The sequence below is a fragment of the Gymnoscopelus braueri genome (genome assembly GCF_963280865.1).
Source record: "Gymnoscopelus braueri genome assembly, chromosome: 23".
NCBI lineage: Eukaryota > Metazoa > Chordata > Actinopteri > Myctophiformes > Myctophidae > Gymnoscopelus > Gymnoscopelus braueri.
In genome coordinates, this window is record NC_137625.1 from 10,365,636 (window position 1) to 10,437,724 (window position 72,089).

General features: G+C 39.7%; 3 protein-coding genes across 3 annotated transcripts in view; 1 reads left to right on the forward strand and 2 right to left on the reverse strand.

The window, feature by feature from the left end:
• Positions 1-7,490, forward strand: part of LOC308079415 (aldo-keto reductase family 1 member B1-like) — a 12,388-nt gene extending 4,898 nt beyond the window's left edge. The window contains exons 3-10 of the mRNA XM_080420885.1: positions 1-84; positions 958-1,035; positions 2,587-2,709; positions 4,909-5,015; positions 5,131-5,212; positions 6,300-6,383; positions 6,919-7,001; positions 7,178-7,490. The exon at positions 1-84 is cut by the window's left edge and continues 33 nt beyond it. Coding sequence (XP_080277011.1) covers positions 1-84; positions 958-1,035; positions 2,587-2,709; positions 4,909-5,015; positions 5,131-5,212; positions 6,300-6,383; positions 6,919-7,001; positions 7,178-7,220 — 684 coding nt within the window. The 3' untranslated portion in view covers positions 7,221-7,490. The remainder of the gene's footprint in view (positions 85-957; positions 1,036-2,586; positions 2,710-4,908; positions 5,016-5,130; positions 5,213-6,299; positions 6,384-6,918; positions 7,002-7,177) is intronic.
• Positions 7,491-11,857: 4,367 nt separating this feature from the next.
• On the reverse strand, positions 11,858-29,333 carry LOC308079247 (stonustoxin subunit beta-like; the record flags this gene model as incomplete). The annotated part of the gene is made up of 4 exons (XM_080420622.1): positions 11,858-11,979; positions 24,821-25,051; positions 25,583-27,577; positions 29,228-29,333. The coding sequence occupies 4 exons, from the start codon at positions 29,331-29,333 to the stop codon at positions 11,858-11,860; spliced, it is 2,454 nt and encodes an 817-aa protein (XP_080276748.1).
• A 9,862-nt stretch (positions 29,334-39,195) lies between these two features.
• On the reverse strand, positions 39,196-47,287 carry LOC308079248 (integrin beta-1-like; the record flags this gene model as incomplete). Its single annotated transcript, XM_080420623.1, has 8 exons — positions 39,196-39,362; positions 41,689-41,924; positions 42,453-42,675; positions 42,780-43,018; positions 43,929-44,131; positions 44,279-44,381; positions 45,641-45,790; positions 47,076-47,287. 8 exons carry the CDS (start codon positions 47,285-47,287, stop codon positions 39,196-39,198), a joined length of 1,533 nt encoding a protein of 510 aa, XP_080276749.1.
• Between the last annotated feature and the right edge of the window lie 24,802 nt (positions 47,288-72,089).

Consider the following 72,089-nt stretch of genomic DNA (forward strand, 5'->3'; position numbering starts at 1 on the left):
AGGGGAGGATGCGAGAAGACCCTTAGTGACCTCAAACTGGACTACCTGGACCTCTACCTGATACACTGGCCCATGGGTTTTAAGGTACAGTATGAATAGCCCTGTATCCTGTCTTCGTCTGAGAAAAAAACAACATTTCTTTCAGCAATTAAGTCAATCAGTATTTGATTGTTTATCCGACATGTGTACATAACTGTTCATCTGTCCAGCCAATAAACTGTTGCAGTGGAGTTGCCATAGCCTTTCTATTTCTGCCTTGCCTATGTACTTTTTTTGACTGCCATCTGCATTCATATTTTACATTCATACTGTTTTGTTTGTGGTTTCCATGTTTTTTGTGGGGACTGTGGATGAACATGAGCATCTTTGCTAAATCTGTTGCATTTACTTTACATTTAGCACTGTTCATGAGTATGCACTGTCCCGTCTAAATAAACAAATTAAGTATACACAATTTATGCTTAATCTGTATTTAGGCCCGCTTCCTGCTGTCATTGCCATGATTTTCATTATGCTTCTGTCATTGTTGTGGTTCTTGTGGAGTGGTGGTCTGGTGGACACTATAACATGTGGATAGTATCTTAGACAATGTTTCGTTCATCAGCTCAGTAGCCTCGTGGTTAGTGTCCGCCCTGAGACTGGTAGGTCGGGGTCAAATCTCTGGCCAAGTCATACAAAAATGGTACCCAATGCCTCCCTGCTTGGCTCTGAGCATCAAGGGTTTGATTGAAAGTAAGTCCCTGTTAAATACTAGTGTCATGTGTCATGTCCAGGGGGTGTACATAAAGCTGCCTCACGCTACGGAAACAACTCCTGACCAATGGGCCACATGGCTCAGTAGTCAGGAACCGTTGGTTCCAAAGGCTACTTCCTGACCCGTTGCCTCTCCTATGTCTCCTATGCCTAGTATGTTACTGTACGTGTATGCAAGACTGTTCCTTCTCTGTTGTTCTTCAGGCTGGCAGTGAACTCTTTCCTCTTGACAGTGAAGGAGAAACTATTAATGACAATACCTACTTCGCAGACACATGGGAGGTGAGTGAGAAAGAATAACATAAGGCAGCTACATTAGAGGCAGGTTTAACCACTTCAACCTTATACCTTTGTCTCTACACCAAATCTCTTCGCTGAAAATAGTGATCTACAAGCTCATAACGTTGTGGACAAATACGTTTGGGGATGGAGTGAAAATTCTTGTTGCTAACAGCCAAATTGCAACTCCCCATTGGAATGTATTCAAGGTCACTATTGTTTAATATATCACTGTTATAAAAGCAATAATACATAATACACACACATGATAGTATATGGCACATAAACCGTCTTTATTTGGATGAAGGGGTGATAATCTTACGCTGGTCATCTTGCGCTGACCAATCAGCGCAAGATGATGTACCTCTGCGTGCTGAACTATCACCATGAGCGACCTCAATGCAGAAGGGACTCAACAAACGTGGCAACTATGGACGAAAACATATTATTACCTGGCATTTGTCCTCAGCTTCCAACCTTGGCCAACGATATATGCCTATGGTGATAATGTTCCCTTGAGTTGATATTAATTGCTTCAACCCTTTTTGGACCTTTTTGAAAATCTGTTATTTTCTAAATATGTTTGACAGTTTCTCTAATAAAGATAAAATACCAAGTCTAATACATTGACTCTGCATAGTCTCTCCTACAGTATTGTATGTAAGTACGGTACACTATGTTGTAAGCTCAATACCTTATTACAGATAAATACATGTGACTGACTGCAAGACCTGGCACAATTTTTTTTATGTCATAGTTCAAGAGAATGGTTCATTCATCATGTGAGCACGTTCACTTTAGCGGCCTGTCTAAATGTCTCATTCGATCTCGTTCAGTGTAGCCTTCCTGCCTGTCTTCTTCAAACGTCAGATTCAGTTGGTGCTTCCTCGTTCATTTTGTTAGGGTTAAACCTTGGCATTCTGCCACTAGATGGCATGTTATTTCTACCTGTGCTGCCCCAAATACTGTATCTCCTCAATGCATTGCTTTTAACAGTTTTTGTTGTCATTGTATAAATATGTTTGTATGAATCAGATGTAATTAAATTATTGAATAGATTCCGTATCCTCCATTTATGTATGTATGACCTGGCTGTATCCAGTCTAGAAGTCAATGTAAGACTTGTTTTTAATATAGTTTGCCAATTCAGTATCGCTATTTAAATACAAAAAAGACTTTTTTTTAAATTCATCCAATCTAGGTCAGTCTCTTGAACTAGAATGGCTTACAGCAGAGTTGTTTTTTTATGTATGTATGTTTTTTTTAATATGTGGAACATTTCTGAAATTCCTTTGAATTATTTTTTCAGAAAGATCTTACATTTTTTAGGGAAAATCTTTTGATATATATACGTATGTATGTATCTTTCTCTTTTTTTACTTAAAAAAAATATATATTATTTTGGGGGGGAAATGGGAATGTGGTTCAAATCTGATTAGCAAATATCAGTTTCCATGTGTTTTTGTTTTTGCTGTTCAGACTTGGTTCCAATCTAATTCCAATCCGGATTGGGGCTGCCATAGGAAATGGTGATGAGGTTTGATCTTTTTCCAGGCCATGGAGGAGCTGGTGGATGCTGGTTTGGTCAAGGCTATCGGTGTCTCCAACTTCAACAAGGAGCAGATAGAGGCCATCCTCAATAAGCCAGGCCTCAAGTACAAGCCTGCCAACAACCAGGTACACCATGTTTGAGTGGGGTATTTGGTTTGCAAATACCCCACTCCCCACGCATTAAAACATAGTACAGGCTCACAGTAAATAAAAGGCAAAAGATATAGCATACAGTAGATTAATTGGGGTCATGGGTTAGTGTGTCTATTACAGCTCAGCAGGTTTGCAGCAGGTGAGCTAAATGACAACCAGATTTAGCTCATGGTTGCCCTACACATGGTTTACACTCAGAAGTGCTTGACCTCATATATTTTAACCACTTTCAACCGGCCGTCCATATTTTGGGCATCAATGAAAAAAGTTCAGAACATTTCTAAAAAATATTTGAAAATAGCCTATCTACAAGCTCACAATGTGTGTGTGTTGTGAACTTGTAGATTGGCCATTTTCGCTATTTGTCGTATGGAAAAGTAAGTGGTTAAGGTTCAGACACCATGAACCTTGACCTATAACCAGTCCACTACTCATGTCACGATATCTATACTGTATATATCGCCCAGCTCTGACTGGAAGCTAAACACCCTAGTTAGCAAATGACAGGGTAAATGGTCACGAATATAAGGTGCAAAGAAAAATAATTAAGTGCAACAAAGTAACTCGGATACCAGGTGAATATCAAACCTAGCATAATGTCTAAACAATGTGCTTCCTACACAACATTCTTAGTGCATTCTTACATTTATTGTATTAATTTGTTGTTCCAGTTGGTGTTGATATGCATGACTCGCTGCAGAACAAGAAAATAGCCACACTCTTTTATCAAAAAAAAAAAGATTCAAAAGGCCACAATGGCATTAAGATGCCCCCTTCCACCCGCTCCTGGTTTAATTGGAAATGACCAGGCTGGCAGATCGATGTTGGTTTGGAACTGGTCAGAGCAGTGCCGCCCTCAGGGCTATGTTAATCAATTAGCTGCTGCCATTGACCTTTTATATCCTGTTTCCAGATCCAGTCCACCCTTCACCATAAATGTCCTCTATGTCTGGCTTCAGCTTTCTTATTGAATTGCATCCTCCTCAGGCCCTTTTAAAGAGGAGGCTGCCTGTGCTTTGTGTCTCTGTGCTACATACATTTAGGGTTAATCGAACTAATCTATTATATGAAATAATAGATAATAAAATAAAATAATCAATTAACCTATTTAGACCTGTTACACCTATACGTTGTTATACTTTGCAAGCCGGGAACGCCTCTGTCATTTTAGTTGTTGCTATAGCAACATTATTGTTATTATTATTATTATTATATAAACAAATGTTAAAGCCGTTTTTAGAATCCTTCAAAGTCGGCCATTTTTATTTTAACACATTGCGTGCCAATCGCGTAGTTCTACGCGAACCTAAATAATTGCGCAGCGTGCCAGTCGCGTAGATCTACGCGAAGTGGTCTTTTTTTTTTTCTCTCTCTCGCAGTGACACATTTCATTGTAGGCCTCCCTCGCAGTGACACATTTCATTGTAGCACACCGGAAACGGAAATGAATGTCAATCGAAGATTTACGTTCCCATCCGCCGCCGCTCTAAAGCTTCCGCTAATCCGCCATTATCTCGTGGTGTTTTTCTCCGCGCTGAACGCTGTTTAATAGAAACTGCGACGACTGCAAAATGGAATGTCGCCGATTGAAAATGTCTTCTCTGGCCCACTACCCTGTGTGTCTACAAACAGTTTAACGCGCGATCATAAGGTATTTAGCGAGGTCTGTGGCGACGTGAAAAAAACAAAAAAACAACAATAAATCGCTGGCACTGGTGAGTACATTATGATATTAAACTCTGGCATGGAATGTGTTAAAACAAAATGCCAGATGCCAGAGAGTTAAATCAACCCCTATTTTGGGCATGTCGTCAAAGGCGAAAGGTTTCAAAATAATATATATATATTTTTGGAGAGACATCTTAACGCGACCTCAGCTGGGAAAAGCTATCCTGAAGAGGTGGGTTTTGAGTGTCGTTTTGAAGGAAGGGAAGGAGGGCTTTAATAGCCTGTGTAGGTCATGGAGGATGGATGTAAAATGGTCTCTCTATAATGTATTTTTGTAAGTTTGGGTCCAAGGCGTCTCAAGCTAAAACGTTTTGGGAACCCCTGGTTTGTTCTATTTATATATACCACCCACCCATGAGAAGTTCAACACAAAAGAACTTGATCGACCACCACCACTTCCCTTTATTAATTAGTGCATTTGTGTGTCTTTTTTTGTGTACCCAGATTGAGTGCCACCCGTATATGAATCAAGAGAAGTTGATCAACTACTGCCACTCTCAGGGCATCTCAGTGACAGCCTACAGTCCCCTGGGGTCCCCTGACAGACCCTGGTGAGACCCAACGTTAATGTTCTGTTTTCACACATTTACACTCTCAAAGAAATGCACTGTCAAACCTTATTGCAAAGGAATCCATGCAGTCACTTAATTGCTGTTTCAATTACAGGGCCAAACCCGATGACCCTTCACTCCTGGATGATCCCAACATTAAGGCCATTGCAGAGAAGCACAAGAAGACGTCCGCCCAGGTAGTGCTGACCTTTTGTGACGTCAGACACTGCCCACGCTTGGGGCCACAATGTAGACTAGTTGAATTGGACTGACTCATGGATTCAAGTTCTCAGTCGCCACGACTGATTTCAATCAGTCACGAAGTATAAGTCAGGCTTTACCTGTGAGATGTGTTTGTTGGACGAGGTGACGCATAGCACTCTTGACGCAATATAAACGGTTAATGAGGCTCAAATAAGGCTCTTTATTGTATCCCATGCCTACATAATTACATCTATATTTATTTTGGGGGTATGATGTTTGCATTGTTGTTTGTATTTTTTTCCCCCTGCTGGATAACGGTGGATATACGTGGATCTACTCCATGCTATGCATGCTGTAATGGTATGGGACAGTAGGTCGGGAACACGTTATTAATAAGCTATGAGCTTTTTTCTTTGGCACATCATGTTTAATCAAACTACAACTAGTTTACCTAGCGTATGGGACATGTTCTGTGTTTGCATACATCAGCATAAACACACATCATAGAGTTGTGCGCTGCGCGCATCAGAGAAGGTGCACGTCAGAGATTACATTAATTTGGTGTCAGGCTTATTATATTGCAGAAACTTGTTATCTGACTTTCGTCAAACCGGGCTGGAATTTTGAATGAGAGAGATCTGTACCGTAATTACCCTAGCTAGTTAAAGTGAAAATCGGTTTCACGATTATTATTTTTTTCGTCCAAAAATGGTCCAAACTAGAAAAATCTGATTTCTGATTGGTCAAACTAGCAATAGAATACATGTTCAGAACCATCTTCCATAATACATAATGGTCTTGAATATTACATAAAAGAAAAGGTTAAAGCCTCAACCTGCGATTGTTTATTAAAAAAAACAAGGAACATAGGTTTAGAACGATAATACCAAAAGATCCTAATTTTACATAATGTGCTAATAGTTTGGGTGCACAGATCACAGATTTGGACTTTTTAGTCGTGAGATTTCTTTTTGCTTCTATCCATGCTGACTGCATGAACCACGTGTCTGTTGCGAGACACACAAGGGACCCACTTTCTACATGTGATTGTCCCTCTCTAACTCCCTACTTCTGTTTCAGGTCCTGATCCGCTTCCAGATCCAGAGGAACGTGATCGTGATTCCCAAGTCCATCACACCACAGCGCATACAGGAGAACTTCCAGGTATCTGGGCTAGGTCTAGGCTCATTCAAGTAGTTTTCCAGTGAGAGAGAATGTTGTGAGTGGTAGGTTCAGACTTCTGACTAGACTAGAGCCTGAGTGATATCTGTTTGGCTGATATATCGGCCCTTACTCGACTTTTTGGGTATCTGCACTTAATGCAGCTGATGTGTCTCGATCTTTTTTTACTTTAAAATGTTTAACCTTTTCATTTCAAAGCTAGCCAACTTACAAGCTCACAACATTTGTACAAGCTTGTAGATCGGCTTTTACATTTTAAAAAGGGCTTAATTGGTTAAATAAAATATATTTCAGTTTGCGTATTTTATAATTACTTTGCTTGTTCATTGTATAATTATAGTTAAATAAATATATCTATTTATCTATCAAAAGTTATTTGTGTTTATACTTAGCTGAATGTTCTCATATAGAAACTTTGATCAAATTTCAGTTTTACAAATTGATTACAGGATTTTGCACCGGACCCATAAATCTGGCCTCTGTCGTGCCACTAAAATGCTATGTATGATCGCCACAGGTGTTTGATTTTGAGCTGGCCGAGGAGGAAATGAAGACCATATTAGGATTCAACAGGAACTGGAGAGTGTGTCCAATGCAATGGTGAGTTCAGTATTTAATGTAGGTTTTTATTGGCATTAGTGGAGTCAAAAGCACAACAGATGATTGTTAGTGGTGTTCAGATCACATCTCGACAGTTTCTAGGACTATTTGACGATTTTGCTTTGGCAAAATATGACAATTTCTATTCTTTTTCTGTTTTGATTTTCATCATACAGGAGCACGAAACACAAGGACTATCCTTTCAACGCTGAATTCTGAGATGGAAAACAAGAATTTTCCAGTTGATGCTGCAGTACGCGTGAAATGTTTTCTCATTCAAACTTCTAGTTTTGCTAGCAGAGGCGCAGTGGTGGAAAAAGTACTCAAATTCTTTACTTAAGTAAAATTACCAATACTGCAATATAGAAATACTCTGTTACAAGTAAAAGTCCATAATTAAAAATGTACTTGAGTGAAAGTACAAAAGTATTGGCATCAAAATGTACTTAAAGTACGAAAAGTAAAAGTACTAAATATTTGAAAATAGCAGATCTACAAGCTCACAACGCGTCGCGATGCGACGCGTTGTGAGCTTGTAGATCGGCTATTTTCAAATAGCCTAGGTATAAAATAGGATTAAAGTGGTTAATGTATGTTTTATAATATAATAATGTATATCTGCAAAGTAACTAGTAACTAAAGTTTTAAAATAATTGTAGTGGAGTAAAAGTACAATATTTGCCTCTGAGATGTAGTGGAGTAGAAGTAAAAGTATTGGAAATTGGAAATACTCAAGTAAAGTACAAATACCTCAAAATTGTACTTAAGTACAGTATTTAAGTAAATGTACTTAGTTACTTTCCACCACTGAGCAGAGCTTCGTTATAAAACACACCCACCCACCAGTTACTGAGTCACACACACACACATATCCATCAGCTACTACTTTATATAGTTGGAGAATAGTCTTGCGTAGCCACTAGCCAGACAATCATTGATATCTGCCTACTAATATGCTTGGAAATTCAATGAATGAGCTAAAACTGAGTGGGAAAAGTTCTGAATGAATTAATAAAATATCAGGCATCACAGAACCATTGCAGAAACTATACGGTCAGTGGTTTCTCCACTGTTCTAGCCCATATATTGAAATTAGAATTCCCCAGGCATATCAGTAGGTGGAGATCTCTGATCGGCTGGCTACGCGAGAGTAGCTGGAGACTGACCCTTCGTTAAGGGTCAGTTGGTTCGTTCTGCTAAGTCATCTTGTGTCATACACATACACAACACAATTGAGCTTTTGTCTTCCACATGATCCCAGCCTGAGCCCTCACACTTTTCATGGCCTTTTCTTTTACTTATTTTACGTGTGTGTGTGTGTGTGTGTGTGTGTGTGTGTGTGTGTGTGTGTGTGTGTGTGTGTGTGTGTGTGTGTGTGTGTGTGTGTGTGTGTGTGTGTGTGTGTGTGTGTGTGTGTGTGTGTGTGTGTGTGTGTGTGTGTGAGTGAGTGATGCTCTTTTAAGTAAGCCCTTAGTTCAACATAGCAAATAACTGACATGTGTCCCAAATTAATCTTGGAGTGACTGTTGTGAAAGGTAAGTTAAGCAGTGGGTTTAATGTGAAATCAGTGTGCATATAATTTACCTTTATATAATAAAGTATTTTCCCCTTGTAGGATAATGACATCTTCACCTTATACGAGAGCACATATTATTTTGTATAGGATTTCACTGAGAGGAATGAAAAAAGTTTACAGTCAATGAGGAAAACTGACAAAACAGGTTCTAGTTGAAACAAACGAGTTGCAGTTAGGTCAAAACAAGACTGACATTGCACAATGCTATACATGTATCAATGTACTGTTTTAATCGACACTCCTTATGTCAGGTTACAAATATTTTGAACACTATATGCCTTAGGATGACGAAGCGCTTCTCCGTGTTTCTTCTGATTTATATCTGGCCTCACCAAAGTCATGTGTTGTAGTCTTGTTGAGGAAGAATTGCTTTCAGTTCCTGTGAGTTCAGTTCCATTTTTTGTCACGATAGTTTTCTTTGCTTAAAAGTATTTGGTATGAGTTTTCTTTGTAAAGGCACCTAACCATTTTTCTCCCAACATGCATCTAAATATTTCTATCATTGCTTTTAATGTTGTTGATATGCAATGTATTGTCCCAATTGAGTACAAGGGCCCACAATGGAAAATAAATTGTCCAACCCTCACACAAATCAGTACACTTTCTCTATAGTCATGTGATCACGGCCTATCAGTCAGATTTTTCATATTCCATCCTGATCCTGGCTACGATTGGCTTCCAATGTTTGCAGGTGTGGCCCGTTTGGCACACAATGGAGGGACAGCGAGTGCATTTTCCGGCAGCGGCAGCTTCCGCGGAGCTGCCGGCGGCGCCAGCTTTGGGAGTGTGCTGCGTTTGTGTAACGCAGTCCCCACCAATATTATTTACGATTCTGTGCCTATCGGTACATAACTCGGACGGCGCTTAGTCGACTAGTAGACCATCGGCCGGTCGTCGCGGGCACTCGGGGCGTGACTCCTTGGCCTCAAGGTCTACTGAGTCGGCGCGCCTCCGTCATGGTCCAAAACTATACTTTATCGGCGGAAAAAATAAGTTGACTGCGGCTCCTCCACCGGCAGTTCCGCGACTGCCGCTCCTCCACCGGCAGTTCCGCGGCAGTTCCGCTGCTCCGCCGGCAGCTGCCGCTCCACCGCCGGCAGTCACTGCCGGGAGCTGCCGCTCCTCCACCGGCAGTTCCGCGGCAGTTCCGCGGTTGCTGCCGCTGCCGGAGAATGCACTCGCTCCTTCTGACACAATGACAAATCATGAATTTTCATGTGCCTCATGGTGGAGCTTTAACAGGTCGATTCACGTTTTGGCCTTGAACTGTAGGTTATACAATCAAAAAGTATTTCCCCCCTGGGCCCTATTCCTCGAAAGGTGAATTAAATAAGCCTGGCCTTAAGTCAAATCCAGGCTTGACAAAGTCGGGTCCGTATAGCCTGGTTTATTCGGTTCCTAGAACGCCAAGCCAGGCTGAAAAGGAGCGACTTTGTCGAGCTAGACCTTGTCAAGCCAGGCTGTGTCGAGCCAGGATAATGAAGCCAGGCTTCACGTATTTCTATAAAAGACCATGAAAGTCGATAGCAGAATCCTTGAACTTGACCAATCACGGAGTCCAAAACCAGAGCGGTGTTCTTCTCTGTGGCTGAACAGCAGCACTGCAGCAGCTCATGAAATCATACAAGGAAGTAAAATGTATTTAAGTAAGAAAGGAAACGCGACCGCAATAAATAGATCCAGGGAGAAAGCGTGGCAAAGTATTGCAAGCACACACAGTGTGTGTGTGTGTGTGTGTGTGTGTGTTTACGACGGACGGGCAACAGGACATACGGACGGGACGGGACGGGGGGGCGGGGTGTACTGCGACGGGGGCCGCAACAGGACGGGGGGGTTGACCGCGACGGGATGAGCGGGGGACGGGGGATGGGACGAGACACGCAATAACCCCACATTTGCAAGACCACTTTGGTAGAGGTTTGGGTTGTGTAGTTACCTTGCCATCATGATGTAACTCCAAAGGTGGACAAGAAATACAAAATAATTTCTCCATTGACTAGAAATTGATAATTTAAAATATGCTCCTTATTGACTTACAAAGAGGTTCCTTTAAACCCGTAACTAATAATTTATATTTAAATATATATATATATATATATATATTATATATTTATATATATTATATATATATATATATATATATATATATATATTATATATATATATATGTAGGCTACAGTATATGTATGTGTTAGACATTTTTTATAATATTTTTTAAAAAATGGTAATATATTATCAAACATCTAACAACAATATGAACTATAGTGTTAACAGAGTGACAATGACATATCACATGAGTCATTGTGAAAGAATTATGATTCATGGTCACACACTATTTCAGTAATATACAGACATGCAAAAGTGTCACTTTTCAGCTACAGTCACCTTTTTGAACCCAAATAGGGCAATTGTGTGACACCTGACCCGAAAGAAAACATGTCACCTTTTCCACCTCGGGGCTGTTTGCATGCCTGAATATAATTACATTGATTATATCTTATTGTATTGATTTCATTTTATTTGAATGCAGGGTCATTCAAATGAGTCCATATACAAACACATGTGTTGAATTAACTGTGGAAAAACTTGAAGAACAAGGCACTGGATTAAGTAAGCTTGGCTGTTAGCCTGCTCCTGACCAGGCTAACTTCACAGCTAAATTGCCATGGTAACTAAGGTAGGCTTGCTTAAATTCTCTTTTGTGGAATCGGGTCATGGCTAAACTTAGCCAGGGTGAACTGGCTAAACTAATCTTCAAGATAATTCAGCTTTCTAGGAACCGATTCAGCCCTAATCCTGGCTAAATTAAGCCAGGATAGGGGTTAAAGCCAGGCTTTAGCTCTAATTCACCTTTCGAGGAATAGGGCCCTGGTCTCAAACTAAGAACCTTGTGCACACAAACCACACACAAATTGATCTACTGTATGTTTAAAAATATCAATACATTAATGTATTAATGTTTTGAGAATCTAATTCAATGCACAGTGAAGTGGGAACAAGGCAATGTCTATTATTTGTTTTATGGATCTAATTCAATGTACAGTGAAGTTTGAACAAGGCAATGTCTTGTGGCAAAACATTGCCACAAGATGGCAGTGTCCATCTATTCTATTTAATCACTTTCACAATCCAATGAGCTGTACAAAGTAAGCAGTATAACTCAAGATGAAAGACAAACATTAAAATAACCAAATTAAGATTGTTCTATTAAGTCCACAGACTCCTTTACACACAGTCAAAACAGGATTTTCACTTACGAGGAAATGTTTTGACACTTGTCCTACACTATACCCAAGAACACCTGGGCAGGACAGTGGAGGGAGAGCTGAGGAACCTGCATCACACCTGGGGTTCTATAAAGACGCCGGCCCAGAACAGGAGTGGAGATCCTTTGTTGCTGCCCTACATGCCAGCCGGCATAAAGGGCAGTAAGGGACAGGTCGATTTTTAAAGAAGGGTACCCCTGGAGAAAATGTATCTGCCCTGATCTAAAATGCCATGACCCTCCCTTTGACAAAAAAAAAAATCAATGACCCTCCCCAAGTGATAAAAAAAAAAGATTAACCCTCCCCGCCTAGGAGTGTCACGATATATTGTCCGACGATATAGCCTATCGTGACATTAAAATGTGACGATAGGTATTGTCATGATGTCATACTGTATCGTAATATATATATATATATATATATATATATATTTTTGGGCGGTGAAACCGCCCCTATAAGTGAGATTTGGAAAAATGTACATTTTCCTGCGCTGTGATCTGGGCCCAGGAAATTTGTAGAATTATCCTGCGCTGTGATTGGCCAATCACAGTCTATTCAGGACTGTGATTGGCCAGTGTCACATGACACATGTGCATAGCCCTATATAAGAAACCATAACGTGAAAAAAACCAAATATTTGTTTTTTTCACGTTATGGTTTCGTCCATCATAAAGAGTGTTTCAATAAATGTATTTATCTTTTGTACATGATTGGTTGACTCCATTCAGTATTGTGATTAGCTAGCAAGACACCGCCCACTTCACACAGGGTGTGATTTTTTTTTTATAAATAGGAGTTCTTAGTTACTGTATGATGTATGAAATGTAGGCATAATCACAGTAATTATTAATCATGTCTTCCATCATATTCATAGTATTTTGGAGAGAAATGTAACAGACTCCGGTCACTTTCAGATTAAAGCACTGCAGAGGGGAGGTGTTGTGTGTCAGCTGATGCTCGTTGACGCTCGTTAATGTGACATGCATCAAAGCAATTAAATTAAAAAGTCCAGATGACAAAAATATGAGGTTTGTGGAATTTATAGTTACCGGTATGCAGTGTTATATTATATTATATTTGTTATATTAGTGTCTATCTGTCCTCTGACACAATGGGTTTATAGTTAGTGAGAACTTCACTTCTCCCTTAAGCTTGCACAAATGTATTTATTTGTGTGTACAAAGCACTTTGTAATTGTTTTTTAAAGTGCTTTATAAAGTTATTTTAAACTAAAGATGATGGCCAATGTTGATGATACATGAGAAAGGAACATTAATAATGATATCATTGTATCAATGTATATTGTATCATTGTATTGTAACATCATGTATCGTATCGTGAAATTACATCTTGACACCCCTAACCCTCCCCATCAAATACAACAACATGACATTTAAAACTGATTATGTCCGATGTTTTGCTTTCCACATTGATTAGAACATTAATGTATTGCTAAATGCACAGTGTAGTATCTGTAGTAGTGGTAGCAGAATGGATAGTGTTCTCAACTTACATGTGGGAAACCCATTGAATCCTGGTCAGATTGAAGATCTGAAGTTGAGTATTTGGTAACCAGTAGTTTTACAACATTTGTCACTCTGCCCTTTTAATTATTAACTACAGTGACTACACTGTTGCCTATACATAAAACAAATTAGGCTATCAATTATGCAGGGCTGCCAACACTTCTGGATCCTGCAGGATCGCCTGACAATCTCCTGGATTGACATGTCTCCTGATTTTCTCCTGGATTATGTATCAAACTCCCAAAACCAGAACACAGGAAATCCTACTATGTTAAATTTCTGGGGAAGGACCCCCACACCTCCCGCTTGGGGGGGGGGGGGGGTGGTCAGTGCATGCTATCATATACATAGTCTAGAAAGTGGGGTCCACGCGCATTGGTTTTTCTTCATCCTTGAAGTGTGTATTTTAAGATTCTGCCAGGTATCAGGGTGAAATAATGATATAATATAAATAATAATAACCCTTTATTACACCTATCCTGAACCCATACCTGAAAATGGAAGAAATAGAAAAGACCACAACTTTTGAAGGACACAACTAGAGACAAATAAAACCCAAGGAATTAATTAAAGTGGTTATTATTAGTGGTTATTATTATATAAGATTCAAGCATATCTTGACTCTTATTAGGCTACAGGACAAAAACAAGTCAGTAGCAGGCTTGCTGCTTCACATAATATAGTATGACTGATAAAGGCGTTTTTTAGGCTTGGCGTTGGCTTCCGTGTGTTAGGGGGATTTCAGTTATGCACTCTCTGAGTAGCCTAGCTGCCGCTTGGCTGAAATCAGAGAGTATGCATTTATTAGTTTGGGGGATTTGCTTAAGCATTCTCTGAATATATGCTTAGCAGGCTGCTTCGACAAAATTCAGAGAATATTCTCCCAAGAGCGGAGCTTTAACGCCAAGCTTAACTGTATTCCATTAACTGTATGTGGCAATAAATGGTTCTTTATCTACTAAGACGTGAGTGTTTCTGATTGAAATAATGGTTTTCTGTGTGTGTGTGTGTGTGTGTGTGTGTGTGTGTGTGTGTGTGTGTGTGTGTGTGTGTGCGTGCGTGCGTGCGTGCGTGCCTGCCTGCCTGCCTGCCTGCCTGCCTGCCTGCCTGCCAGCCAGCCAGTCACTCAAGTCTTATTTTAGAAATTGTGAAAATAGCAGATCTACAAGATCGCTATATGTGCTGCGTTGTGAGCTTGTAGATCCGCTTAAATGTATGGACTTTTTTTTTACTATTATTCTGAAATTCTTTTTAAACATGTTTGAAAACATTTTCTGTTTTCATTTTTGAAATGTTTACATTAAAACATGTGTAGTGTTTAAAAAACACTACAGCTCTATTACAGCCATTCTCAAACTGTGCAAGGACCCCCAAATGAATATGTTTTTGACCGTGGACCCCCATCAGAAAAGATGTTGTGCCAGGGACCCCCATACAAGATTTGTGTAGTTAAAAAAATGCACTTTTTTCAAGATGGTGAGGATGTACTTAACCCATTAAGACCAGGAACACATCCGTGTCATTTTAAGATTTCTTTGGACTATTACAAAATAGCAGATCTACAAGCTCATATCGCCGCACCAAGTGCCGCGCTATGAGCTTGTAGATCTGCTATTTTCCTCTTTTTTTAAAACTCAAAACTTTGCTTCTAGGGGTCCCTGGTACAAAATATTTTCACAAATACATATCATTTGGGGGGTCCTTGACATGAAAAAGTTTAAGAACCACCGATAAATAGCAACATAAGTTATTTTTAATTTTTATTTTAAATAAAGATTTACAAGACCTTTATAGAATCCCCAGAAGCAAAGATTTGAGTTACAAATGTTCGCTTTAAAATATTCAAATGTTCATTAATTTTTCTAAAATAGCAGATCTACAAGCTCATAGCGCGGCACTCGGTGCCGCGCTATGAGCTTGTAGATCTGCTATTTTTGAATAGTCAAAGAAATGTAAAAATGACACAGATGCGTTCCCGGTCTAAATGGGTTCAGGTTTAAAGTGGTTAAGCTGATGTTGATGCTATATTAACTCATTTTGCTGGGGGCCCCCTGGACCCCCCCTCAAGCACCCCTGTGGTTCTCCCTGAATGGGGAACTCAGCCGGTTTTGGTAACCATATGGCCTTTCCTCTAGTAGACTAAAGCCACCCTCAGGCAGTGGTGGGCAAAGTACAGTATATACTGTACTCAAATAAATACTCAAGTATTCAAAATGACAAATTACGAAGTACATTTTCAGTGCGTCATGGCTTATCACCGACAACTAACATCTGCCAAAGTGGAAGGGAAAAGGTATAACTGGCCTTAACCCTTTAAGACCTGAAGCCCATTCTACAAATGTCTTCTAAATCCCAACAGTATTCTGAAAAAAACGTATGTTTCTATATCAGTGGTGCTCAAACTTTTTCATGTCAAAGACCCTCAAAATGATATGTATTTGACCGCGGACCCCATCTCAAAATATTTACTTCCAGAGACCCCCCAAAAGCAAAGATTTTTTCAAAAATAGCAGATCTACAAGCTCATAGCGCGGCACTCGGTGCCGCGCTATGAGCTTGTAGATCTGCTATTTTTAAATAGCCAAAGTGTAAAATAATGCTTTTTTTTGGGGCTCAAATCCAAAAAAGTGACACAGATGTCTAAATGGGTTAACCATGTTGCCCTGGGTCTAAATCCACACTGGCGATGTAGCCCTGTAGCCCCCCAGGTTCACTAGGTGGGCTGCTGGCATCATGTGCCCCAGACCCAGGAGCAACTTGATTGGCATTTGTCTGAAAGCTGCACTGTAATGCAGCACAAGTGGAGAAAGTAAACATGTTTGCAATGCCATGTGTCTCAAGTCAAATTCAGTTATCTGGAAAAGGCTGAGGCTTTTGGCCAGTGGTGGAAAGTAACAAAGTACATTTACTTAATGTTAATTTACGTATTTGTACTTTACTTGAGTATTTCCAATTTCCAATACTTTTACTTCTACTCCACTACATCTCAGAGGCAAATATTGTACTTTTACTCCACTACATTTACTTGAAAACTTTAGTTACTAGTTACTTTTCAGATATAAATTATGATATGATGAAATATACATTAACCACTTTAAACCTATTTTATACCTAGGCTATTTGAAAATAGCAGATCTACAAGCTCACAACGCGTCGCATCGCGACGCGTTGTGAGCTTGTAGATCGGCTATTTTCAAATATTTAGTACTTTTACTTTTGTTACTTTAAGTACATTTTGATGCCAATACTTTTGTACTTTTACTCAAGTACATTTTTAATTCTGGACTTTTACTTGTAACAGAGTATTTTTATATTGCAGTATTGGTACTTTTACTTAAGTAAAGAATTTGAGTACTTTTTCCACCACTGCTTTTGGCTGAGGCTGAGACAATTTAGCCAATGTTTGAATCTCCTTTATATATAGTAACGTTTGTTGGTTTCTTTTGACGTAGTAATATTCTCATTAGTTTATTTTTGTTTTCATTGTAGAGGAATTGAAAGGGTCTTAGAAGTCATGAAATAGTATCTTTACAAATGTGCAGATACCCTGAATATACACTTATACTGTATGTTGGTCTGTTTACTGTTGAGTGAGAGAACTATGTTGGACATTAAAGGGATAGTTCACCCAAAATATGACATTATTTTCTATCAATTACACACCCCATGAAGCATTGAATTCATGGAGATTTTTTTTAGTTTTTGTCTCATTCCGGTAGGAGACACAAAGGAGTCTCTTTGAGTCTCCAACCGGAAATACACCCGCTCATCAAATTACTGGGCCAGGAATGTGTCAAAAAAAAAAGAGGAAAAAGAATCGCCTTGAATTCAATGCTTCAAGGGGTGTGTGATAAATTGGTAGAAAATAAGTCATATTTTGGGTGAACTACTCCTTTAAGCTAATCATCTGGGGACCAGTGGTGTAAAGTAACTAAATACATTTACTCAAGTTCTGTACTTAAGTACAATTTTGAGGTACTTTTACTTTCTTAGAGAATTTCCAGTTTTCAGTACTTTTACTTTTACGCCACTACATCTCAGAAGAAAATATTGTACTTTTACTCCACTACAATTATTTGAAAACTTTAGTTACTAGTTACTTTTCAGATATAAATGATTACATTATAAAACATACGTTAACCACTTTAGCCCTATTTAATACATAGGCTATTTGAAAATAGCAGATCTACAAGCTCACAACGCGTCGCATCGTGACGCGTTGTGAGCTTGTGGATCTGCTATTTTCAAACATTTTAGTACTTTTGGTACTTTAAGTACATTTTGATACTTTGGTACTTTTACTCAAGTCAATTTTGAATTCTGGACTTTTGCAGTATTGCTACTTTTACTTAAGTAAAACATTTGAGTACTTTTTACACCACTGAAAATAAGTCATATTTTTGGGTGAACTGCTCCTTTAAGCCAATCATCTGGGGACCCCCCAACATAATTTGGGGACCCCCCTGTGGATACCGAGCCCCAGCTTGGGAATCAGTGCTCTCTAGAGCATTGGTTCTCAGGGGTCTATAGATCTGTTTTATTCAACGGTCTTTTGTCGCCCCCGTGTGGACAAAATGAGTCAATAGTGAACTTCAAAATCAAAGTAAAAGTACTTCATGTTTGAAAATAGCAGATCTACAAGCTCACAGGGCGTTGTGAGCTTGTAGATCTGCTATTTTCAAATAGCCTATGTATAAAATAGGGCTAAAGTGGTTAATGTATGTTTTATAATGTAATCATTTATATCTGCAAAGTAACTAGTAACTAAAGTGTTCAAATAATTGTAGTGGAGTAAAAGTACAATATTTGCCTCTGAGATGTAGTGGAGTAGAAGTAAAAGTATAGGCAATTGGAAATACTCCAGTAAAGTAAAAGTACCTCAAAATTGTACTTAAGTACAGTATTTGAGTAAATGTACTTAGTTACTTTACACCACTGGTAATAACACGCATTATATGTATTAACAGTAGTGTAAAGTAACTAAGTTCTAAATGAATGTTGAATTAAATGAAACATTATGTAGTTCTATTAGAATCACAAACCCACCAGAGACTACAGACAGTCGCCTCACGCTGCTTCCGCTTCCGGTCCGTCCGTCCTTCCAGTTCTGGCTTTGTTGCCAGATTGTTGCGAGAGAAATAAGCAACCAGGGTCTATTATTATTAAACCTATAATGTATATATAGTATTGGATTACTCTATATTTGTAATCAAATAGTATTGATTACATTATATTTGTAATCAACCAGTAATGGATTACTCTACATTTGTAATCATGAAATAACAACCATGACCAATGAGCTGAGGCCATGTTGTCATGACAACACAATGAATATTAATACACATGAACAATATCAGACTTTTAAGAATCCATTTATTAAACAATTAAACATCAGATGATCATACAATAACACAACGAAGAATGAGAATAATATGGAATGAATATGCAAATAAAAACAACAATAACATAATGATGTAATAATGAATCAATAGATGAACAATGAATGATTTGAATGTCATTAATGAATGAATGCAGACATTTAGTAGATGTTTGAATCCAGAGTGATTTACAGTTTTAGATTTTTTTTTTTTTTTTTTGATTTAGTTCAACATGAGAGCAGTGGTGGAAAGTAACTAAGTACATTTACTCAACTACTGTACTCAAGTACTGTACTCAAGTACACATTTTAGGATTTTTTACTTTAGTGGAGTATTTAAATTATTCAATACTTTTACTTCTTATATCTCAGAGGCAAATATTGTACTTTTACTCCACTACAATTATATGAAAACTTTAGTTATCAAATTATTGGCTTAGGAATGCGACAAAAACAAAAAAATATCCATGAATTCAAGTCTCCATGGGGTGTGTAATCAATAGAAAAAAAGTCATTTTGGGGGTGAACTATCCCTTTAAACATATCAACCCTAGAGTCACTAACTTGTGGAGTAACCATGGAGACCTGATGTCCTCCTCACATAGAGACTCTATATCTGCTCACACAGACGTACTGAGGAGGAGTAGGGGTCTAACCAGAACCCAGCATAGAGCGGTTCAGAGAATGTGTTGTGGAAGGTGAAGGTGTACAGGTGAGTCAGTGAGTCTGAGCAGACCTCATAAAAGGACAGATTCCCTAACGGACAGTCCAGATACACTGCTACTCTTTTGGAGCGCCTAGAGGGACGGACAGGGAGGACAGTCGACTTTATACTATTGTGTCTGACAATGTATCTGTTATCATCACAGAACAGACTCCAGGACTTATCATTGCATCCAAGCAGACAGTCATAACCACTTCCTTTCCTACTGATTCCTCCGTAAGTCACTGCTATATGAACCCTTCCATTCCTCTCTACCTCCCAGTAACAGGGTCCAGTCAGACCCTCTGTACACAGAACCTGTGGCCAGAAATCAAACCTGTCAGGATGATCAGGAGGAAGAGGACCTGCCGGCCCCCGTGTCGCCACCGTGTTGTTCTCAGACAGAGAGAAGACACTGTGTGCTGTGTTTGTGTCCAGTTTGAGATGAGAGAAATCTGATGAGAGAATAACACAATAAACATTAAACACATCAATCACTGAGTGACACACACACACACACACACACTCTATCAGCTAGCATGCTAGGTAATGCAACGTAGGCAATGGGAACGGCTTGGCTTGGGGTAATCCTTTTGCCACAGCACATTTTAATGAAGACACATGGAGTGAGGTAATTTAGCCTGTGTGTGTGTGTGTGTGTGTGTGTGTGTGTGTGTGTGTGTGTGTGTGTGTGTGTGTGTGTGTGTGTGTGTGTGTGTGTGAGGGGGGGGGGGCATATAACAGAACAGGCATTTTATCATTGCAACTGTAAAATCCTCACAACAAACAGAGAGAAAAAACTACCATGATCCCCCCCCCCCCACCCTTTTTAATCATTTTAACCCATTAAAGCCTGGAACGCATCTGTGTCATTTTAGATGTCTTTGGCTATTCAAAAATAGCAGATCTACAAGCTCATAGCGCGGCACCGAGTGCCGCGCTACGAGCTTGTAGATCTGCTATTTTTGAAAAATCTTCAACATTTTGTGCAAATATTTGAAAATATGTATATTTTTAAAGGGAACATTTGTAACTCAAATCTTTGCTTCATGGGGGTCCCTGGAACAAAATATTTTGGGATGGGGGGTCCACGGCCAAATACATATCATTTTGGGGATATGAAAAAGTTTGAGAACCGCTGATATTATAGCAACATAAGTTTTTCAGAAAACTGTTAGGATTTAGGAGACATTTGTAGAATCCCCCAGAAGCAAAGATTTGAGTTACAAGTGTTTGCTTTAAAAATATATATATATATTCAAAGATTTGCACAAATCTTCACGATTTTTCAAAAATAGCAGATCTACAAGCTCATAGCGCGGCACTCGGTGCCGCGCTATGAGCTTGTATATCTGCTATTTTTGAATAGCCCAAATAAATCTTAAAAGTTACACAGTCTTTTTCTTTGAATGCAAGTAACAACATATACTTAAAGTATTAAAAGTAAAAGTACTCATTTCACAACTTCTATTTTTCCAGAAGTTTTCAAAATGTGTCAAAATATTTTGAATAAAGCAGATCTACAAGCTCACAATGTGATGCAATGTGAGCTTGTAGATCAGCTATTTTAGAATAGCTGAAGGCTGAAGTATGAAATAGGGTTGAAGTGGTTAATACATGTTTTGTAACAATAATCTAAATGTAAAGTAACTAAATTAATAATTATAGTGAAGTAAAAAAGTATAATATCTGCCTCTGAGATGTAGTGGAGTAGAAGTAGAAAGTAGTAAAATAAACTATTTTTGTGTATTCTGATGGCAATAGTTTTAGTTTTACTCAAGTAAATTGTTGAATATAGGACTTTTACCTTAACAGAGTATTTCTACATTTTGGTATTAATACTTTTACCTATGTAAACAATCTGAGTACTTATTCCAACACAAACAAGGTAGAAACCTTGTTTGTCCAGACTGTAAAAACAAAAATGAGGCAGGCAAAATTGGCACATAGACAGCATCTAGAGGATGCGTTCAAAGCCAAAAATCACAAAAAGGCGTGGGATACTATGAAATCCATGACAGGAATGTCATCCCCAACAAAACCTATTGTGACAGATAATGAACTTGGCTTTTCTAATGACCTAAATACTTTCTTTGCTAGATTCGAATCATTAGGTGATTCCTCTAAGTGCACTGAAATACTTAAGGCTGTAACACCTGCCCCCTCAGACAGAATTATCATCACTGAAGAGGATGTCAGAAAAGTGTTTTGGTGTACTAACACAAGGAAAGCTAATGGGCCGGACGAGTGCAGTGCTTTCCTCCTCAAAAACTTCGCATCTGAGTTGGCTCCTGTGTGGCAACCAATATTTCAAACCTCTGTAGACACACACATAATTCCTGTGTTGGAAAACCTCACACATAAAACCACTACCCAAAATCCAATGTCCAAAAGAACATAAGGATTATAGACCCATAGCTCTCACTTCAGTGATCATGAAATCACTGGAAAGAATACTGTTGCAACATCTTGTAAGTATAACTAAAGACAAATTCGACCCCTGTCAGTTTGCTTATAAGAAAGGTTGCGGTACAGAGGATGCGGTTGTCACACTGGTCCACTTCATTACAAAACACCTAGATAAGTCTAATAAGAATCATGCAAGGGTGCTGTTCTTAGACTTCTCTTCAGCTTTCAATACAATACAGTCTGATATTCTGGTGTCAAAGATGGTACAGTTGGAATTGAATCCATACTTAATTCACTGGTATGCTTCCTTCCTTACTAACAGAGTACAGAGGGTGAAAGTGAACAGAACCCTCTCCGCAGCATTAACTACTAATGTTGGTGCTCCCCAGGGTTGTGTAAGCTCAGCTGTACTTTTCACCCTTTATACTGACAGCTGTCGTACTGAGGAATGTCGCACTGACAAACCAGACCAATACATTCTAAAGTACTCTGATGATACAGTTTTGATTTCTCTTTTGGATAGTTCCAGTGATCCTGGACTGCACCAACACAGAGTAAATAAGGTGGTGGAGTGGAGTGATAACAACGCTCTTATCATTAACACAAAAAAGACAGAGGAGATTGTTTTTGGTGCCCCACTAGAGATACACAGATCCCCCATTACTATTCATAGTGAACAGATCAACCAGGTATGTTCGTATACATACCTAGGAGTAGTAATTGACCACCTTCTGTCATGGAAAGACCAGATTGAATCAGTGGGTAAGAAGACAAAGCAAAGAGTCTATTTCCTTCGCCGCCTGAGATCTTTTGGTGCTAGTAGACAGATTCTTCTTTTGTTTTTCACTTCTGTTATTATGAGTGTTCTTCAGTACTGTAGTACCACCTGGTATGGATGTCTGTCTGTAGCCTTAAAGTCACAACTGCTGCAGCAAATTATACGTAGCCTGCGAGTTAGTTCTGGCAGCATACACTCGAGAGAGATTCTATGGGGCTGTACAGCATCATGCAGACCCATACAGTACGTCATACTCTGACGTGGCAGTCAGCTGTCCAATCGGGCGGGTTATTTAAGCTCACCTTCATCTGTGTTCTGTCTGCTTTGTGTTTCATAGGTGTTGTCATGCAGCGTTTACTCCCACCACCACCCCAGCACCACCAGTGGGCTCTGCTATTGGTTCTGTTCCCCATGGGGGGTTGTTATGTATATATATCTCCCTGCTCTTAAAGGTTAATGATGGTTGTCTTAATTATGCTGAGCAGGGAGAAAAAATGTAGCAGAGCCTGAACGCCAAAATAAAATATATTACATCCACTCTTGTATTCTCATTCTATAATATTGTTTCATATATTTGGTCTGTAATATTGGTTCAATTATTCGTGAGTTATCTGACAGAACTGAACATTTGTTCAAAGATTGTTGGACAACCACTTCAGAGGCTCTATACATCTACGTATAATGACAGTATGATAAGGTTGGCAAGGAATATCACTTCAAACACAAGCCATGCTTTGTATGGAGAATATAGGTTGCTGCCTTCAGGAAGGAGATACAGTGTTCCTACATACAATAAGGTCAAACTGAAGAGGTCCTTTGTCCATCAGACGACATTGAGGCTTAATCAGGAGTTGTAGGCTGGGGGTAGGCTGAGAGGTGGACATTGCTCTTGTCTTTGTATGTCTTTATGTATGTATTTTGTTTTGTTTTCTTATGTCATGTTTATTGTTGCATACATGGCTGCTGTGTCGCAAGACAAATTTCAGTGTGAACTGACAATAAAGTATTATCGTATCGTATCGTATCGTTACTTTACAGGAAAAAGAAACTGATCCAATGTAGTTATTATTTATTATTAATTAACAGGGGGGTCCCCACATGATTTTGGGGGGGTCCCCAGATGACAGTGAAGTGACAATTTAAGTAATTTTAATACCTTTTTAATACCTAAAATTGTGAAAATAGCCGATCATTGTGAGGCGTTGTGGACTTGTAGATCTGCTATTTTCACAATATTTATCTGTGGAACCGAGTCAAACTAAATGTAATGCCTCAACTCCTAAGATTCTAAGTGCTTGTCAGGGTGGGGGGTCCCCAGTTCAAATATGATCATTTTGGAGGGTCCCCACTTCAAATATGATCATTTTGTGGGGTCCCCAGGTTCAAATATGATCATTTTGGGGGTTCACGGCCTGAAAAGGTTGAGAACCACTGCTCTATACTACAGTTTTTCCCTCTATACTCCAAATCTCTTTGTCAAAAATAAAAGATCTACAAGCTCACAACACGTCATAACATGATGCGTTGTGAGCTTGTAGATATTTTCCATGAATGTTCAAGTATTAAGAAATGCCAAAAACCTTAAGGAGGAGAGGAGAGGAGAGGAGAGGAGAGGAGAGGAGAGGAGAGGAGAGGAGAGGAGAGGAGAGGAGTACACCCTGGAACCCCTTCAAGGACCCCTGGGGGTCCCAAAACCCCACCACTGGTCTACTGGTATCCAAACAATGTCACTGTATGAAGGGTTTGTGTAAAAGCAGTTTACTGATCACAATGTACTCACGTTTTAAATAGTCCTTCCTGTTTCTGCTCCCTGGAGGCACTGATGGTGAGTCATTGACTGGAGACTCTGTAAACACAAGAAGTAATTTGATATCATGATCTAATCTACAAAGTATGCATAAATTAGTGTGTTTGGAAATACACACTATCGGAATGGAATATGCAAAAATCTGATTGATACATCTGGATCACATGACTCCAGAGATCATGTGTATTCATTCATGTGAGTTTTGAGCAAAACAAATGACAAAATAAAAAATATGCACGAGTAAGTAAGGATAAGGATAATTCCTTTTAACAGGACGTTCATGAAAGTCCTTGCGGGCTTGTTTCCAATGAGGGCCTGTGAGCAATTAGGGGTTAAGAGTCTTGCTCAGGGACAAATTTCATTTCATCGACACTTACGCATGAGTAGTTGCGCCTGGCTGGATTTCTGAACAGTGCGTCTACTGACTTCACTGGCTGGCCCTCTGCCAACTGGACACACTGCTCGGTATCTGAACGTGTACTCTGTGTCTGGAGTCAAATTGGACACTGTGACTTCATCAGCTTTAGATGCAGTCTGTTGTTGCCAGTCATCTTGTCCAGTAACACAGTACTCAATAGAGTAGTGGCTGATGTCTTCTGCTCCAAATCCTGGTGGTTGCGTCTTGAGTGTCACACTGGTACGGGTTATGTCAGTTGCTTCTGTTTTTTCAGGTTTTGAAGGTGGCTCAAAATTGTCATTGACCTTAACCCCATCCTTATAAAGGTAGATGCTTGCACCCTTTTGACTCTCATTTGGTATAACTGTTGTTAGGAAGTGGATATTCTTGTTTTCCTTGTTGGCCTCTGAAAAATCAATGAAAAGCTTTGCTTTCTGTCTCAGTGATTGATAGACATCTTTTGAAAAGTACCATTGTTCCTTTTCTACATCATGGGTATGAAGTGCAGTATCTTGTGTGTTCACTTGTTTGGATATTTCGCTTAAGTAGGTTGATAAAGTTGACAGATATGGTTCAGCCATTTGCAATGACGTGAAAGCAAAGCATACAACATGCTCTGTTTCTGGACTGAGGATTATTTGATCAAGTTCATTATGACTTGAGACAATCTTTGTGTTTTTCATCATGTCAGTAAGGGCCTTGATGATGTTTATTTCTCTCTCTTTGCAGCGCATCCACTCACTCAGGTCTTTGTTGTTGAAAGGAGATGAGTGTGTTCTTTTCAGGACCTCTGCAAGCGCACTCTCCTCTTCCCCACCTCCTCTGATTGAAACAAGTTTCTCTGACAAGGTTTTCTGAAAGTCCAGCTTGTACTCTTCGCACAGATTTTTAAAATATTTCAGCTTCTTGCTAATCTGTGGGAACTGTTGTGCCACAGTCCTGTGCAGTGCATCATTGCACCTCAGTTCCAGTTCACCGAAGTCCTCCAGGACACTTTGAGCTCTATTCACCAGTCCAGTGCTAATCTGACGAACAGTGCGTCTACTGACTTCACTGGCTGGCCCTCTGCCAACTGAACACACTGCTCGGTATCTGAACGTGTACTCTGTGTCTGGAGTCAAATTGGACACTGTGACTTCATCAGCTTTAGATGCAGTCTGTTGTTGCCAGTCATCTTGTCCAGTAACACAGTACTCAATAGAGTAGTGGCTGATGTCTTCTGCTCCAAATCCTGGTGGTTGCATCTTGAGTGTCACACTGGTACTGGTACGGGTTATGTCAGTTGCTTCTGTTTTTTCAGGTTTTGAAGGTGGCTCAAAATTGTCATTGACCTCAACCCCATCCTTATAAAGGTAGATGCTTGCACCCTTTTGACTCTCATTTGGTATAGCTGTTGTTAGGAAGTGGATATTCTTGTTTTCCTTGTTGGCCTCTGAAAAATCAATGAGAAGCTTTGCTTTCTGTCTCAGTGATTGATAGACATCTTTTGAAAAGTACCATTGTTCCTTTTCTACATCATGGGTATGAAGTGCGGGTATCTTGTGTGTTGATAAGTAGGTTGATAAAGTTGACAGATATGGTTCAGCCATTTGCAATGACGTGAAAGCAAAGCATACAACATGCTCTGTTTCTGGACTGAGGATTATTTGATCAAGTTCATTATGACTTGAGACAATCTTTGTGTTTTTCATCATGTCAGTAAGGGACTTGATGATGTTTATTTCTCTCTCTTTGCAGCGCATCCACTCACTCAGGTCTTTGTTGTTGAAAGGAGATGAGTGTGTTCTTTTCAGGACCTCTGCAAGCGCACTCTCCTCTTCCCCACCTCCTCTGATTGAAACAAGTTTCTCTGACAAGGTTTTCTGAAAGTCCAGCTTGTACTCTTCGCACAGATTTTTAAAATCTTTCAGCTTCTTGCTAATCTGTGGGAACTGTTGTGCCACAGTCCTGTGCAGTGCATCATTGCACCTCAGTTCCAGTTCACCGAAGTCCTCCAGGACACTTTGAGCTCTATTCACCAGTCCAGTGCTAATCTGACGAACAAGCTGAGCTGCTTTAGAGTCTAAAACCTGCAAAGGCGTCAGCCAGACCTTCACTGGTACAGCATTCTCTCCCTCTGATCCCAGTAACTCTGGCAGGCTTTGGTAAGCTTCTATTGCATCCTTAAAAGACACTGGATTTTTCTTCAGTGAAAAGTCCCCATGGAACTTGCAGGAGAATTTCTCACTTTTTGTATTTTCTGTGCCTTCTATTTGTACAGATCCTTGACCATCTATTGCCAAGCTTGGAATCTGTTTGATTATTACCTTCATGTTGCCTTCAATGTGTTGACAATTCTCTTCATGAGACACATCACGGTCAAATACAAAGAAGGCTTGTGCCCCTTTAAGGATACCAGTGACAACATGTGTTGCCATGTTAGAATCAAAGACGTGTGAATGTTTTATATTGCTTGGTCCAAGTGTATTCATTGACAGTTCTTGGAACTCTGTGGTAGCTTTGTATTTTAATGTTACTCTGGCCTGATTTTGTGAAGTCTTGCAATCTTTGAGATATTTGGCAGAGCCACCAACCTCTACCAGTCCAGCCAAGAAACTTGCTTTCAAGGAAGCTTTAACATCCAGTGATGAAGTTTTGTACTCTATTGTTTCAGATGTGACTATTTCAAATTCAGTGTTGGGCTGGCGTCTTCTTCTTGTGTCCTTTAGTAGATCTTCATAATCCCACAATGTAAAGCCTGTAATAGATGAAATAAACAGCAAGTTACCTTCATCACTTGTTTCACTGTGGTTGATGAATAAAATATATATTTTGTAAACAGCCTTGGAATTCATCCAGAATACAGGTGAAGTGTGTATTTCTTCCTTATTTTATTTTCATCTTTGCCCATACATTATCCTCGCTATCTGTTCCATATTGTTATTTTTTGTTTATTGATTGCAAAGTTATGTTGTGGAAAAACATTTGAAATAGCTTCACTAATTCCTGACAGAAACATTTTATAATGACATTATGTTATAAATGCATTATAATCTTCTTACTAATAATACTAGTATAATTACAGTTATAAGCACTCATAACTCATATTGCTTTGTAACAATGAGTCACACTATGTGGTATTTGGGTGCTTTAACCACTAGCATCCCTATTCTGGGGAGAACGTTCACCTAGAATAGCAGATGTACAAGCATACGTGTCATGTTGCAACGCAATGTGGTGTAGAGGGGAAAAGGAGCAGATCTAGTATAGAGCCCTGGGGACTCCGGTCAAATAAGTGAATCAAGTTGTTAATTAATTTAATTTAATTAGTAATTTAAGATCATAAGATGTCATAAATGGTTGTGTGATGTTCTTGCATAGATTTAAGTATATGTTTTACTTAAATTAATACACTTATAATTAATTATACATTTCTATTACAGCTATTATAATTGTAATTAACTCTGATCGTGGCCAAAACAAAAATACAAAAATAATTGAAATCCGCCATCTTTGAACTTCTGGTACCGTACTTCACTTGGTAGAACCAGCAAAAGCCGTAGAAACATACCCTACTCTATCATTCATTTTTAAATGAATGGGACCATAATTTACTAAACGCATATCATGATGATTTAAAAAAGACTTTAAACTAGCGATTGAAAACATAAAGTGTTTATGAAAGTATTTACTAAGGTAATGAAATCAAGTGTAAAGTCCGCCCGTTCATTTCTATTGAGAATAATTTCTACTGCAACCAGCACTGCTCTGCAGAAGGTGAACTAGCGCCATCTGCTGGGCCATTAATAGGAACAGCATGCTGTAAGAGAATCTGGAAATGAGCTTCAATTCCAGTGACGGGGGTTTGCCCACTGGTCCAGAGCCAATCTCCTAAATCTCTGTACTTATTTATGTTGTATGCTGCCTGCCAATAGGCCAAGGAAGACATGCCATCCCAATTGTTTCATGGTGGTGCTAAACCAGTCCACTTTGCGTTTTGGCACATATCTTTTGAACTGTAGGCCCACATAGGTCATGCCCATTTCTGCCTAAAAATAATTTCCGCCATTTTGCATTTTCTTCAAAACTACTTCTACAGATTCTTTACAACACTCGCACAAACTTCTACACATTATACCCGAAATATTGCAACACATCTTTACTTGTTAATTTGTGTATATAACACATATATTATAGCTTTTAGTGTCACACTTAGCTTCATTTTGCGTCACGCTTTATAATCTGAATACAGCATTAGGCTTGTAAGTTGAATTCTCACTGGGAGTACCTCACATAAAACATCTAAGTAATAATACTGGAGTATTAGTAGTATCATTAGATCTGTTTAAAAACATAAACGGCAGTATAGTCTATAGTCACATCCTCCATTTAAAGCTGTATACTGTACCTGGGATAAGTGAGTCTCTGCGACAGTCATAGAGCATGCCAAGGCTGAAGGGTCGACCAAGAGCTGCCAGCTCTATAGGTTCAGGTTGTCTCCTCTCTGGATCCATGGCTTACACTGCACTGGAGAAAATAAATCATTCATTCATTCTAAATGAGTTATAGTAGAAATACATAATAACAACACATCAATGACCGATATGCCCATTTATTTAAGGAGCCCAGTTATGGGCATATACTGATGCCATCAGGTATCTCCATATGTGGGCACACAAGAGATAAGAACAGATGATACAGAGATCTCCATATATGGGCATAAAAGGGACATTAAGATGAATTAAGATCTATGTTTGGCAACGGTAAGGTGGGAATTATCTCCTTCTCTCTGAAACTAAACTAGATGAGTCTGTGAATGATTCTGAATTCGAGATTGAAGGTTATTTGGAAGGATAACGATTATTTGGGGGCAGGGTGTGTATCTAGGAGAGAACTACCCTTACCTTCAATACACTGTCTTTGAATGCATTGATGAGAAGAGTTTTGCTTCGGGTCGGGTATGAACACTTATCATTTAAGAGTTATTGATCCGAACATGAAGCAAATTTTTACTCCAAACGTCTAGTAGATGAAAAGTGCACCAGAGATAACAATGTGTTGTCATAGTAACACGGCAGACAGCTGCATACCATCAATTTCAGTGTGAGGGGAGATCCTTTCTGACAAAGTGCCTCATCTGCTGGACATACTGTATATGTCTACAATCTGTGCACTATTGCAAAACACATGTCACATGTTTAAAAAAATATAGTCTATATATATATATATATATATATATATATATATATATATATATATATATATATATATATATATATATTATGTATATGTGTGTGTGTCTTTAACAACACATACCGCAACACACTTTTACACGTCTTCTGGTTGAATATTTAATTACAGTAAACCTCAAAGTGACACCTTGACAGTAGAATCCTCTGAGTCTGAGCATAATAATCCATTATGACCAGCAGTTATATAACATTATAAACACTAGCCCATACCCGGTCGACCCAAGACACCAACCAAGACGGACACCAAGACGGACAGACAGAGGTTACTCCAATTATATAGTAGGATGGTTATAAGTCGTTATACATGATTATAAACATGTATAACAAGCATTATAATGCCTTATAAGGGCATTATATTGCAATATAAATGAGCTTATAAAGCATTATAGAGGTGACCGATTGGGATGCAAGGGTTTAAGTGGTTAAAGGTGCCTCAAAGAGCCAATGAGACGTCCCAAGAACCAAAAAAGGGAACCATTCTGGTTCTATTTTACTTTAGTATTTCCTTTTTTTTAATAGGCTACTTTGTGCTTCTACTCCATTACAACTCAGAGGCAAATATCACACTTTTACTCCACGACACTTATTAGACAACTTTTGTTACTAATTACTTTGCAGATTTAGATGACTATTATTGCGAAATATACATGAACCACTTAAGCCCTATTTTATACTTTGGGTATTTGAAAATAGCCGATCTACAAGCTCACAACGCATCGCATCATGACTTGTCGTGAGCTCTGTGATCAATAATGCAGAAAATGCCCTGTACGATCAATTCAGAAAAGGTGCATGAATTTACCAAATTCCCTGGCTACTGATCCACAACGTGGATTGAGAACAAAAAGGCAACCTGACCCTAGATGTGTACTTGGAGGCATTAAAACACCAGTTCCAGGCTTGTATTAGATTAGAGTGAGGTCCAGGAGTTTTCCTCAAGTAGTAGTCTCAAACAAAGTTTTTTCTTACAATAAATAACAATATTTTCTGTGAAATTACATATTTAAACCTGTAATTTGTCTTTTTTATGCCTCCAGTAAGATCAGTTAACATTTTACACCTTTCAGAATACTAAACACCATCAATTTTCTTTGTTGGATTATCCTGCCAATTCAATTCAATTCAATTCAATTCAATTCAATTAAATGTGATCCTGTATGTCCTTACCTGTCACAAGTCGTGATGAATCCAACGTCCTCGTCTGTACAAATGCAAATGTAATTGCAATGGATGAAATTTCCTTCAAATGTAATTGTTGAATGTGTTGTAGTTGCAGTCAATCACAGGCAGTCAGTCGGCAGGCGTGATACTAAAATGTGTTTCTAATACCTAGAAAGCTTTAACATCCAGTGATGAAGTTTTGTACTCTATTGTTTCAGATGTGACTATTTCAAATTCAGTGTTGGGCTGGCGTCTTGTTCTTGTGTCCTTTAGTAGATCTTCAAAATCAGTCAGTCACAGGCAGTCAGTCGGCAGGCGTGATACTAAAATGTGTTTCTAATACCTGTTATATACAGAGACTGGGCGGAGACACATTGATAGAGAGATACAGTACAAACAAACTAATGAAGCTCCACCCACAATGTGTGTGTGTGTGTGTGTGTGTGTGTGTGTGTGTGTGTGTGTGTGTGTGTGTGTGTGTGTGTGTGTGTGTGTGTGTGTGTGTGTGTTTCAGTGGTGGAAAAAGTTCTCAAATGTGTTACTTATGTAAAAGTATCAATACTGCCGAAATTTATATAGGGCTGAAGTGGTTAATGTATGTTTTGTAATAATAATAATAAAAATCTCCAAAGTAACTAGTAACTAAAGTTTGCAAAATTCTACTTAAGTACAGTACTTAAGTAAATGTACATAGTTACTTTGTGTGTGTGTGTGTGTGTGTGTGTGTGTGTGTGTGTGTGTGTGTGTGTGTGTGTGTGTGTGTGTGTGTGTGTGTGTGTGTGTGTGTGTGTGTGTGTGTGTGTGTGTGTGTGTGTGTGTGTGTGCGCTCATGTGCGTCCACACGAGAGCGCTTGTATTTCTATACTTATGAGGACCAAATATCCCCACAAGTATAGAATTTGCCTGGTCCACACTCCACACAAGAAAAATGGTTGTGATTAAAACATATATTTAGAGGTTTACAATAAAATAAAATAAAATCAGGTTGGGGTTAGCGTTAGGATTAGGCATTTAGAGGTTAGGTTTAGGTGTTAGGTTTTCCCTATTTTATGCTTGTATTTATAGCTTTGAACTATACCGTAGTTTTTTTCACAAAAAAAAGCCAATCTACAAGCTCACAATGTGTCAACGTGTTTTACAGATTCAGGTCAGGATCAAAAGTGACACCCAGGTTAAGCTAGGAACGCACGGCCACATTTGTATAAAAAATGCTACTATTTTGCATTGCCACCCATCTTACAATGTGTTTTATCTATTCTTGTCTGATATACATATAAAGGGTTCAGTACTGTCTCCAGTCAACCATGAACTGTTTTACATGAGACATGCAGCTGGATACAAAAGTTAATTCTTAATTATATACTGTACATAAATTGGTCATAATGACCTAGTGGCTCCAATTTTCGTAATGAAAGGTTTTAAGATAAGTCCTTTTGCAGAAAACGGACAGGGGCGTCGGAGTATATGGAAGGAAAAGGGAGAATGGAGAGGGAGTCCTGCACACTGTCTTCACTTATAAAGAATAAGTAATGAAAGGTTTAACATGTCATATTCTTGATAATCCTCAGAAAACTGTTGAAGTGTCAAAATTTGAGCAACTGTGGTGAGTGACATGGATTTCACAGCGGTTGTGTAAATAAGCAGCACACAATCATCTGTGCTTCCTCCAGCTTGAACATTGAACATTACATCGGCTTCTGATGCTATCAATGCACTGAATGGGACATTATCCCGTGTAATCAGATGATTGAATGGTCTGAGTACTGTAGGTGAGATGATCCAATCAATAGTCTGATTAAACGTGGGTAGGTCAGTATCTCACCTAGACCATTCATTCATCTGACTAAACGTGATAATGTCCCATTCAGAGCATTGACAGCATCAGAAACGGTGAACATTGAGGCAAATAACATGATAAGGTTTCTCTTAGCTTGGCCACTGAGACACAAGTGATGTGTATGTCCAACCCAAATTGGTTCATGTGCAGGGTAAACAACAACAACAACAACAATATAATGTGTGACATAACAGAAATGATGTTAGCCCTGTGACTGCTAGTATCAGTATATGAGAGGGGTCACACCACATTGATGTGTTTCTCTGTGTACGAGAGAGCACCATATCATCACTGTTGGGTGGAAACCTTGTAGGTGCAAAACCAGAGCTGGAGCCCTGAACGGGCCTGTTGGGCCAAAGGGTCCAAAGGTCAGGGGGGCCCTCTAGGACATTTGGTCGACTGAGACCCATTGTTCCAGAGCCTGAATTTCAGAAGCTGAACCAAAAAGACCCCTTTGCTTCTTTCAGTTCACTCTCAGTTAGAAAGGTGTGGTGATATTATGTGGATATTATCGTTGTGAAGTTGTTGCTGATGAGACAAATACTTTACTTAAAATATTGCAAAAATATTCAGTTACATTATTCTTTTTCTCTGCAGAAGTCTTGTGAAATGTGAAAGTGTCTTTTCAAGTATAGCCTTTCTACACTGTGCAGCTTTGCTTATGAGACAAATGCATTTCCCATTCGACTTGACAAAAAATAATTAATCGTATGAGTTTTGTGTCATGGTGACATTGATGTCTTGTCAAATTAGTTGTGCTGGAAAATCAGAAGTCGTCTAGCACTAAACAGGTAACACACCTGGACGATTGATTTGCTGCCATGGTCATCCCTGTGTTAATTCGCAGGGTTCAGGGTTCACATTCAAACCAACAAATCTGAGTCTGTATGGATGGTGGACGACACCACACAAACTGTGTTTTACTTGAGCCATAGAGATGGGAGACAAAGGGAATTATTACCCCTTAAAGCTATCCTCTTCTACCCCAAATTTTTACCCGGTTTGCTGCAGTGCATTCGAGTCAGATTCTGTGTCTATCTAGGTGAGACATGACACAATCTGAATTTCTCCATAGAAGAGCAGGGAAACAAAATACAACCTACCCAATTGCACAAGTTATATTATATTAACATAATCTACCATACAGAAACAATTACAATTTTATTCATTAAAAAAAGTTACATAGTGCTGCTTCAAGTTGTCCATGTTGCATTTCTTGCAATATCTGTAATGCAAATTAAAAAATAATATATAATTTCATGTTTTATTATTATTTTAAAGACTTGGTGTTTTAATAAACCCTGGTGTCCCTATTTTGGGAAAGTCATTACATTTTCAAAACTTTTCAAAAAATCTACAAGCTCACAACACGCCGGTATGCAACATTTTGAGAGACATCAAATAACAAGCTAATAACAAACACAATTGAAATGTTTTTGAAAATATAAAACACAACACAAATATTGCTTAAGACTGAAGTAACATTGCATGTTTTGATAACTTTTTATTCCAGAGCAACGTTACAAGGAGCCAATTGAAGAGAGAGCCAGAGTGAGTGATCTGGCAGTAATTACATCCTGAAATGAACATGTGGGGGAGAAGAGAAAGTTTATAAATAGTGTATAAATGCTGCAGTGTATTGGATTTATGTCTGAATTTCATGTGAGATTGAAAGCTTGATGAGCTGGAGATTTATTTTTAATTTTTTATAACATCCTGTGATAAACATTTATTTTCATCCACAGTCCAAAGCCTAATTATTTTTAGACAAAAAAGTGTCATGAGACACTTTATTCAACAAAAACAAACAAACAAGCAAACAAATAAATGATTTAGCCTAGAGATAATGCATTAATCATAAGCTGTTGGTACAAATATTATTTGCACTTGATTTTTCAAACTCGTCACAGAGCCTTCTTATTAGGCTCTAATGAAAGCTCTGCTCATGATGAGTTGAATAATATGCAGTATAAGTACACAGAAGTAATCTCTGAGGTCAATAAAGTCAATGTTTGTGTGTAAACAACAGTTACTGATGTGCGGTTTCCCATTAAATAGTGTAGGCTACTGAGAATATGGTGTCCAGTTCATCCCATCACATTTTCATAATGAACCAAAAATAAATTAGCACTATAGCCTAACATAACGTACTATTCTGTATGCAAAGCTAGAAAGGTTAGTTGCTTGAGGTGAATTTAAAGGTCAACTCATTTGTCACCCTTATTTTGTAGTATTGCTCCCAGTGTTTCCTTGTCTGCCTACTTACTTTTACCTGCCTTGTCTAACCAGTCTTGTGATTGTGTCAGTGTTTCCACCTGTGTCCTCTTAGTCCCCCAGCCTATCCTAGTGTTGATTGTCTGTTGAGTTCACCTGTGTCCTGTTAATCCCTGTCTATATGGGAATACCACTCATTTTCAACGTTGAAATATGTCTTTAATAATACACCTTAGCTGTTGTGTGGAAATAAGAAAAAAGCCCCCCCGCCCCCTTCTATGTTGCCTAGAACTGGACTTGAAGTCAAGTCAAGTCAATTTTATTTATAAAGCACGTTTAAAAACAACCAGGTTGACCAAAGTGCTGTACAGCATAATAAAAAACAACATACAAATAAATAGACGAAAAATAAACATCATTGCAAAAACATTTCAAAAACAGCAAAAGTTAAAACAATGACAGACCACAAGATTAGAGCATGGGGGGGGGGGGGTGCAGGCTGGATGGAGAAAAATCTAGGGTGGATCAAAAGCTATAGGAGAAGAGGTGTGTTTTGAGTCTGGGATTTGAAAGTGTCCAGGGAGGGGGCGAACCTAACAGTGGTGAAGGCTGTTCAAAAAATTTGGGCCAGCCACGGAAAAGGCTCGGTCGCCTTTTTGCCTCAACCGGGCGTTCGGAACCTTGAGAAGCCTCTGGTCAGAGGATCTCAATGGCCGGGTGCTGTCCGGGGGGCCCAGCAGTTCAGCGATGTAGGGTGGTGCTAGTCCATTTAGTGCTTTAAAAACAAATATAAGGATTTTTAAATCTATTCTAAATCTGACTGGCAGCCAGTGGAGGGAGACCAGTACAGGGGTGATATGGTCCCGCCTACGAGTGCCAGTCAGCAGTCTGGCGGCAGCATTTTGTACAAGCTGGAGTTTTAGGCAACATATTGAGGTATTCTTGATTGAGGTCATGTGATCAGTGACATACGCAAGGTGTACTTTTGGCTGCCAAAAGTACACCTTGCGTATGACACTGATCACTGATCATGTGTACTTTTGGCTGAGGCCAAAAGCACACCTTGCGTATGTCACTGATCACATGATCTCAATCAATTATCCAGTTCTAGGCAACATAGAAGGGGGCGGGGGGACTTTTTTCTCATTTCCACACAACAGCTAAGGTGTATTAAAGACATATTTCAACGTTGAAAATGAGTGGTATTCTCCTACACAAGAATCCACGGAGCGCTGCCCTGTAGGTGGCGCAGCCATTGCTGCCTTTATTGACCTCAGAGATTACTTCTGTGTACTTATACTGCATATTATTCAACACATCATGAGCAGAGCTTTCATTAGAGCCTAATAAGAAGGCTCTGTGACGATTTTGGAGAAAAAAAAAACGTTTGGAGCTCATAATTGGCAGCCATCTTGCATTTGAAGGTCAACAATAGGTCAAATCATTATATAAACACCAAATATGTATTCCTTGACCAAAATAAGCTCTGAAACCATCTATTGTGCATCATTGTAGGTCAAACCATTAAAAAGTTCATTTTCACGGCAGCCATTTTGGATTTTGGTCTCTCACTAATTTTCCCCGCCCCTTTTAAAAATACACCCCGGCTAAATTTGTTTAATAACCCTCCTAGATGACAAATCCATTGAGAAACGGACCTTTGCTCTCCACGGTCACGGAAGTTCCACAGATGACCCTACTACAATAGCAGTTGCAAGGAGTTGCATCGGTGTGGTTGACCTTAAAACAGTTTTGTTGCAAGGAGCTGCGACTAGTTGCATTGGTGCGGTTTGGCCTTTAGGTTGGCTGTTTTTTTTCTTCCCTAAAATGCAATTGGCCACACTTCTGCTCTCACACTAGCCGTGTTTCTGGCTTCCCCCTCCGCTCGCCTCTTTGCTACATCTTGTATGGGTGTATAGGAGTAAAAGTATTTAGTTCTGGTTCCTCAGTCATTTCTATGTTTTTATAGGTGTTTCTGAAGGCTTTGTATAACATCTACAAGCAAGCACATCAGTGCATGCAGTGCAGGTGGTTTCAGAGAGTTACAGTACTTCTCTGAAACAAGAGTTACAAGGTCCTATAAATTCATTGTGAAAACATTACAGCAATTCATTGATATCAAAATTAAGAAATGTACTTCTACTTTTACTTTTACTTGTACTTTAAGTATTTTTCAAAGCATGTACTTTGGAATACTTAAGTATATTTAAAAACAATTACTTTTTTACTCTTACTTGAGTAACATTTTGACTGAGCTACTTTTACTTATAGTGGGGTGAATTTGACCAAGGAGTATCTGTACTCTTACTCAAGTACTGGGGTCGAGTACTTCGTCCACCTCTGGTAGTTGAGTAGAAGTAAAAGTACAGAAAATTGGTACTAACAAACAAACAAACCACACAGGAAGACAGCTGAGGCATTGATACAGGTAAAATAAGTATAACTTTTATTCAGCATTCACCAGGTCACATTGACAGTTAATGGATACAATTCATCTTGTCGGATTATATAAATACATTTGAACAACAAACTATATACCTTACAAAGGATTGATAATTGATTCTTGAGAATTATTTTTCTTAACAGATAAAGCACATCACACATTATTGTTACACCTCTGATTTTGTGGATATTGATTTTCATTATCACTTAAAAGGACAAGCCGTCAAAATACAAATAGCATGTAATCTATTACAATTTTACAACTTTCAAAACACAGATAGATGTAGATTTTGTAGATTAAAAAAAAAAAAAAAAACTGAATAAGCTAAATCTTGGTAGAAAGAAACAAATGCACAGTCAGAATTGCTATATTTCATGCATCAGTTTGGAGGACCACGGGGAGTATGGGGAGGATCCAGCATAGTATCAACAGTGTGCTGTGTCTCCTCTGATACCTATCCCTGAACCGATGGTCAGATTTTTTTAGAGAGTAAATCATTAGTAGGTTATACTGTTTATTGTATTTTCTTTGGTCAGTCCTCTACAGTCTGTTTGATCAGTTGTAGGCTAGTGTTTCTTTACCTGTATGCGTTCAGATTGTTTTAAAACATGTGGCCTAGTTGAGTGGCTAGTCAATTCATATGCCATGATTTAATTTGTCAGCATAATGCAGACTTAATTAATTACAGACTTTAAAAATGTTAGTAACTAAAGTTGGATTGCTTTGTAATTTGTCTTTACTGTGGCTACATTGAATACAATGGCAAAGCATTGCTTCATCACACTAACCCCTAAAATTATATTTGCAGGAAGCATTGCAGGAAGTTTTAAAAGGTACTCCAACACACACCCACACTCTTCTTCTTCTTCATTGTCTCCGCCAGGCCGTAAGGCATGGCGAGAGAGTATGTTTTACCCGCCGTCCGTCCGTCCGTCCATCCGTCCGTCCGTCCATCCGTCCGTCCGTGTGTCCGTGTGTCCATCTGTCTGTGAGCAGCTAATCTCCGGCACCGTTGGCCCGGTCGCTGCGAAACTGTGCACACACACTCCCTGGGTGCCAATTCAGATCCTCTGCCCCAATTTTTTTACATGGCCCTGTTATAGCGCCACCAGGAGTCCGATTTGTGCAAAACCCATTTTTTTAAATTACTCCTACATATTTTATCCAAACATCACGCACATCAGTACACAGTATCTCTATAGTCATGTGATCAACACAGATCTGTCTGATTTTCCATATTCCATCCTGATTGGCTAAGGTTGGCTTCCAAAGTTTGCAGGAATGGTCAATTTTTAACTAAATGCCTCAAATCATGAACACACACACACACACACACACACACACACACACACACACACACACAGTTGTTTGAGGCCATGACATCAGCATTGAGGCCCGATGAGGAAAGTCTGTGGAAGAGTACTGCAACTCTCATGACGGCTTCAAAGATGGACTGCCAGTTTGGATCTTCAGCCCTCCAGCAGGAAGAAGTTCAGCGCTTTCCATGTTGAAAAGGAGATCATCTTCAGGACCTCGTACCAAACGCTGCGTTCTCCTGGTGGGCACTCTGGAGTGGAAAGTGTATTGGGCTTCAGTGCAATAACTTTCAGTCTGTCTAAACACTTAGTTGGACCACCTGCATTTGCAGGTCGTCATACTCAGCTGTTAATTTAGAGATCATGTCCTGAACAGACATCTTACCCTTTTTGGCATCTTGATATTTCTCTTGTAGGTCTTTATATGTTTGAATTTCTGTAACTGTTTTGGACCCCCAGTTGTACTTCTGATTCAAATGTGCACTCCAGTGGCATTTATTTGGGCACCGATTGCAGTTCCCATCTGATCCCATTGCACCACATGGCTAGTCCGCACTCTCACATCGCATCATAAATTACTTTAGGCATATTTGACCTATCATAATTAATCATAGCTAAACTATAGTTAACCTAATGAAAATGTTGAATGTTATAATTATATTATGCTTTATTTCCTTGTATCGCTAGAGGGTACTCTACGTTGGAAATGATGCCTGCGGCACTTGACCATATTTGACGAGATGGGATGCAAATGTGTCTTGCAGTGGAGCATGAGTGCATAACAATGCAGTGCATGAGTGCATAATTGCATAAGCATAACAATGCTTCTGTAAGTATTGTACATTTTAATGCCTTCCTGTCCATGGGCCGCATATACAAATTAGTTACTGTACATATCTAACAGTGGACCAACAGTTATGTTTTGCATGGCCCCTTTTATAAATAAACAAATCACATAAAATAAAATAAAATCATATGCAACGTTATGGTCAATTCATGCAATCTGAGATATCTAAGCATTGTTGTGATTATCTGTCTCAAATCATTATTAATGCAGCATGTAGCACTACAGTACAGTTGCAGGTCTGCTCGCTAGAAGGCCTGGCCTTTTAGTAAAGGATAGTGCAGCTGCTTCGTGTGTGGGAACCCCAAGTTCAACTCCTGGGATGCCTCTAAATTCGTATTTAGCATTCTCGCTATAGCATTATTTGAGACCATACGATTGACAACTAAAAAAAGTGCTCCTCGGAGCACAGGTCTCCGCCAGGTCAGGTAGGTTATTGTGGGCCAGCAATGTTCGGAAGTCGCCAATCAGGATGGAATATGAAAAATCGGACAGAACAGTCTTGATCACTTGACTATAGAGATAATGTGTACCAATTTGCGTGATGTTTGGATAAAATCTGAAGGCTTAATATATATATATTTTTTTTACATAAGTCGGCTTCCCGGTGGCGCTATAAAAGGCAAATGTGAAAAATGCAGGGCAGATGTTTTTCCTTGGCCTCTAGGGAGTGTGCGTGCAAAGTCTCATTGATGCAGATATAGTTAAACACAAAAATTGGCCTGTTATAGCGACACCACAAGGCTGATTTAAAGATACTGATTTGCTGATTTTTTTGGACAAAATCTGTAGGAGCACTGTCAAAGCACTGTTTTGCACAAATCGGCCTCCTGCTGGCGCTATAAAAGGCCCATGTGAAAATTTGGGGCAGAGGTTCTGAAGTGGCATCCAGGGAGTGTGCGTGCACAGTTTCTCTGCGATCAAGCCAACTGTGCCGGAGATTAGCTGTACACAAAATGACAGAATGACACACGGACGGACGGACGGACGGACGGACAGGGTGCAAAACATACTCTCTCGCCATATCTTCGGCCTGGCGGAGACGATAAAGGTGATGATGATGATGAATGACTGGACATGTCACATTTATATACTTCAAATCCATAGGCGTAAATATGTAGATGCCGGATTGGCCACTCGGGTCATATGTCAAAAGCCGCCTAGGGCACCTTGCCATAATTCCACTGCATGAAATATGCCTCAGTTGTATGTACCTGAGACTAAAAACGTGTTTCTGTTTTACAGTATAATCATTAACGTTATAATCTAAGTATGATAAGGTGTTTTGATATGAAAACCCACATTTTTATTTAAACTATCCATCCTATATCATGAAATAACTTCATGTCTAACATTTGTAGCAAACCAAACCTCTTGAAAATCGGTTGAGAATTCAGCAAGTTATGATGATTTTCAATGTGAATTGACGCAGGGGCGCAGCCATGGGTGGGCCTGGGTGGGCCGTGGCCCACCCACATAGAAAGCTGGCCCACCCAATCGATTTTGCAAAAACATCCAGGTGGGTCCAGGTGCCCATCCGCTCCTGCCTAGGCCCAGCCTATAATAGCGTTCTGGCTGCGCCACTGAATTGACCTCCTGCTTTCCATAGACATACATGGGGCATACATACATTAGGAGTCACAGCTTGCTCTAACCAATATGGCGGCACCGTAACCGTTGACACGTTGCTCCATTGACCAGCAACAGCCAATGCGCTATCGTCGAGTATATAACTATGCTTGCAAATCTGCTAGCGTCAAACATGCCTACATTTTCCATAGTGCGTTGGCACCGGCACTCACCCAGCGTTTCCACCACGAAGACCTCCTTGGTGATGTCGTTCCGGACAGCGTAGGTGTAGTAGAACCAGCAGTCGTTGGCGTCACGCTCCTTACAGTGGGTCAGGGGGAAGCTGACCCACTGGGGCTGGGGAAGCATGTCGCGGTCCTTCACCTTGATCAGGTTAAAGTAGCTGCAGTCTCGCTGGCATGTGTCCTTCTTCTCACCGGCCTCAAACGCCCGGCACTGCACACAGTCCCTGTGGAGAGAGAAATATGTAAATGTATTTTTGTTTTTAATTGAATTAACAAGATATCAGTAAACCCAGCCTAAATTATCAGCCTGCGGGAGGGCACATAATATGGTCCAAAGTTATTGCGCAAAACAGCGTTGATAGGCAATGTCTGTAGTGCAGAGGGAGGCAGGGGAAAGCACCGGAACATACCGGATAGTGCTTGGTACGGGAACCTGAACATCACTTTTGTGACACAATGTTAAGCGCAATTGAACCCATGATCTCCAAATCTCAGGGCAGACCACACAAGGCCACCGAGCTGGTGGTTTATTTATTGTGGCCACTCAAAATGTACTTTCTCATTTATATTTTCCTGAAAACTGCTAGAATTCTACATTCTGAAACATATGAAATATAGCTATTTTCTTGACGTGGGACATTATTCTGACTCCCACACAAATCTTGACAATTTCAGTGAAATGGAAAACTCTGTAAAATGGGATTTTGGCAGTGCCATCTTGTCATCCAATCTGCCAAGATGTGGAGACTCACTTGTGCACCGTGCAGACTCCAGGGCAGGTGGGACAGATCTCGCAGGTGGTGCCCTGGAACTTGGGGTTGGTGCACTTGCAGACGCCACAGTCACACGTCCCACGGCCATTACAGATCTGTCCATTCGTGGCCAGACAGGTGGAATGGTCCAGGGAACAGTCACAGGCACTTCCGGTGTAGTCGGCATCACAGATGCACACTCTGCACTCACAGCGTCCATGTCCTGAAAGAGGAGAGACACAAGCAGAGGAGAGGAGAGGTGAGGAGTGTTGCAAAGCAAATCATAGCAAAAAAAATGAGTCGCACAAAGCAGTCCAGAAGGCTCACCTCCACAGAGCTTGTTGTTGGAGCGGTCACAGTTGAAGTTGTCACACTCGCAGTACTTGCCACTGTAGATCTCGGCAGGGTTGTCCCGTTTCTTACACTCACAGGTGCCACAGACACAGTCTCCATTGTTGCTGCAGATATATCTGCTGTTGTCTTTGCGGCAGTTGGCGTCCAGATCCTCCGTCCTCACCTCGTCCTTAGTGCACTCGCACAGCCTGCCAATACGACCCTCATTACACCTGAAAGAACAAAGTTCAATACACACAAGTTATATACAAAAGCATAGAGCAGACCAGAACATAATATCTTAAATATATACAAGGAAATTTAGCCTCACGTTCACTATTATAGAATGAAAGACAGACAACTCGAGACGAGTCAAAGTCAAATACTACAAGACACATGGACAACATAACAAAGCCCCAGGATTGTACCAGTTCATATTTACAAGACACGTGGACATGATAAGAGACACCACCAGGACATATACTGTACTAGTTCATATTTACAATACATAACATAACAGAGACCCCAAGGACAAATACTGGACCAGTTTTCTAATGGAAAAGACTACAAAACCAAGACATCACCATTGACACGTGATTAAGTGAGTTATACTTATGCTATATGCACAATGTAAAACCAAGATAGACTCTATGGAGAATCTGACCTTCTCTCTTAGGCTGAGAGCGGAACAATATGCGAAGAACTGGAAGAAATGGACTTCTTACTGTTTGATGAGAAATGTAACTCATTGATTTATTGATAAATAAAAAAAGAAAAGACTGTTATCCGTTAATATGTTAATCCTTGTGTTATAACGCCTACCTCAACACACATTTGTATGTATTTGTGTTTGTATTTACTTTATTTGTTTTAATTTCATTTAATTTTTCTGTGTATGTGTCATTCTCATATTTGTGTTTTTGTTTGTTGAATTTTCTACCTGGAAAATAAAAATTTAAAGTTACAAAAAAAAAAAACAATGTAAAACCAATCTATTAAGATAGCCCTGAGACAGCTTTAACCGGGATTCAGTTGGTCTGTCTATTTCAAGGAATGTGGTCAGGTGGTCCTATCATCCTTCCAGATCAATGGGCTATCAGTGGACAAGAAACATAAGAGTGACACTTTTGCCTTCATTCTTACTTGCAGGCTCCACATTCAAAGGTTCCGTTGCCTTCGTGGCATATCCGACTGTTGGGCTCTCCTCCTTTGGAGCATTGACAGTCGCAGATGAATTTGAGCCCAATCTCCACATCCTCAGTGAATCCCAGGGGCTTGATCTTAAAGCTCTCTGCTTTGCCGTGAGACGGACACTTCTGAGACTCCACGGAAATCTCAAACTGCACCTGCGAAACAGAGGAAGATTAAAGTGTCATCACTAAGTTTCTTTTCACATTTCAGACAGAATGTGTATAAAACATTCCAGAGTTGTTGTTTTTACAATGCAATCTTGAGTTCTTCCAATTCTTTCTGTTGTTAAGATGCATTAATACCTCATCTCCAATGGAGATGTTGGAGCACTTCCTCCCATTGTCCCCGGTCCCCACCACACCGTTCTTACAGATGGCCTTGTACGTGATGGAGACTCCAGGATCACTTCAGATGACAGAGACTAGAACACAGAGAAGAGAGGTTAATGCTCACCACGACTTCTCTCTTGGTTTTAAAAAGGACACAACTTGACCTTTCCAATTATAGTTTTTATTAGTGTGGTTGCCCGAATGGGCAACCAGACTATAGTACTCTACCGACTTTATTATTAGTGTGGTTGCCCGAATGGGCAACCAGACTATAGTACTCTACCGACTTTATTTCACTAGATAAACTTTTTTCTTGCGTGCTATTTCTCCCACAGTTTATTTTTCCCAATTTCGTGCCATATGTCATAATGACCAACTTCACCGGGACCAGACTGCTTGTACTTTGCTAAGAGATTGGTTACATAGTTTAATTGATATTGATTTATTAGTGCATTAAATTTCCCCGTCCACTTTAATGGGAAGTATTTTTTTCTCGGAAACCGTAAGGTCTACAGTTACAAGACTTGGAGGGGAGGTTAATAGTTTATTGCAAAATTATTTAAAAAAATAATCACACCAGTCGGCCACATGGTGGCGCTATAACAGCCCACTTTACCTTTTGGCCTATAACTCTTGAACCGTAGGTGGTAGAATGAAAAGATCTTTACCCCTGGATTTCTTGGGTTATGACGCAGCTCCCCATATAGGCTACGCCCATTTGCGTCAGGATAGATTTTCCGCCATTTTGAATTTTCTTCAAAACACACTTTTAGCTCCTCCTCCCATATATTTTGTCCAAATTTCAAAAATCGGTACACATGATCTTTGGACCCATGCGATAAACACCTCCAAGCGGAATTTTGATAGTCATTACCGTTCGTCCGTAAATGGCTTCCAAATTTAGCGGAAGGGGCCCCTTTTACAAAAAAGGCCACAAATCACGAACAAAACGTCCAGTCGATCCCAAATTTGAATCACATGTCAAGGGTGGTTTACTCAACAAATCCCCAAAAGCATTTCCACTTTGATCCATAGGGGGCGCCACAAATGCTCAAAATGTAACTGTTTGATGCAAAAAACTTATGTTGGGGGGATCAATCCTCTCAAAATGAAACGCAAGTGATCTCAGGAGTTATGTGACAATGTAATTGGCGCGGCCTCGAGTCCCGGCGGCAGCGACCCGCGACTCGCGTCGGCGCAACCACACTCTGCAATTGCCCTGAATTGCGACGCGTCTAGTTTCTCTTTGTCTTCCTCTCTATGTTTATCTTTGCGACACTGTCATACGACAAAGTATAAATCAAGTATAAAACTTGTTATTCCCAGGAGCCCTACTCCTGGGAGACATCTACAACTTGAAGCATCCACTGACAGGAGGAGGCATGATGAGTGTGGCCCTCAATGGCGTGCACATCTGGAGGAGTCTGCTCAAGAACATTCCAGATCTCTACGACGATAGTGCCACACTGCAGGTATTCACAGAGTCTGTATGGTATATCCAGGACTAAAGTATCGTTTCAAACACAAGAATATGACATTTCTATGATTTTTCATGTAATTGGTAAAACACTTGAAGGTCTGTACTTAGGACTGAGTTTGACCTTTGGTCAAATAATGTAAGCCAGAGAGAGATTTCACCCAACTTAGTGTGGGCTCAGCTGTAATGCAATCAGTTCAGAGTTCCTGGCCATTGTAGGAGGTGAGAGGCACAACAGTCACTTTGATAAACCTTTTGTTTCTTGGTTCAGAGGCATTGACAACCTCTGTCTTGTTTTGATTATCAGAAGAAGTCTTTTGTATTCATTTAAACTAATCAGAGTAATCATTGTTCCTTCCTGGGCCGATCAGATACAGAAAGCAAATGTGTAGTGAATGGTTGGAAGCCAGGTCCGAAGGACTTAAGTGAAACAGTGAAATATATACACTGAAGCGTTCCATATCTGGAACGCTTCCTTCTAGTTTGAGATGGACTTGTCCTTGAGGTCACGTGATCATGCACTGGAGCTCACTGCTCTAGCTGATTAGACTGCGTGTTTCAGTCAAAGCGTTTTTGGCCCTTGAATGCGTGCACTGTGCACACCCCGTAGTTTATAAAGAAGAAACCTGTCTGTACAACTATATGAAGTGAAATGTTGGTGTGACATGCTCCGCACACTGTGATAACAATATATAAAAACAAAATAAGATAAAACAAGGTGTATTACAAGTAAAAATGTTAGCAGCGATAGTAAATTAGTAGTAATGTACTTCAGTCCACACGGAACTGTGATGCTATAGGTCAGGTTCTGACATTAATGCAAAACATTATCAAAGGTTTTTGCTTTTGTGTACAATGAATACTGATACTGATACTAACGAAGATTTGCAAAAATTTCAATTTTAGCATAAAGTTAGTATTAGTTAGTATTTTGAAACATCCATGTAGCTGTTTTTTGTTTTCTAGTACCTCAAGCTTGGTTGAGAATGCATTGCTGGGTTTATTGGGCTTCTGTCAGTGTGAGCATCACACAATTATTTCCCCATTAATTATGATATAACATACATTACTGTGATAAATACCTCATTTACACAGATAACTTCCTTCTTCGGTTCTCCCACCACAATTGCATAATGTTCTGATTGAAAGTTTGAGTTTCATCAACAGTTACGTAGTTTGCATCAAAATTCTAATGAATAACACCGTGATTTTGTCTTTACCTTTACCAGGTTGTCGCCCAAACCGATGACTCTTATCGGACACTTGTTTGCTGTGGCCTTGTATGCTATTTACTTCAACTTCAAGTCTGAGTCCTGGAACACAAAACCTTGAGCCTTACAAGAGCGGAGCCGGACCTGTACCGTGCTTGCACAGCCATGTTCCCCCTCATCTACTCTGAACTTAAGTACGTGGTGGTGTACTGAGAAGTGCTCTTTGAGAGACCCAGATGGACAGGAGTAATTCTTTGTGCTAAGACGAGTGAGACGACAAGTCAACTCCAACATCGTGTTTATAGGTTTATAGTCATTGGTTTGGGCAATACCCACACTGGCCACATGGTGGCACACTACATCTTTCAACCCCTGGTAAAACTCTGATTTCAGAATTCTTAAGATCTGGTCCTGTTTCCTTGAGGTTTGGGGCATGTGACAGTTGAGAATCTGATTCTTCTGAAACGTTTCCACTCTCTAGCCAGCATGGGATGCTTTGCAAAAGGCTACAAGCCCTGAATAAATTAAAATGCTAGTATATTTTATATATAATATTTTATAGAGTAAGTTTATTTTGTGGCAGTTTGTATTTCTCACATATTATGTGATAGCTTTAAGTCCTTGCAAGTTAAAGATGTTCAACAATAGACCTTTTTCACAGCAGCCTTATTATTATTATTATTATTATTATTATTATTATTATTATTATTATTGTTATTATTATATTATATGTACTTGCTACTCATTGATTGATTGATGCTGATTGATATTTTGATGTTTAATAAAAAGTATGTTTTACACCATCTAGTCAATGTTGAATAGTCGAAATACACCACAATGTGTTGTGAATGAGAAATAAGATAATGAGTTGGATAATTTTTTATCAGCATGTTGTACCTGTTTTCCTTTTGACCCAATGTTTTTTTTCATTCTCCCTCTAAGTTCTAGACTAATGTATGGAAAATCACACAATATTCCAAAATGTAGCTTAACTACATTTTATTATTTCAACAATGCTCTTGTCATTTTGATGCTTTTAATGTGGCTGAGGCTTGGGTAGGACACCTGTTAAACATCATAGAACTCTCTTTCACAGTAGCTGAAACCTTATGAGGACAACAGACAAACTGTGAGTGGTTATTTAGTACAACACTACAGCAGTGGTGGAAAGTAACTAAGGTATGCACATTTAGTACTCCAATTTTGAGGTACTTTTACTTAACCAGAGTATTTACATTTTTGATACTTTATACTTCTATTCTAGTATATCTCAGCGGCAAATAATGTACCTTTTTACGCCAATACAATTATTTGACAGCTTTACTAGTTGCTCTGAAGATTTAAATTATAATTACACAATATACCCAATTAAATTCAGGATTTTAGTGTGTAGTCTGGCAAGTTCACTGAACTTGGTTTATTTACTACTGTCACCACAGGTAATAACTATATACAATAATACAATAACTGATCACAGGATAATAACATTAATTAACTATAATTAGATGAAAATAGTAATCACAGATAATAAGAACATATAGGCATAATATAATAAAACAATAATCAAAGGTAATAATATATACAATATATACAATAATGTTTCAGTCATTGCAATTCAGTCAGGTCATTGCTAATTCCGCCTGATACTGCGGCTGGTCAGCCATTTCCACAGTGTGTTGCCAGAAAGTTTCTGAGCTGGACGGCTGGACTGCGGCAAGCAGAGCAAGGCCTGAGGCTGTAGATTGGCTGTCTGTCCTGTACTGTTCCTGGGGGGTTTGGACGCAGATTGCACAGTGCTGGTGTTTCTGGCAGGTGAACCCTGCCAGACCTGACCCTTGCGGTTGAGAGACATGAGACCTTTACGGATGATGGACTTTGGGTTCCAGGCCTGGAAACGGTCGTGAAGGATTAAGTCCCCCTGGGCATCCAGGTTCTCTTCACAACCCTCCAACATGGCAATGTTCATGGCATCGTTTGCTTTCTTGGGAAAACTCAACATCACCTCCAAAGCAGCCTTAAAGGGATATTTCACTTTCAAAAAAACTTTGGGTCATTTTATCGTCTACTCAGGCTTTTGTGAGCCCCCCAGACCGTTTTTAAGTTGCTTGATTTAGTATTTCGATATTTTTCATAATCATTTTATCAGACACGCCCCTTCCTATACAAACCCATTATAACTTCAAACTCAATTTTTAACCTGTTAGATTCATCAAAAACACCCGTCCTTGGTTCTGCTGGCTCACCCTGCCCTCCTAATACGTGAGGGGGCCGTGTTTTTTCGATTATTTTTTTTCATTTAATTTCTTTATTGTATTTAATTGTTTTCATTTTCCAAAAAATATATAAAAAATAAATGAAAAAAGTTATCAAAAAAACACGGCCCCCTCGCGTATTAGGAGGGCAGGGTGAGTCACCAGAACCAAGGACGGGTGTTTTTGATGAATCTAACATGTTAAAAATGGAGTTTGAACTTCGAAGTTATAATGGGTTTGTATAGGAAGGGGGTGTGTCTGATAAAATGAATATCTAAATACTGAATCAAACAACTTAAAAACGGTCTGGGGGGTTCACAAAAGCCTGAGTAGACGATAAAATGACGAAAAGTGTTTTTGAAAGTCAAATATCCCTTTAATGTCTCCTCCCTCTCCCTCCTCACAGCAAGACAGTAAAGGTCCTTGCACACTGGTGCGTCTTTTCGTTGCGTTTTTTTTACAACAATGTAAAAAATTGAAAAAACAATGAAAAAAAAAAAAACGCAACGAAAAGACGCACCAGTGTGCAAGGACCTTAAGTCCTTTAGCAGGAGCTGGTACTTTGTGAGTCTCTGTACTGGCTTGATGAGGTAGGAGCAGTGTTGCTATGCTCATTTGGGTGCTTGCACTGTATTTTAATGACGTGACGCGCACGTCGCTTAACACCTACACTATTAGGTCACACAATGGACAATTGATATGCATCTCTAGGCTAATTCCTATGTTAATGTAGCCTACCTGGCGTGAGTCGGGAGCCTTTGTAAACTTTGTTGAAGTGTGAATTTAAAGTAGTTTTAAATCTATATGCGTGTGCCTGCGCTTGTCCTGGTCAAATAGGTTCCGGCACGCCGTGCAAGGCCGCCCAGTGAGCATTGCACCCCTGGGTAGGAGTCAATAGAACTGGCCAGGCCCAGACCATGTCTTTGACGGATGTGGTCAAAGTAGCTTCCATGTCTTTAATTCAGTGGTTCTCAAACTTTTTCATGTCAAGGACGCCCAAATTGACACTTATTAGCCCGCGGACCCCCATTTGAAAAGATATGCCAGATATGACTCCATAAGAGAAGATTTTTACGGCTCTAGCAGTGATTCTCAACTTAACTCTGAGAGTGTACAAATGGAATCAAATGGACACGTTAGGGTCCATTTGGTTCCATTTGTACACTCTGAATTACAGACCCATAAGGGCCCATATGGTTAACTATCCATCATTTAGCTGGGGACCCCCTGGAACTCCCTCAAGTACCCCTGGGGGTCCCCGGACCCCACTTTGAGAACCAATGCTTTAATTGACGGATGTGGTCAAAGTAGCTTCCAGCCTGTTCCAGAATAAGTTGACTGGAGACAGGTTTGTTCTTGCAGTAACTCACATACATGCTGAACTTATCAGCTCAGGTCTCAAAGCACTGTCCCACATCTTCTGGTAGCTGACAGTTGACCAACTGTCAGCTACCGACAGTCTGCGTAACGACTCGTTACTAACGAGTACTTTTACTTTTGATGCTTTAAAGTACATTTTGATACCAATACTTTTACTCAAGTAAATTTTGAGTATTTCTACATTGCAGTTGTTGATACTTTTAGCCTACTTTTGTCACCAGTGCACTGCAATGCTCCCTCCTAAGGAACTAGACCTCCAGCCCCTCCCCAGCTCCCCTCCCTCCACACTGAAACCAGTGTTGCCAGATTGAAAGAGAAATAAGCAACCATGTCTAGGAAGACAAGCCCAAAATAAGCGGCCACGAGAGCACTTTAAACATGGGCTATAGGCCTACATGGGCTATTTAAAAATCGTCAACCTACTCATATTTACAAGCAATTTAACGGAAAAGGCCTTTAAAAAAGTCGCTTATAATACCACGTGAAGTTATGGGGAAAAAAATTAAACATTGTTTATTCCTCAGATAGGCCTACATACTGTGTTAACTGCTCATTTATTCTCTTACAGTTGTATGGGAAATGAGAGCATCTGTGCAGGTGTTGAAATGCAAGTCATTATCAAACTAACCACTAGATGGTGGTATAAGGCTTTGAATTAAAAGGTATTATTCAGGCTCATCATCTGTGTTTATGGAGCAAAAAGTGAGAAAGTGCAAACACCAGGTTGAAGTTCATCCATGACCGTCTAACAGACGACCGTCATGTGATTGTGATCCATGGCTAGAAAGCCTTTGTTTTCATTCTAATGAGACCGCATGGCTCATTTGCATGTACGTCAATACATTAGAAATGGCAGAAAGTAACGAAGTACATTTACTCAAGTAGCCTACTGTGCTTAAGTTACAATTTTGAGGTCTTTTTTAATACTTTATTGGAGTATTTCCAATTTTCAGTACTTTTACTTCTACTCCACTACATCTCAGAGGCAAATATTGTACTTTTACTCCACTACAATTATTTGAAAACTTTAGTTACTATTTACTTGTAGATTTGGATTATTATTACAGAACATATACATTAACCACTTCAGCCCTATACATTTCAGCCATTTGAAAATAGCAGATCTACAAGCTCACAATGAGCTTGTAGATCTGCTATTTTCAAATAATTTGTTTACATTTGAAAACTTTAAATGGGAAGTTCTGCAATGCATAATGAGTACTTTTACTTTTGGTACTTTAACTACATTTTGATGCCAATACTTTTATACTTTTACTCAAGTACATTTTGAATTCCGGATTTACTTGTAACAGGGTATTTCTATATTGCAGTATTGATACTTTTACTTAAATAAAACGTTTGAGTACTTTTTCCACCACTGATTGAATGCAAGTAACTTGGATAACAATGACATGACTGTGCAAATTCAAATTGTAGGCTATTTATTACCTACATAACTAAAAGAGTTTATGAGTTAGGGGAAACAAGAGTTTGTCATAGTATCAACATTATATTAGGGTAACATATGCTATGGTTTAAAATATATGTTTTAAACCATAGCATATGTTACCCTAGAGCAGGGGTCTTCATAAGGGGGTCCTGGACCCCTAATACTGTACCATTCATTTGTATGTTAGCCCTCAGTTAGTACAGTTAAGTTGAAATACTCTTATACGCACTTTTGAATTTCTTTCTGTAGCTAGACAGAGTTCTTTCAGTAATAACCCCCCACCTTCACCGAACAATCAAATACTGCCATTGTGATTTGCATATCAAAAACGCAAGGAACTAGCAAATTAACATGAATGGCCGTGGCTGCATATCAGTGAGGGGCCACACAAAAAGGGTGGAATCCACCAAAACAGGAGAAATGGAAGAACAGGAGTTGTCCAGGAGAAATATATCAAATGATCAAATAACAGGAGTCTCTTGAAAACAGGAGAGTTGGCAGTATGGTTTATAATGTTTTAACGACTATACGGTTGTCTGGCATTAGTTTTCAAAGTGGGGTCCGGGGACCCCCAGGGGTCCTTGGGGAGGTTCCAGGGGGTCCCCAGTAAAATTGGTTAATAAAGCATCACACCCATTTTAACCACTTTATCCATTTATATATATGTTGGCTATTCAAAAATAGAAGACCTACAAGCTCACAGCGCGTCACTTTGTGCCGTGCTGCGAGCTTGTAGATCTGCTATTTTTGAGCATTTTTGAAAATATCGAAAATGTTTAGATTTTTTTAATCTTCTCTTCTGGTGGTCCCTGGCACAAAACATTTTCAGATGGGGGTCCGTGGCCAAAAATATATCAATGTGGGAGGTCCTTGGCACAAAAAAGTTTGAGAACTACTGACTGTATGGTCAAGTGATAACTGACTAAACATGAAACATCAACGTTCAGGGAAAGCCGTCCTGGGGTGTATTTTACACATCTGTTTAAAGTGGCTCTGTGTCACATCTAAACACAGCGAAGATGTACCTTTTATCTGCACGGTGATTCGGATGCCAAGCCTAAACAGATCTGCGTCCAACTGTGCTTTATTTAGCTTCCATTTATTTTTGAAATCTTTGATGCCGAATTAGATGTCCAGTCATAACCACCACGCCTATCTCAAAAGAAGCACTTACTTGTGTATAAACAACCTCTAAATCACTATGGCATGTTCAAGAGGTAGCCTAATTGCAGGGCGTATCACACATTATGGTCAAAACATATTGTTCTGCCTGAGTAAAAGTTGAGAATGACAATGTGCAAATAGTTGACAATAACCGATAATGTTTACAGATAAAGCTTAGGTCTGGGTAATACGAACAATGAGTGATGTTTTTTATTCAAAATGTTGTGCAGTGGCCTACAGCAGGCGTGGTTCATAGTTGGAAGGAGGCCTGCTAGCCTGGCTATTTTACTATTAGTTTGCACATGTTTTCCATTTAGACGTGTCTTGGGTCTGGGTTCCAATTGTAATAGTGCCAATTGATGGATAAGTTGCTAGACTATTCACACACACACACACACACACACACACACACACACACACACACACACACACACACACACACACACACACACACACACACACACACACACACACACACACACACACACACACACACACACACACACACACACACACACACACACACACACACACACGGGAGGGGATTTGTATAACTGCCATCAATATGTTGCTCACAAGGCAAAGTACTGTATAGCCTAATGCTATGTGCAAGGCAATCCATGCTGGACTAAGCAGCAATTATGATTCATTCATTTTGTCACAGTGACATAGCCATTATGGCAGTCGTTCCCAACCTGGGAGGCACACAAGATCACATTGGTGCATGAAGCCTTGTCTCTTTGGAGCTAGTACAAAACAATATGTTGGGGTCAATGACGTGACCCATTAGAACTGACATGATACTGACCATGATACTGACATGATACTGACCATGATACTGACCATGATACTGACATGATACTGACATGATACTGACCATGATACTGACATGATACTGACCATGATACTGACCATGATACGACCATGATACTGACCATGATACTGACATGATACTGACCATGATACTGACATGATACTGACATGATACTGACATGATACTGACATGATACTGACATGATACTGTCATGATACTGACCATGATACTGACATGATACTGACATGATACTGACCATGATACTGACATGATACTGACCATGATACTGACCATGATACTGACCATGATACTGACATGATACTGACCATGATACTGAACATGATACTGACCATGATACTGACATGATACTGACATGATACTGACATGATACTGACATGATACTGACCATGATACTGACCATGATACTGACCATGATACTGACATGATACTGACATGATACTGACCATGATACTGACCATGATACTGACATGATACTGACCATGATACTGACACGATACCGACATGATACTGACCATGATACTGACATGATACTGACATGATACTGACCAAGATACTGACCAAGATACTGACCAGATACTGACATGATACTGACATGATACTGACATGATACTGACCATGATACTGACCATGATACTGACCATGATACTGACCATGATACTGACCATGATACTGACATGATACTGACCATGATACTGACCATGATACTGACCATGATACTGTCATGATACTGACCATGATACTGACATGATACTGACATGATACTGACCATGATACTGACCATGATACTGACATGATACTGACATGATACTGACCATGATACTGACCATGATACTGACATGATACTGACCATGATACTGACATGATACTGACCATGATACTGACATGATACTGACCATGATACTGACCATGATACTGACAAGATACTGACATGATACTGACCTATTACTACTACTACCAGTATTAAATTCATAAACAACAACAAGTATTACAGGACAACAGAGTATTGATACAACAGGGCTAAAAAGTATCACAGAGTCAGTGAGACTAATGCGGCTTGAATAGAAACTGAAAATGTTCTACACTCGCCTGTCTAAATACAGCCTTTTGATAATGATCCATAGCTGCAGTAGTGCAGCAGGAAGCTTACCGGACACGTAATGGAAGTTCCTGTCTGAGTTATTGTGAATAATGGGAGAACCACAGCCAGAGGATTTAAAGAGTGAGTGCGAGAGAGAGAGAGAGAGAGAGAGAGAGTGAGTGCGTTCCTGCGTGTTATGTAAAAGAGTCACGATCATGGCCTCTGCCCTTGCTCTGTGTACCCTTCCCCTGTCCAGTGCGTTTCTACCCACCCGTCCCCTTCCCGTTCCAATAGCCCTGAGCTCTCTCCTCTCCCTCCCTGACTGCACTGAATGGACTCACCTGTGATAGCCAGCTGAGCCTGGTCTGGCTGATGAGCCTAGAGACTATAAACACTGTTCTTATGTCGTTCTGGGATGGTTCTTTGTTGTGTTATTTGTCAGGTTATCTTCAGTACTGTTATGTTAGTTTAGGGTGTGGTTTAGTGTTGCATCTTCAATCGTCCTATTCGTCCAATGTTGTGCTTGTCTTGTGTGTGCTAGTGAGTTCGCAATGTAACATTAAAATGTTGGAGAACCACTGGTTAAAGTGCTTAAGATCTCTGTCCACCTGCACAAGGGGCTCATGAGAACTCGGGGAACCACCTGCGCAAGGGCTCATGAGAACTCGGGGAGCCCTAATAGCAGTTTGTGAACTATTGTAAACATGTCACTGCCCACTATAAAAAGTCCTGTATTGACTTAACATCAGTTTTTAAGAGTCTACAGTACAAGTCGTCCTGGGAAGTGGGGGGCCTCTTTCGGGTCACTGTCCACTGTAAGCTGTAAAATGCAATGACTGCCTTTATGAAAAATAAAGAGCTAACGTTTTAAGTGTACATACATGCATGGGAACCAAGGGGCCTCTCCCCAGTCCTTGACCCTGATACATGGTTATGGGTGCCCACACGAGAAGGGCATAGATAGGATATAGAACTATAATGGACAGATTCTGAATGTCCAATGTATCCTTTATGTATTACACCGGATGGAGACAGACATAGGGTTAAATATTAAGACAGGATCATGTTTAATTTATACTCTGTTGTACGTCTAAGTATAAAACAGGTTTAGGGTAATCAAAGTTTCTCTGCTTGGTATTTTATTGCTCGTCAATGTTTCGGCCTGTTCAGACCTTCATCAGGACTCCGTGTCCAAGCCTTTGGAATGCTTAATATAATAATCAAATCATTCTTAGTTCTAGGAATGTATATACTTCAGAGTTCCCTGCACCACCAGACAGAGGCTCAGTTTCATTCAATTGGGATTGAAGCCACCTAAGACACACAGTACCAGTCTACCCAACATTTCAGATCGCTGAAATTATCGTTAGGCTGGTTCTATTCATTCATGTGCTATGCTCCAGGGTGGATATACTGAAATGGAAGGAGACTGTCTGTTTCTGTTCTCACGTCCCAGGAATATAGATAATGTTTTACTGCGCTGCAGAGGAAAAACCCCATAAATATGAAATGCTTGGAGCAAGAGAAAACCATTTAAGGAATAAAGTTCTTTGAAGGATGAATGGGCGTCTTGACAGACAACATCAAATCCAAGGGGCGCGCTTGTTCAGACTTCAGACATGACAAGAGATAGGCGGCAGACTCCTGCCCCATGGGCTATACCGTCTGGAAGAAGACCTGCTAAACACTCAGTCAAATTGAACATAATTACAGTTGCCTCACAATAGTCAGGTAAGCATGTATATGTTAATTTTTATTAATTATTTTCCCCAATTTAGTCGCTATGCCAATTGATTCCTCCTCACACACGTCTGTTGTCACTGCTGTTATATTCTACTGACTCAGTTGCCAGTTGAGGACCCCCCCCCCCACTGTGAGGACGTAGGACTTTCGTCCTTCTCCTCCCGCCCAACACTCCCTGCTGACAGGTGCCGCGCCCCAGCCCGTAGGAGTGACAATTATCACCCTCCCCACCCGGCCTCCCTCCCCCGAACACTGGCCAATTGTGTTCGTGTAGACGCTCAACAAAGCCGGATGCACCACGATGGATTCAAACCCACAACCTCTGTGGTGGTGGCCAGGCACTTTACCACTGCGCCACCCGAGCGACCATATGTTAATTCTTTAACCGATTATCCCGGTAATGTTGACTAAGCCTGGATGCAAAGCAATACCCTGCTACCCTGTTCTACACGTTCAGACCTGCAGTCTCGCCCAGTAGAAAGAAACCACAGTCTCCTACTGCCAGTCACTGAGCACCTCTACACTGTAAAATCCAATAGCTATCTTTACTTAGATAAATGAGTTAGCTTTACTCATTTGTTACAATACTAGGTTTAATCAAGTAACGTGTACTAAAAAATATAATTTACTTAATTGTTTTGAGTAAACATATCTTTGTTTACTTGCCCAGAGCGAGTAACATTTAAATGCACTGTGTTTAGTGTTGTTTACTTATTATTTGTATTTTAGAACACTTTCCCAGAACTAGTAACATTTAATTGCACTGTGATTAGTATTGTTTACTTGTTATTTGTGTTTAGAACACTTGCCCAGAGCTAGTAACATTTAATTGCACTGTGATTAGTATTGTTTACTTGTTATTTGTGTTTAGAACACTTGCCCAGAGCTAGTAACATTTAATTGCACTGTGATTAGTATTGTTTACTTGTTATTTGTGTTTAGAACACTTGCCCAGAGCTAGTAACATTTAATTGCACTGTGATTAGTATTGTTTACTTGTTATTTGTGTTTAGAACACTTGCCCAGAGCTAGTAACATTTAATTGCACTGTGATTAGTATTGTTTACTTGTTATTTGTGTTTAGAACACTTGCCCAGAGCTAGTAACATTTAATTGCACTGTGTTTAGTATTGTTTACTTGTTATTTGTGTTTACAACACTTGCCCAGAGCTAGTAACATTTAATTGCACTGTGATTAGTATTGTTTACTTGTTATTTGTGTTTAGAACACTTGCCCAGAGCTAGTAACATTTAATTGCACTGTGATTAGTATTGTTTACTTGTTATTTGTGTTTAGAACACTTGCCCAGAGCTAGTAACATTTAATTGCACTGTGATTAGTATTGTTTACTTCTTATTTGTGTTTAGAACACTTGCCCAAAGCTAGCAACATTTAATTACACTGTGTTTAGTATTGTTTACTTGTTATTTGTGTTTAGAACACTTGCCCAGAGCTAGTAACATTTATTTGCACTGTGATTAGTATTGTTTACTTGTTATTTGTGTTTAGAACACTTGCCCAGAGCTAGTAACATTTACTTGCACTGTGTTTAGTATTGCTTTTTAATTATTTTAGTTATTTTTTTTAAAATCATTTTTAAATAAGTTACAGGAGTGATATGAAATGTGAGCTTACCATAATCACAGTAATCCTTAATCATATTCCATCATATTCAAGGGCTTTTGCAGAGAAATGAGACAGACTCCAGTCACTTTCTAATTAGAGCACTGAGGGCAGGTGTGCAGGTCCAGCTGACGCTCGTTGACACTCGTTACTGTTATAGGCATCGAAGCAATTATGCTTCTGCACTGTCAAATAGGCCTACATCTAATCTAAGATTAGTGGGACTCATTCAAATGACAACCAGTGAGTCCCGGGACTCACTTTATTGAAGGTCTAACAACATCACTGTATTATATTAGATTTATTAGATATTATATTGATATTATAGACATTTTATTTCATTAGATGATGTTGTTACCTTACAATGAGTTGACTTTTGGTAAGAGAGCCTCACAAGTGTGGATACCACATGTCACAAATAAGTGACTGGCATTATGCCATCTAGGGACCTTAAGTAGAATCCTCAGGGCATCATTGTATGCCACCTTAAGCCTCCGCATACTACCCTTCTTGTATGTGCACCACAAGAAGGCTGTATACACGGGAGTGCAAAATGCTTTAAAAAGTGCACAGTTGACAGGATCAGAACACACACTGAACCTGCAAAGCAGCATATTGGCCTGGGCATAAAGTATGCGGCACATATCTCTATCATCTTGGATATTGTCAGTAACAATGTGGCCCAGATACTTGATTTCCTGGCACACAGATAGATGACTGTCACATAGGTAAAAGGCTAGGAAAGACGATTTCTTGTCCTCATGGCTTCTCATAATCATACTCTTTTTTGCATTATAATTTATGTCATGATCATTGGCATACTTTGAGCAAACTTTCAATAGCTGCTGTAACCCTCCACTGTAAGGACTTAGCACGACCAGGTCATCAGCGTACACCGTACATAAGCTGATTGATGATAGAGTTACCTATCAGACAGCCCATATTGCACTTGTTTAATTCAATGGATAGATCATTCATGTAAACGTTGAATAAAACGGTAGACAAAATCCTCCCTTGGCGTACACCATTGCTAACTGAGAAATGGGCAGATGTAACATTACCCCATTTGACCTGCATTTTCTGATTTGCATACCAAAACACCAGTATACGTACAATGTGTCTAGGTGTGCCTCTATCAAGCAGCTTGTGAAACATGTTTTAGTGGTTAATCCTGTCAAAAGCTTGAGACACATCAATGACAATGAAGCATGAAGACAGTGGAATTATGGCTACTGTAGCTGGCAATCAGTTCTTTAAGTGCAAAGATGCATAAGTCTGTGCCGTGTTTCTTTAAATCCAAACTGGTTATCTGCAGTCAGGACAAACATTTCAAGGCGCACACGCATGATTGTTTCCTAAACTTTGGAGAGGATGCTGGCCAGAGCGATAGGTCTATTGTTGTCAATGCTGTTGTTTAGTTTACCTGCCTTGTCTTTAAGGACAGCTACAAATTGTACCCATGACCCCATGACCCAACAGACCTGTAAAGCACAAGGCCAGTAATGGGCAGATTTTATTGATTGCAAATTTGAGGTGTCCTGCTGTGATGTGATGCATGCCACATGCCTTGTTGTCAGGGGTCATCAATTTGTCCGTACACAATATGTCATGGTACTGATTTACTTTGACATTATGGCACATTAGGAGTCCACTAGTAGTGGTTCTCAAGCATCTAATTGTCAAGGACCCCCATAACTCTGAGGCCGCATACACACAGTTAAAACAAGCGCTTTATGGCTGCCTTATGCCTTACGTGAAGCATAAGGCCGTTTCAATTCATTCCCTATGGAAGTCACGTGGTTTGCTGTTTTATGCGTGCCTCACGGCTCTCTGGCTTTATCCCCCCTCCCATAAGGCAAGTCAGCCTTATCAAACCACGTGACTTCCATAGGGAATGAATTGAAACGGCCTTATGCTTCACGTAAGGCATAAGGCAGCCATAAAGCGCTTGTTTTAACTGTGTGTATGGCGTAAGAGTGTACAAATGGAACCAAATGGACCCCATTTGTACACTCTTACAGACCTGTTATGGTCATTCAGGGTTAGCTCTTTATGTGTTTCTGGTAATATTATTGTCTGCTCAATGTCCATGGATTTTTTTTTTTTTGAATAAAATGTCCACCACAAGCCAGCATGGCGATGACCCCTGCTTGTTGTTGCACCCTCTATGTTAGTGGGTAGGGTCCGATGTTTTACTGTTGTTCATTACTTAGACCTCTTTCCAAAAATCATACAGGTCTTTGCTTTGTAGCTTACTAGACAAGTGAGTCTGCTCTCAGAGTGTCTTTTAACAGATCAAACAGCACATTTAAATTTTGCTTTGTTTGCTGTGAGTTTCTTCTCCTCAAACAATGAACCTTGTCTAGGCCTACCAGTTTAGTATTATCTATTTATTATTTATATTTTAGATCACTTACCAAGAGCTAGTAACAATTAATTGCACTGTGGTTTAAGTATGGTTTACTTATAATTCGTATTTTAGAACACTTTATATTGATCAGTAACGTCACTCTGGCTGGGCGTGCCTTAATGTGAGCATGCGCAGATTGCACACTGCACACATTTTAGTTGCAATCAGATGAGCAGCAGCACCTGGGTTGTAATTTGTTTGGAAGAAGGAAGCAACACGTTTTGTTTTCTACAATTCAAGACATTATTTCGTCGATAAGGTAAGTTATCTAGTGTGAATTTGTGTATCTGACTGCTGCCATTATGTTAGTGAACATTTGCCAAACGTTACGTCAATATTGATGACTGGTTTCGACTGGAAATGTTTTTTCCACCACATGAAAACTTAGCCTACTTAAACCTGAAATAGCGTTGGCACTTTCTCCATTACAACCAGTACATCTACATAAACGTTCAGATTTCAAATATAAAGTGCTGACCACACGGCCATGGATGTTACAATTTGAATCGAGTGGGTCTTAAGTACCCGTATCTTCAGTTTTGTTCAATAAAAAGCATTTTAATCCGATCGCCGGCAATTTTCTCATAGAGAGATAATGTATCAGAGTGAAATACACCTCCCAACCGATAGGGTCGCGTAGTTGAAAGCATTTGATGACAATTCGGACAAAATGGCCACCAATCGGATTAAAATGCTTTTTATTTAACAATACGGATTAAACGGGTACTTAGACCCGCTCGATTCAACTTGTTACATCCATGGCCGCGGGGTAAGCACTTTATATTTTATAATCTGTACGTTTATGAAGACGTATGCGTTTAGATGGAGAAAGTGCAAAACACCAGGTTGAACCATGGCTAAGACATGATGCTTCGGCGGACCTCGCACGTCCACAAATATTGGAGTTGCAAGCTCTCAACGCGTCGCATCCACAACGCGTTGTGACCTTGTAGATCTGCCATTTTCGGCGTGCGACACGCCGTAGGGCGAGATATAAGTGAGGATTTGTATCCACTGTGTAGATGCGTCGCTAAACGAGGCTTGTTGTTGTTGGGGTTAAACAGCGTTTGCAATGCAACTACACTAACGTTGGTGTAGGCTATCCTACACAAGATAACATGCCTTATAGACGCTTTGTGGACACATTTGAAATGGAAATCCATGTTATGTTGCAGGGTTGTGTTGGTGTGTAATTCATTGTTTCTTTAACCATTGGCATGGTGTTAATAGGTCAATAGTGTGGCAGAAATACCCTGTCTTCTGTGTATTTCGTGTAGACAATAAACAGAACAGTGGTTCTCCAACATTTTCATCTTAAGGCCCTCTAAATAGATATGTTTGGATACAGACCCCCATCTGAACCAGGGACCCCCGAAAGTTTGTGTTAATTTTCTTCCAAATAATTCCAAGATTTTTCAAAATTCCTCAAAAATGGCAGATCTACAAGCTCACAAGCTTGTAGGACAGTTATTTCTGAATATTAGGGTTAATGTGGTCAAACTGATTGTGATGCTATATTGTTTTTTTTTGCTGGTGCCCCTCTGGAACCCCTTCAAGGACCCTGGGGGTCCCTGGGCCCCACTTTGAGTACCACTGACATAGCAGACATGTTGTTTTTGCCACTATGTATTGTTGATGTACTTGCATTAGAACATGAGATATAGGTTGAATATCCATGTTGAATGTTTTCCATCATTATCTATTTCCCCCCCATGTTGAAAACAGGGTTAGGGTTAAAGGAGGAGTTCACCCCAAAAATGACTTATTTTCTATCAATTGCACACCCTATGAAGCCTTGAATCCATGGATTCTTTTTTGTTTTTGTCGCATTCCTAAGCTAATAATTTGATTCCCGTCTCCTACCGGCTAATGTATCCGGTAGGAGACACAAAGTAGATTATTTGTGTCTCCTACCGGAAATACACATGGTCATCAAATTATTGTCTTAGGAATGCCACAAAAACAAAAATAAATCCATGAAATCAAGGCTTCATGGGGTGTGTAATTGATAGAAAATAAGTAATTTTTTGGGTGAACTCCTTAATGCTATTGTTGTCAGCTCATGGTGCCTTGGGTTAAGCCTGTCACAATTATAATAATATAAATCGCACAAACTGTTGTCACACAATGGGTGTGTTTATCAAAGAGCACTACTGCTTGCATACTCTCTTATAAGCACAGACTCTTAATGATTTTTTAAAATCTTCTAATTTTACAATTGTTTATATAATGTTTTTTTCTCCTGTGTAGACCCAATCCTTCGATCTAATCTCTCCACACCTGGTGTGGAGAATTTAGGGTGGGATTCCTCAAGAGGAAGAACTGCACACTTCAGGTGGGGGTTTCATTTAAAATAATGGTTAAATAAACAATAATTAACAGTAACTATGTTTCTTAGATGTTAGACTGTTTTCTACCCGAGGGCAGGACCTTGAAGCAAGGTGCTGAGGTTATGAGTTGGGTCCCTCGGATTCTTTCCTGCTTTCTTCACTGTCCTCTGGTCATAGAGATGCTGAAGGGCAGAGCACTGCACCCCACAGAGCTTAGACCCTAAGGCGGTTACCCTCCGCACAACTTTGGGGTTTCACATAATGCTATCTGGGTGGTTTTCTATCAGCTGACATGAAAAGCATTCTCTGGCAGGGTCAGCCTGTGACAGAGCACTTGGTGTTCAGATAAAACTTGTATTCTCGCCATGTGACATTGGTGTAAAATGACTCCTCTGTGTTTTGTATAGGTGCGCAGTTGGAGTCAGCCTGGGCCCTGAACAGGATCACCTCAGCTACCTTCCTGCCAACAGGCACTGCCCATCATCTGACTACATCCAGGAACAGGTTGGCACCTTTTAACCCACGAGTTACAGAGCAACATGGGTTTAGTCGGGAATTAACAGTCCAATTGAACTATCAGGGCGATATATGAAAATATGCTTTAGAGGAATGTGACATTGTAACCATATAAGGAGATCCCAATGCAGCTAAAATTGGCTTACAGGAGGTCCGCCCGGGACCTCTCATGTAACCATGAATCAGCCATAACCATGGCACAAATTAGTCAGCTGCATACACCTCTAGTGTAATAGTGTCCATCACCTTACATCCTGGGTTGTACTGCATACAGCACTACTGTATGCAGTACAACTGCAATTAGGGGCAATTAGGGGCGGCCATAGCTGAGTGGTTAGTGAGCCCGCCTAGGGAACCAGCTGGCCCTGGTTGCCCCAGGTTCGATTCCAGGCTATCCCAACATATGTGCCGATGATATGAAATTTGTCCCTGAGCAAGACTCTTAACCCCAATTGCTCACAGGTTCTCATTGGAAACAAGACCGCAAGGACTTTCATGAACGACCTGTTAAAAGGAATTATCCTTATCCTTTAACCACTACTCTCTTATGTATGTTTTACTATATGTCTCTCAGGACCTGTTGGTCTTCCTCCCAGAGCCCTGCTGGGAAATGGTCCCAATGACCCCAAAGAAGGAGCCCTGCTGTCTGCCACCGGAGAGCCAAAGTATGAACTTGCATCAAAATCACATTATCAAACTCACACGTTATCAAACTTTGTCATGTCAGGGACCCCCAAATGTACTATATGTATTTGGCCCCGTCTGAAAATATATATTGTGCCAGGGACCTCCAGAAGAGAAGTCATTTCTCTGATGAGAGCATCTTATATAAGATTATCCTGCAGTGTGTGATGCTACCAGATTTAAAAACCGTTAAAGTACCAAAAGTATGTACGCTGTGGGCGCTGGGGGGTGTGTTCTCTCCTCCGCGTCATCAGTGCCCATACCCTGGGTGTGGTTGGTGAAAGGGCCTTTCTGTGTGGAGTTTGCATGTTCTCCCCGTGTTCCCTAGGGTAGGTACCCTCACAAAAACATGCAGTAATCCTGGTCAGTATACTGCATTTACGTGCGTACGAGTTGTGGGGCAGGGTCTCTCACAGTCACACAGCTGTCTGAGCTGAATGATGTTTTCCCCTTATCCTCCTATCAAGTGAAAGGAAATGTGTATGTGACACTAAAGCGTTACATATCATGTTGAATGAGTATATGGAAAGGACACTAAATATATGTTTATTCACTCTGTAGGACCATGGACACCTATAAATTGAGAATCATCATAAATGAACCTCCAGTGACAACGATGAAGGAGCGGTGGCCAGCTCTTTTTAGAGAGAGACAAGTAAGTACTGTTATTCATAAACTTTTTGGTTATACCCTATAATAACATGCATGTAATTTTAGGCTTGCACCATACACACTTTCAAATGTATTAAGTCACTGTATTTTGTTCTGTGGTTTGTTGTGTTGTAGGTTTATGCTGAGTTTAACAGGATCACCACCACTCACCTAGAGACGGACTTCTTTGATGCTCTGGATCGTTACACACCACAATTGGTCACTATCTTAAAGTCCAAGAAAGGTGCCATTAGAGAGAAATTGTCCGGAATTGTGCAGAAAATTGATGGGGTAAGTCTACAACATGCTGCTTATATTTGTATTTATCATGACCCAGTTTATGTACAACCTATAACCCCAAATAGTACTTGTATAGCTTCCTGGCTGTATGAGTGTTTTAGTGTTGGCGATTTATAATACATCAAGTGTTGTGATATTGCTAACTATTGATTGTTGTTGATAACTAAATGCTGTGGATTGTACTATTTAAATCACACCTCCAATCAGTAACTGTTCTATGCACTATAAAGCATAAATTGTGGTGACATGTGTCTCATGCTGTAACTGTACTGTAACTTTTGAGGGTCAGATTTTGAACTTTATTTGTTCATTATCCACTTATAGAAACCAGACGTGACAGCGCTGCGTACACTTGTTCTCCGAGGCCTCCCTCTTCTGCTTGGAGAGGACCCCAGCAGTTTCTACAACACTGCCTTGGTAAGTTACATCTTAAAGGTCCAGTGAAATTACATTTTCGTTAATTTTATTTTGAAGTTTCAGTCTGAAACGGCCTCGCAACCAATCGGAAGGTTCCATCCCTTCAGGCTATAGCACAGTGGAATCTCACTCACACGTGTGCAGTGTTGGTGTTTATAGCCTGCAAGTGCACGCTGCTCAAGGGAGAGAGAGATGGCCACTATGCAGAATGTTTGTTACCAAGTTGCTTATTTCTAACCTAAAATATTTTCATAGATAACACATTTTACTGTGCTGATTAAGTTTACAGTGAGTAATACACGTCAAAAAAACAGTAGGCCTACCAATGTTGATAAAACTTCTAAATGCAGATGTGTGTGAAGTGATCTACATTTCCCTGTTGTAATGTTTTTGTTTGGTTCTATACAGGATTGTGACATCGAAGACGCCTGGACAGAGGTATCGGTCGGTTTGCTGACTGTGAGCAGTGAAGATTCACCTCCCTCAGATGGTATCGACCTTAAGCCAGTGTCAACAGCCGTCATCCTCGAAGGAGGTATTGTCATGGATAATCTCCAGAACCTCCCTCAAGCACTGTGCCTGCTGTTTGGCCTGACATATGCACTAAATTTGAACTACCCTAATGATATGAAGAACACTTTGAACTTCATTCAAAGAGTGATGCTTGGCTTGGGAAAGAAAAAACTACCCCCCAAACTGCAAAGTCTTAAAAACCTCCTGTCATTTTAGAAAGATTGTATAGTGGGTCACTGGTAGGCAGGTTGTCCTCAGCCCTCCTTTGAGACGGTAGACTAAAATGCATGCATTTTATTTTTCTCATGCATGAGAAAATGTTGTAGTGATAGGAGTTCTAAATGAAGCCACTTTTATTCCTTTTAAGTACTTTAGAGCTGCAAATTCTCAAGACTGAATGTAATACCATTAAGTAAAAGTAAGGCACTTTTTTGAAATTGCCAAGTGTTCACATGTTCATGTGTGAAATAATGTTCTCTTTCAAACTGTTATGGGGCTGTCCACACTAAGCATAGCACTTTTGTCAATCATATCGTTGTAGAATTATTTAGTTTAAATACAGTGCAGACATGATCATTTCAGTTGGCGGCAGTTCATGTCTTCCAGAGTTCCAGCAAATCACTCATATTGTCATCATCAACACAGATACTGTTCGTCTTTAGTTGTGTTGAACAGGAGGAGAAGGATGGAGGGGCTACTAGGCTACAATTGCAGTAGCAACACATAAATGTGTGAGGAATTAGGCTTTAGTCTGCAAAGTTAGTACAGCATTAAATGTTCAGATTTATGTTAAAGGCTTTGATTTTTTATTTCCAGACATTTTCTATTTTTATTTACAAGTTTTATTTCTGATTTGTTATATTAAAGGCCAGGATATGATTTTCTGAATTATATTATTTTTTATACAATTTATTTCTGTTTGAGCTCATGTGACAAATTGTTGATTGTCCATATTATTGTCAAGGAATAAACCTACGGTATTCCAAATGTGTTGTCTGTCTAAATGGGATCATGCAAACTTTTAATTTTCAATAATGTAATGGATGAGTAAATGATCAAGGGAACTTTACTAAATAATGATCAAGTGAACTTTACTTAATAATGATCAAGTAAACTTTACCACATAAATGATCAAGTAACCTTTACTAAATAATGATCAAGTAACCTTTACCAAGTCAATGATCAAGTAACCTTTACCAAGTCAATGATCAAGTAACCTTGACTAGTAAATGATCAAGTAACCTTTACCAGTAAATGATCAAGTAACCTTTACCAAGTCAATGATCAAGTAACCTTTACCAAGTCAATGATCAAGTAACCTTTACCAGTAAATGATCGAGTAACCTTGACTAGTAAATGATCAAGTAACCTTTACCAAGTAAATAATCAAGTAACCTTTACCAGTAAATGATCAAGTAACCTTTACCAAGTCAATGATCAAGTAACCTTTACCAGTAAATGATCAAGTAACCTTGACTAGTAAATGATCAAGTAAACTTGACTAGCTGGAACCGATTTCCCAAATTTTTTCTAGTAAGGTTAACTTATTGGATTTTACAGTGTACTTAAGTGACATATAATTGACTTTTTTATTTACAAATTTCAATTAGAGGATATAGGCCCCTTGAGATCACGCATGCATCATGTTGTTTTCAACGTAAATGAAAGTCCTTTATAAGTGCCAGATGGCAACACTCTAACAGAGTGGGTCTATGGATTCGACGCATGCGCAGTTTGATAATTCATCCCATAGTTTGGGGGGGAGGGGGGGGGGGGGGGGGCGTAACCATGGCAACGGCTGTAAGCATGGCGAGGATAGCTCCCATAGCCCAAATTCTTTTACATAGAAACGCCAATAAACAGTTGACATTTGGGGAAAGTGAAAAACGGGTGTCGCTGTTCCGTGCACAATATGCTAATGGTCAATGGCTGCGTGCAATTGCAGATCAATTGCTCCAGCCACTGAGGAGAACCGGGCAGAAGAGATTTTTGGGACAGACAGATTTGTTAAATTACTGGAGGATTGGGCCGTGGACCCGCATCTCAAAATATTTTGTTGCCGGGACCCCCAGAAGCAAAGATTTGAGTTAAACATGTTCGCTTTAAAAATGTTACATATTCAAAGATTTGCACACATTTTAAAGATTTTAATGAAAAATGTTTTAATGGGTTAAAAGTAGAGTGGGTAAAAAAAAGAGAGAAGGAACTGGAGTGTTTTTATTTTTCTTATGATTTTTTACAAAAGATCTGTGCAGGGAGAGTATGAGAGCAAGAGTGTGTTGTTGTTCTGTTTTTTGTTTGTATCTGTATAACTCTTTGTTGTTGTTTTTATGTTTGAATTCATACCAAATTATTTGTCATCGTCTTTTGTTTTATATTTTATAGTTGTTTATACTCTGATGTGTTTATCATATTACAAAAAATTCCAATAAAAAAAGTATATATATATAAATAAAAAAAAGGTAGAGTGGGTCATGGGCCCAGAATGGACACGTCTGCGAGCCTTTAACAATGGCCAAATAAGAAGACACACTGAAGAGCAGCCTCATTCCTGTCATATCCAGCAATGAAAAACGATTGAGAAAGACTGCTGTCGGCTGGAAAACTTGTATGTCCAAAACCGCTCCGTTTCAGGAAATGGAAAATAACCTGTGCTCCAATGGATCCAATGTAGTTATGATTTAGTCGCCGCCTCTTGTTAATACTTTTCATTGGTTCAATATTTATCAAACTCACAGACACACTTAACCACTTTCAGATATCATTAATGTAGTTATTAGGGCCAAGTGAGAAAACATTGAAGAATTTCACATCAGAATAAGATATGCATTAGATTACGAGATATATTGTGTGAAAACTTGGTCTGAGGGTGGCACTAGAGGATGTACCGTAAGTCATAGGGTTAATCTTCCTGGGAGCATGAATGTGCTCAGTGCCGTTCATGGCAATCCACCCATTATATTTTGAGATGGTGGGACTAGAGGAAAGCCCATTGGGTCATCAAAATCAGTAGTGGCCATCCTCAGGATCATTAAAGTGCACAGAAAATTACACTGCAATCCAGTCTGTGGTTTCTGAAATATCTTGCTTGGGGTAATGTGTGCAAGTGTAAATCTTGTCCCAATGGTGCAACTACTAGCTCAGTGGCCTTGTGGTTAGAGTGTCCGCCCTGAGAGACTTGGAGGTTTGGGTTCGATCTCCGGCCCGGTCATACCAAAGACTGGGGATATAGGTCCCTGTGACATATTATAGCGTATTGTCCAGGGGGTGTTCTTACACATCAAGCTGCCTCACGCTACAGAAACAGGATATATAGGCTCCTGCCCTATGGGCCTCATGGCCTCGGCAAGGCTTACTTAATGGTGGAACTAGATTGATCAAATAAAGGTCATGCGGTCACAAAGATCAGTAAGTTCCATCAGAAAGATCCATGGCAATCCAGACAGTATATGAACCAACTGACTGATCGCCACTTAGCAAGGCTAAAAGTAAAGATTGATGTTACTCAGTCTGTGTGCTACCATTTGGAGTCATTGCTTTGTACTCCGTTTCAGGATTTCACCAACATGGATTAAATTAATCCTGGGTTTGATTTAGGGTTAGTAAATCAAGATTTAAAGTAGGTTATAATCAGTCAAAGACATGTTGCACATCTTAATTGTACACATGGATTAGCTAAACCAGATTGAACAATGATTAAAATAGGATTAGTCTATATTCAGTATCCGCCATGATGGATTCCTTGTAAACTAGATACTTTTATTTTATTCTTTAAAACAAATGTCTTGTGAACATGCTCTTAATTTTCTTCCTATAAAAATACAATAAAATATGTTACAGTTATTGTTACTCTGCTCTGTAATACCTTGTGACCTACTAGATAGCTTATTTATGTAGCCATATACGTTATGGCATGGCAAAGGAGATCATATTTTTTGGGCGTTATTAATATTTTGCAAACTGTGCTAATAGACCATATTCACACGGCGGCCATATTGCCATTAAGTCAATGAAATGCCACGCCAGTTGCCACCCCAGTTGCCACAGCAACGCAATGTTAAATTCCAAAATGGCCACCGTGTGAATATGGACTATGGAATAGTTTGGGGAAGTAATTGAGGACAACACCCTGCAGCATAAAAACACAAAGCTACCAGGAGCTGGAGAAGTGGTGGCACAGCACAGCAGCTCACTCCCATTGAGACAGATATATTGAAATTCTTTATTAGGACTAACCCCTTGAGATGCAGCATCTCGTTTTCAAGGGGGTCCTAAAGACAACAAAACAATATACTGTAAACACACAATACAAAACATTTAACAGAAAAGCTAAATATCAACCAGACCAAAGCACAACACAAAGACAACACAAAATCAGGGTATTATACTCTAAGCAAGCGCAAAAAGATGGATCATTTTTCAGAGTCAAATATCACCTGCCTCGATGTCAGCGTTAGCATACAGTCGATTTAAAGGTATATTTAGTTCGTTATTATGATATATAGGTTAGTTAGTTATTAATTATTCATCGTTTATAAAAGTGTAATAGTGTAATAGATGACAGATTTTGTAAATCTACGTATATGGCTGGGAAAACTCATTATAAAATCCTGTCTTGAATTTTCCGGCAAGGAACTCTTTAATCACTGTGAGGAGTACTGACCAAAACCAACCACAGAGTCACTTGATTTGCATAATCAGCAGTCTTTTATTGGGGGGAAACTTTAAAGGTAGGTAGGGGGAAATAAATAAATTCCTCCCGGATTGGGGTATTTCAATAAACAGTTTTCTAGTCCATGAAGTGCCCGATGGTGCCTTAGCCTGGTAAAGCCCCTCCCTCCGGAAAATCTCATTTCCATTTGATTCCTGAAATCAAATGGAAATGAGATTTTCCAGAGGGAGGGGCTTTACCAGGCTAATGGTGCCTAGGAAGAGAGTAGAAACCATAATTAGTCTTATTCAGTCTTAACAAGCCATATAAGGACAAATGTTGGAGTGTGTTTTTGCTTACCGCCCGAGCCTGCGTCCATTCACCAAGGGAGTGAGTTTCATCTGAGGAGATGTTCAGCAAACATTTATAGGGTTGGGCTGATCAGACCAAGGCTGTCACCACTCTGGCAATCAGACCTGAGGTGTCATCATATCAAGTTGAGTGAGGATGAAAACAGGCACATACCTTCCTTCCACTACTTGCCCAAGTGCTCTGCACTGTCTCTGGTGCTGAAACCTCTCCTTAGCCCTCTGCTCGCCTTGGTGGAGACGCCAGTTAGCTCGGGCCCCAAGCGACAAAATGAAATAGACATAACATAAACCTCATCCAGGAGAGGTTTAGATATAACTAATCCAGTTTTGACTTGGTTTAAAATGACTGGTGCAACAGATTTGAATTTAATTTAGTGTTGGAAATTAAACTGAAATTGCCAAAGGTTTAAATTTAACCATGCTTAATTGTGAACTAGATTTAAACTAGGTTTAAAATTTGGTGCAACAGGATTTAGATAAACCATGATTTAATCCCACCATAAGTGTCCTAGTAATGCCTCTCCCCAACACAGAATTTAACTTATCAAATTGGGCCAAAAAAGAACAAGGGTCTGCAGTCATGTCTTGGACAACCCTTCCTTAATTTGTTTGATTTAATTTGGCCTGTGGCAAATACACTGAAACTCCAAGTGTCCTTATAGCACCTGTCCCAACCCAAAAACGAAGTTAGCGAATTGGGCTGACATAGAACAAGGGTCTGCAGTCA